This window comes from Temnothorax longispinosus, chromosome 8 (assembly GCF_030848805.1).
Source record: "Temnothorax longispinosus isolate EJ_2023e chromosome 8, Tlon_JGU_v1, whole genome shotgun sequence".
NCBI lineage: Eukaryota > Metazoa > Arthropoda > Insecta > Hymenoptera > Formicidae > Temnothorax > Temnothorax longispinosus.
The window spans coordinates 8193201-8265289 of NC_092365.1; the positions used below are offsets into that span (position 1 = coordinate 8193201).

General features: G+C 43.7%; 3 protein-coding genes, 1 long non-coding RNA gene and 2 pseudogenes across 4 annotated transcripts; 5 read left to right on the forward strand and 1 right to left on the reverse strand.

The window, feature by feature from the left end:
* Positions 1–2651: 2651 nt before the first annotated feature.
* On the forward strand, positions 2652–3953 carry LOC139817878 (uncharacterized; annotated as a pseudogene).
* Positions 3954–14924: 10971 nt separating this feature from the next.
* LOC139817879 (uncharacterized) lies at positions 14925–24956 on the reverse strand (annotated as a pseudogene).
* Positions 24957–29749: 4793 nt separating this feature from the next.
* On the forward strand, positions 29750–30151 carry LOC139817880 (craniofacial development protein 2-like). Its single transcript, XM_071786159.1, has one exon. The coding sequence runs from the start codon at positions 29750–29752 to the stop codon at positions 30149–30151; it is 402 nt and encodes a 133-aa protein (XP_071642260.1).
* Positions 30152–30189: 38 nt separating this feature from the next.
* Positions 30190–30804, forward strand: LOC139817881 (craniofacial development protein 2-like). The gene is made up of 2 exons (XM_071786160.1): positions 30190–30515; positions 30585–30804. Exons 1-2 carry the CDS (start codon positions 30190–30192, stop codon positions 30802–30804), a joined length of 546 nt encoding a protein of 181 aa, XP_071642261.1.
* Positions 30805–55719: 24915 nt separating this feature from the next.
* LOC139817416 (uncharacterized) lies at positions 55720–56316 on the forward strand. Its single transcript, XR_011733231.1, has 3 exons — positions 55720–55861; positions 56056–56156; positions 56208–56316. It is a non-coding gene; the product is annotated as an uncharacterized lncRNA (long non-coding RNA).
* Positions 56317–60631: 4315 nt separating this feature from the next.
* LOC139818213 (uncharacterized) lies at positions 60632–64431 on the forward strand. The gene is made up of 2 exons (XM_071786824.1): positions 60632–61524; positions 61860–64431. The coding sequence occupies exons 1-2, from the start codon at positions 60632–60634 to the stop codon at positions 64429–64431; spliced, it is 3465 nt and encodes a 1154-aa protein (XP_071642925.1).
* The last annotated feature ends 7658 nt before the right edge of the window (positions 64432–72089 follow it).

Here is a 72089-nt window from a genome sequence, read left to right on the forward strand (position 1 = left end):
TCCCTGGATCTTCGCTTTACATCGCATACCAGATAGAGGCAAGTAATTATAAAATAATTATGTGCTAATTATTTTATGTTTTGTTGCAGATCGACGCCCGGAATGGATCGCCGTTGCCGTTATCCGTCTCTGGATCCCCGCTTTACCTCGCATACCAGATAAGGATAATTCCCGATAATTATGTTTCAATTATATACTAATTCGCTTCTTTTCTTTCAGGTTCCTGCCTCGGATGGATCGCTGCTGTTGCTGCTCTGCTTCCCCGGATCTAGGGATGGGCGATACTGTATCGATATTTTGAATATCGATACTTTTGGGCTGTAATATCGATATTTTGTATCGATATTTTACATTCCGATATTAGCCTGTATCGATATTCGAACATGAATATCGAACTTTCGATACAGTCCATAATTCGACGGATATATCTTCCTCGCCTGATCGTGAGTGTATACCGTCAATTGCACACGCAGCAGCTACTTGGCATGTGATAGTTGTGATTGGTTACCAATTACGTGTCTAGCACAGGTTGGCGCAAATTTTGCGCGGCACGTGAATGGCTGCCATAAGTATTATGTGCCGTGAGAAATCTGTAATAAGATAGTAGAGTTAAAAGAAAAGTGTTGCAACTACTCTGACCGCGACTGTACATTGTCAATTTGTCAACTTTCTATTTAATCATTTACAGGAATATGTACCTTCTTTTGTTCTCTGTTTGCGTGAATTTTGTATCCAAATTTATTACAATTAGCATAAAACTACTTGTCGCATATGTATCTGTCATAATTGATTTCTTTTTTTCAAACAATAACTTGATCTCCATGCCGTTTGCAATACTGTGACTTTATATTTAAGATAATTAGTGTATATTAATAGTGTATTTCTGTAACTTTTTTTATCATTATAACACATATGTAAATAACTAATCGAAGAAAACGAACTTAACAATGACGACGGATTAGCGGGCTGCTTTGTGTGTTCTCAAAATTAAATTAAAATATAACTAATAATAGAGGTATCGACAGTATCGATACTGTTAAATATCGATATTTTTCGCCCGATATTTTTAGTGTATCGATATTCTTATTTATGATACGTATCGATACGAAATATCGATATTTCTCTTGTATTGCCCATCCCTACCCGGATCCTCGCTTTACATCGCATACCGGATTGCCGCTGGCCAACGTTGGATCATCGCCGAAGGACAAGGTAAGTAGAAGGTAAGTATCGATAATTTTTTTTATAATTAATCAGGAGAATTTGTTTCAGAATTAATTAATCTTTAATTCCAGATCATCATTTCAACATTACAGGCCGTTTCACAATATCATAAAGGTGTCTCACAACACGAGTTTCTCGCCTCGGTGTGAATGTCGCTTTATTTTAATAAAGTTGCACAATTATTCAAATTGCGTATCTCGGCTTATTCGTTTAGTCGATACGATGCTTTTATTCCAGATAATTATTCCGATCGGAGGACTTTGTGCCTCGTGATTGTTAAACTATGATCACGCACTCGGCTGTGATCATCACTCTATCGTACAATGTTCGTGCGCAGATGTAACGAACGAGTATTCGGTGGTTAAATACAATAATTAATAATGTCCGCACAATATTCCGTATCCGCGTGACCCAATGCCCGTGGTTGTTATATACTCGATAATTGCACTTCCGTTAATTAACAATGTATCCGAATTTCAACTCGCGTATTGTTGCTAACACTCGATTGTATTTGGCAATTAATTGCCCCTCGCTGTTAGTTAAGACGAGTAGATTTTACGCGATAGTACGCGGGAGTTCTCGGTTGTAAAGTATAACGCGTATGCCGATCGTACAGAGTGTGATACGTGTGTTCGCCACGGCTATACCCGAGAGACTGCCTCGAGCGGTCGCTCTCGCTTGGGCTCCCCACTTATGCCGGATCGTTCCCACTCCTCGGAACTTTCTCGATCGTCTATTGTTCGCGGCCGGCACATCTGGCGCGATCATGCGAAAACACGATGATTTTCACTACTTTCTCGCGTGCCCTTTTGCGCATCTCTCACTCATGCCCGTTCTAGAAGGTTCCCGTGGAAATTTCCACGCGCAACGCAGTGCGAGAATCTTCCTTCCTCGGTACCGCTGCACCAGGTTTTCACTCGCGGAAACTGTTCGACGCGGACGACGTCGACCCATGCGCACCTCCTCGGAGATGCCCCTGATGATGAATTTGGGTGTTCTTCCCGTAAACGACGTCCGGGTGACGTCGATATCGTCGGCCGTTGACGCCGACCCTCTGGCTAGGTTTCTCGGGAGCTGGTATCGCTGTTCCGGGTCACTGTTCCCGGAGATGATGCGTTTCCCGGGGATCTCGTCGGAGCTCGACGTCGACCCCCTAGGCAGGTGTCCCAGGACTTCTCGCGACGGATTCCGTCGTTTGTTCCCGGGGAAGATGCGTTTCCCGGGGAACTCGTCTGACCTTGACGCCGACCTCCTGGGAGGGTGTCCCAGGTCCTGGTGAGACTGTCGGATGGGTGTCCCTGGCGAAAATGCATTTCGCCGAAATTTCGCCGGACATTGGCGCCGACCCCCTGGGGCTGTGTCCCAGGTTCCACCCAATTTGTCGGGCGTTCTTGTTCCCGAAGTCGGTGCTTTTTTGGGGAACCTTACTCCGTCGGTCAATTTGACATCGCACACTCGTGCGCCAGGCACGCGGGGTGGTCCTCTGGCCCATTGCTTCTGTAGGTTACTCTGGTTTGGGCGTCGCACGTTACCGATCGTCGCCTTCGTCCCCTCAGTCGGTATCTTCTCCATCGGGCATGCTCGTCGGATCGTTTCCGAACTCGCCCCTGAAGCGCGCGGTCGCAAGGATCCGTTATCTGAATTTCTTCAGCCGTTCGTTGACGAATGTACAATATTACAAACTGATGGATTTGAAGTTAACGGTTTGATGTATCGAATTAAGATTCGAGCTATCATTTGCGATTCTCCAGCTAGAGCATATGTTACTTGTACTAAATCGCATAATGCGTATTTTGGATGTGGAAAGTGTACAGTTAGAGGTAGAAGTATCAACAGACGTATGACGTTTACAGACGTTACTGCATCTCTTAGAACTGACGCTGACTTTAAAAATAGGATTCAACCACAGCACCATCTTCCAAATATTTCTTCTCCATTTGAACTTCTTTCTGTGTCTATGGTAAAATCTTTTGTTATAGATTATATGCATAACTCTTGTTTGGGAGTTATGAAACAACTTTTACGCTCCTGGATGGATAAATCGCAAACACCAAGGGTTGCTCAACTTCATCTCAATTCTTTATCCACTTTGTTAAAAGGTATTTCAAAATTTGTTTCAATGGATTTTGCCAGAAATCATTTCGATTTAGACGAATTTTCTCGATGGAAAGCCACACAATACCGAACATTTCTTCTCTATTTAGGACCTGCGGTTTTGCTAAATTGTTTACCCTCGGACAAGTATCTCTATTTTAATGTCCTGAATTGTGCAATGCGATTATTATTGTGCTGATGATTCTTGCGATACATACTACGACTATGCAAACGATCTTCTTAATTTTGTCGAAAATATGGAACATTTATATACAGCAGAGAGTGTAACATATAATCTTCATAATTTGATTCACCTAGCAACAGATGCTAAAAATTTCGGACCTCTTGATGCATTCAGTGCTTTTCCTTTCGAAAATTTTTTATTTAAAATTAAGTAATTGCTTAGAAAGTTCGAAAAACCACTTCAAGAGATATACAATCGTTTGAGTGAACAATCTAATTTAGTTTCAAATAAAATTGAACACTCTAATAATCTTGAGGGTCCTCAATTATTACAAAAAAGCAATGAATTATTACAAATGGGATGTACCAACCCGCATACTCAAATTAAATTTCCAGCATTTACATTAACAACCAAAGAATATAGTAATTACTGTTTGTTTCGGTTTGAGTGAGCCGTTCCTGCCCAGTCGTGATTCGTCGCTCCGACTCTGGAGCTTTACTCGCGAGGCCCCAGCCCGCCGGGTGGCGCGCTCGGCGACGCGAGCTTTCGGCCCCGCGGCGCGGATCTATCGACGTTTGATCTCGGCCCCTAGACGTAAGTTCGCGGCGCGGCAGACGCCTTCCTTCCTCGGCGCGAAAAACGTGCGAGTTAACGCCCATCGAAGGTTCTCGAGTTCGCTTGCGAAGGGCAACCAAAAGCGGAAAGCGGCCCGAGTTCACGTGAGCGAGATATCCGCTCGCGTTAGCTACGATTTTGCCTCGGATCGTCAAGATCTCCGTTTTGTGTCGTCAAGATGTCCGTCCGCGCGAGCTCAGATTTTCGCTTGTGATTCTGAGCTTATGTCTCCGGCGACGATAAATCGCGTTTCGCGTCAAGATTTCCGTCCGCGATCCTCAAGATTGTCGTGCGAGTGAGGTTCTCGCGGTCTCGCGGGATCGGTGAGCCGTTGTCGGCTTACGTGGTAGCGAGCCACGTACAGCGTCCGCCATCTTGGGCCGGTCGCGCACGTAACCGCGGCCGGCGGGATGCGCCGTTGAGCCTTCCTCTGCAAAGGAAACGAAGGACGAGGTGCGCCACGTAGCCGCTCGTCGTCAGAACCTTCCCGTGCGAAGTGCGCCGTGTTCGGCCGTTCGTTTGACCAAGAGCGAAGTGCGCCGTGTTCGGCCGTTCATTTGACCAAGTGCGAAGTGTGCTGTGTTCGGCCGTTCGTTCACCACGTGCGAAGTGCGCCGTGTTCGGCCGTTCGTCGACCCAGTGCGAAGTGCGCCATGTGTGGCCTTCGACATGGTAACCGCTAAAAGTGCGAAGGGGCCGAAGCCCTTCGTCGTCATAACTCTCGCTGTGCGAAGTTCGCCATGTTTGGCTGTTCGTGGTCTGACCGATGTGTAACGGGCGCCATATTGGCCGGTCGTCGCCTAAGGGTGAGGCGCGCCACGTGTGGCCGCTCGTCAGTGTAATGCTAAAAGCCCTTCGTCGTCATAACTCTCGCTGTGCGAAGTTCGCCATGTTTGGTTGTTCGTAGTCTGACCGACGTGTAACGGGCGCCATATTGGCCGGTCGTCGCCTAAGGGCGAGGCGCGCCACGTGTGGCTGCTCGTCAGTGTAATGCTAAAAGTGCGAAAGGGCCCGGAGCCACTCGTCGTTCTAACTCTCGCTGTGCGAAGTTCGCCCGGTTTGACTGTGCGTGATCGCACCGATGTGGACGGAACGCAGGATGAACCGTTCGTAATGATGCTCGCTTCGCGCGCGATCATGAATGCATAAATGGCGATGTCTGCCGGGTCAACCCGTGACTACGTGTCAGATTACGCGACGCGCGTTGTGTCTGGCGAGCCGGCGTCGCCCATATCCATCTTGTCGAGCACGAGTGTGTTCCGGCGTTGCGAGTTATGCGCTCATTGAACTTTTCTCCCGTTTGCGATCGCCGATATGTGGGGATGTGCGCTGCGTGCGCGACGTGCTGTGTGAGACCAGTTCCGATCCGCGATCGTAAGACGCCGCGTGTTGCGAGATTCTTAGTGACAATAAGGAAACTGTGTGTGTAAAATAAAGAGCCGTTTGATTCAGGGTGCGAGACGTCATTTTGACCCATCACGATCCCACGATCCTTCCAACGCACCCGTCGGAGCGCGAACCGCCCATGCCCGCGAGAAACACTGTTACATCAAAGAAAATAATTCCATAAAGATTGTTTGTATGCAAAGTATAGAGTATTTCCATGAAGATGCTGTGATTCTTGGTAGAAAGTTTATGAGCATGTCAAGTTTGCCGAATTATCCATGTGATTCCTCAAAATTACATATCTTTGTTGTCGAAAATTTATCAGATAATTTAGAAATGTGACCAGTTTCATCGATACAAAACAAAGGTTTTCTTATTCCATTAAAAATCGACTGTGCATTTTATCTAATCCTTCCATTATTACATGTTAATTACTAAATTGAATCCGTGTAAAGGCTCTATTGAAAATCAAAGAGAGTGTGGAACGGGCTAAGTAAGAGCCAAGCGCTGTTGACGGTGCACAAAGGTTAATTCCTTTATTTATGATAATAATTAAATTTTAAAACCGTACGTTTCGGTCCGAATTTTGGACCATCTTCAGCGAAACTACAAAAAATCAATAACAAAATGCATGAAATCATTAAAATTAAACGTATATACAAAAAATAAATTAGTTTTTGAGGGGCCAACGTCCTAAGACCAGCTCAGTTGCCCCAAATAACGAATAAACATGTTTTCTATTCGCCCCCTAGAACTTATGCCGAGACCTTGAAAAGGTCTAACGAACAAATTAACCATAACAACATGAGTGACATTGCGAACTCAGGTGACATGGCAGATTTTAACGGATTAATCTTCGAAATAAAAAAACTGAGTAAATTAGTTAATATAAAATCAATGTTCAATATCATAAGAGATCTTAATAAAAAACTTGCTACGTGTACAGATGGTCTCAGTAAGCTACAGAAGTTCGTTGAGGCAGCTGATCTTATAAATTAAAATGTTCCCTTCTACCTCACCTCTAAAGATCTGCTTGTGGAATGCCACTAGCATTAATAACAAAGAAATGGAATTACACCATTTTATTTGCTCTAATAATATCGACATTGCTCTTATTACGGAAACGTGGTTACATCCTGACACCAAACTAAATTTTTCCGGTTTTGATTTTATTCGCTTGGATGCTGCTCGTGTTAAGGCTGGCGGTGCACAGTGGGGCCAAATGGTAGTTTCGCGGACAAACTACTTTTTAGACTGCAATTCTTGACCAAAACAAAACTTTTTTTTTTTAAATGTGCGTAATAAAATTCTTTACAACTTTGTCGAGCCCGATTAAAAAAAAAAAAACAATTGTTCATTGATAATAATCAACTGTCGAAGTTAATAAAAAATTGATGTGCAGACCAATCACCTTACCCCTGTCATCCATAAAACTGTTTATTGGGTCGGAAGAAATGCATAAACGGTTTTCGATGTCGCTGATTACAAATCTGAGGTTGAAATTAAGCAATTCAAAATGGCGGATACAATATGGCGGAATCAAATTGTAAAAATGTAGGACATTTTATAAAAATGTATATCTGGGGGGTTTTCGAAGTAACTAATCACGAATCAGAGGTCGAAATTTATGAATTCAAAATGGCGGACCCAATATGGCGAAAGCAAATTGTAAAAATGTTGCAAATCTTTTATAAAATTTTTATCTGATTGTTTTCAAGGTCGCTGATTACGAATTTAAGGTCGAAATCTAAAAATTGAAAATAATGAATCCAATATAGTGAACTCAAATTCTAAATAGTAATTTTGAAATAAAATCGATTAATTTCTTAACCGTATAATTGCATAAGTGTAAAGTTTTTTGTAATAAATCTTCCTGGCATATTCGACTAATTTTAACTGCAATGAAAAATAAAAGTTAAGAAAGTGGTTGAGAATGATCGATATACTACTTTTTGTTACAATTGTTAAGTCGAAAAACTGTAAAAAAAAATTTTAAAAACAATATAAGTTTTAAAATTAACTTATATTGTGTTTTTAAAATTGAAATTGCGTCCTGTGTTTTAACTCTATGTATAGAAGTTCTCTGTATTCTCATCATCTCCATAAATATTGTTTTTATGTTCATTAATTCTATGTTGAAGTAGTCTCCCTGTGTACACGCTCCAGTAAGAACGTAAAATCGTACTGGTTATTAAGAAAACTCAACTAGTGTAATTCGTTTGAAAAGTAACCTTTCGATATATTGATTGAATATAATTTTTAGAACTTTGAGAGTATAACGCGGTATTAATATACATCACATATAAATGAAATACATAATTTAAGTATCAGGAAACTCAATTATTAATAGTCCGTTCACTTTAATAAATATATATCCGTTGCCGGAGATATTTCTTTCATAAATTCCAATACAATAATTACGCAAGACTAATTTCACTTAAACAAATTAGAAGCACTGAGAATCATTGAATATTTGTAACGCATAAGAGAAAACCTTGAAAAACAAATTATATTTGTGAAAGGACCATTAATGCAAAACATTTCAAAATACAATATAATACAAGTATAAATTCAAAATATATTTAATATATAGAAGAAATGGAATAATGCATGAATTAATTTGGTATCTTCCTAATGAAGAAAATAGATTTCAGAGAAATCAATGTTAAAAAAAAATAAGTGGTTCTTAACCAATACATATACCCTTTTTTCCTTTAGTAATTCAATGCATTAATCCATAATCAACCTGACATATATTCATATAGATATCATCAATCGTGCATAACATGGTTTAACCATTGGATAATGTTTCTGAAATAATTCTTCGTTTCGAATGAACTTAACGATATTCAACTTATGATAAAGAAAGAATATACTGACTATTGAATCGCAATAGAGTGCATTAAATAATGTGAACATGTACTATTTTACGAAATATTAACTTTACAGTTTCGATGAGTTAATTCTCAATTAATATCTTAACGAATCCTTACAATCTTTATACAACATACGTAATTGTACAATAAAAAGAAGCGAATATACTAAATACGCGTGGTTGCAACCAAATTCTTTTTATACTTGATTACTCAAGTGAAATGAGAAGAATTTTGTCTTAAACAGTGGCCACCGATTGATCGAAAATATTGGATTGAATGCCTTGCCGAAACGCAAGAATGGATATTGGATTGAATGCCTTGCCGAAACGCAAGAATGGATGTTATACATCCAAAATCCAATATGAAAGAAAGCTCTCGAATATTCTGGAACCAAAGATAGTCATTAACTAACGTTTGTAGCGACTTTATCAGTGGTCCCCTTACGAATAACGAGAGTTACCTGTGCGAACTTTCACTTTACGTGAAAGCCGACTCCAAAGAGGAGGAATACCGCCGTTCAGGTGAAAAGTCGGAAATATATTTCCATCGAATGTATTCTGCAATCGTCCTTCCTTCTTTAGTAATGGCGGATGCCTTTTCCTTATATCTGGCAATGGCAGATAATTTTCCAGTGTCGGTAGTCGCCTTTCCTTACGTCGTGCTGCCGTATGTAATATATTCGTCGTTGTAATTACGATTGAGTATAACTTTAAACGATTGATTGAACGACTCAATATCCTTTTTACAAAGAATATTAGAAACGGGTAAAATACACGACACGACTCGAAACGCGCGACTTTTGTGGACAAAAGATGTGGATATAAAGACGATCGTGAACGAAAGATATTGATACAATGACGATCGTTGCTACGCAAGCTCGATACTTCCGTAACGAACGCGGAAGTCAGGTATCGCAGCGCCATACGGACGCGGAAACCAAGTATTGCAGCGCCTTTGCGTGCGAAACATATGCACTACCAATGTCACTAGACCCATGTATGAGTCTCTATAGAGTGTTTACGTAGAGTGTTTACGGAATCAGTTGCTTACTGGCGAATACCATAGATGGCAACACGCCATTTTTCATTCGTCGATAAATCGCTGTGTTTTCAACACCCTGTGTTTCCTGTATATGTAGGACTACAATTATTGCATTTAGTTTCATAAAAGTACTCCACTGAGTTGTAATAAGTTGAGTTTTTTCTTAAAATATGGGTAGGAGCACCTAATTCGAGAGTACGATATTTTAAAAGCATCTGAATAATATGCAATAAGTGCATAGAGTTTTATTTTTTGCGCCGATTATTTTATGTATTATTTCATAAATTAATCGCTTTCAGCCGAACCCAGAGTCAACGAACGAGGACGTAGTGATCACCTGACTCCATTTTGTTTTTTGCATTTTTTGTATTTTTATATTTTTTGTATTTTTTGTATTTTTTGTATTTTTAAGTTTTTTTTTATTCTTTTTTGCAATTTTTTTTACTTTTCATACTTTTTATAGAATAAACCGATTTTAACGCCTTTTAATGAAAATTATACCGACACTTTTAACATATTTTGGCTATCTGCATGTAACGGTCTTTTTTATTTTTCTTTCGTTTTTTTGATCGTTACAATTAATGGATCGGACGAGGCTAACAAGAAATGCAGCAAGTCCGTATTTGTGTGAATTCGAGAATCTTTCCTCGTTCCATGTTCCCTAACGGACTTGACAATTTTATTTCGGGCTTCCAGACTTTCTTCCGTATAAAATCCTAGAGGGAGCGACAATGCTTCAATAACTTTTGCTCCATGTAACAATACTTTATGCACTGACGCAGGCATAAAATACCACGGATACTTGGATACGTACAATTTCGCTGTTTTCAAAGCATACGTTTCAAATTTAATTGCATCGATATGTTCCCCAGATGCCATTGTTTGCAAGATTACATGGAATCTATGTATTAATTGCTCGTCTACACCGGTGATTTTACTAGTAGCTTTTACGTTAGAGAAAAACGTTCTAGCAGTATTGCCATCATTAGTTGTCCCACTTTCTTGCTTAGGCACATCAACAAGCAGTCCTAATTGCTCTCTAAACTCTTGTTGTATTTGTTTTTTTAGTGGAGTGTGCTATACTCTTGTTTTCCTCCTGAATAGTCCACTTTTTAAATGGTAGCCTGTACGCAATATGTAATACGCACTCCATAAATCTTATCCACGCATGAAGCGTTGATAAGCCAAATTGTAGCGCGGTCACATCTTTAATTTCTCGATGTCTTTCAAGATCGTTCATTTTACTTGGTTTTGAGCCGCATAGACAACATACTGATGCAGAAGATGTTCCAGAAATTACCTGAACCACCTTTCCGTCCACCATGGTGCAATTGCAATTCATGGTACACGCATACTTTGCAGGTTGCAATTTGTAATGTCGTCGGCTCAAGATTTTGAAGTGAAACTTCTTTAGGCACGGTAGTGAGTTCGATTCGCGACACGAAAAAGTGTAACGGAAGTGAAACTTCTTTGGTATGGTAGTAAGTTCGATTGTGCGACACGAAAAGTGTAACGAAAATTTGACCAATAGGCGTACGGCGTTGACGAGACGGTTCTTCTTCTGGCACGGTAGTAAGTTCGATTATGCGACACAAAAAATGTAACGAAAATTCGACCAATAGGGGAAGGGTGCAGGGGAGAAAAGTCTTTCTGTTCACGTGCGCTCACGCATGTAAACCTCCTTGCACCCCTCCATGCATGTACTTTATAATTTCGTTTTACAACTTAGCATGTACTTTATGTTGTAAAGCGAGGTCCACGCAGCCTACCGGCGGGGTGGGTGCGGGGGAGGGGGGCCGAAGGCCCCCCCTTCACCCCCCCGTTGTGTGTGTGTGTGTGTGCTTCCCACGCATAATTAAACTAATAAAACTCCCAGCGTGAGACCTAACTGCTTGAATCGAAATGCTTGGTTATTCTGCACGATTGATTCATTTAAAATTGGCGCAGTTTTACATGCGCGTGCGACCACTGAGCATGCGCATGTGGCCGCAGGGCACGTTCAATGTTGCTACATGTCGTCGGTATGACAGGAATCATAACCTGATTCCTGTCAACTTTAACGTTTAATATCTCGCGTCGCGGGGCAGAGCGACACTTTTTTCTGCCAGATTCTTTCGTTTCGCACAAAAACGCGTCGATTGAGCATATTTACATCGAGATTTGAGGTGAGGCCCCTAAACTAAATAATTACCCAAAAAACTGCATTTACGCACCGCAAACTACTGACAATTGACTGGATCTACTTAAAAATGGTTGTGCGGGTGGTTCATGGACTGTATATGACAAATCCGATCCCAAAGAAGCAAAATCCAAAATGGCGATGATCGAAATCCAGGATGGTGATCCAAAATTCAGCAGAACTCAAGTAGCGTTTTTCAGACGAGTGTGAAGTTTGCCGCCCGAGCCGAAGACGAGGGCAGCAAATCACACGAGTCTGAAAAAGCTTTCGACCCGAGGTACACACAATATTTTTCACAACATTTTTACGGAAAATTCGACCTCTATGCCTAGAGAGGGGCGAGAGTGGTCAATTTTACGCCAGGGCGGCCATAGCGGGCGGAAAGTGCTCACTTTCCACCCGCTAAACAAGGAGGTAAGTTGCTACTTTCTTCCCTAGGGAGGAAAGTTATTACTTTCCGCTCGCTATGGCCGCCCTGGCGTGAAATTGACCACTTTCGCCCCTCTCTACAGGCATGGAAAGTCGAATTTTCCGTGAAGGTGTTGTGAAAAGGATTTTCCCTAGGTGTCAAATCCATTTTTATGAATCCAATTTTATAATTCGAATTTTGAGTGAATCTGCTGAATTTCCAATGATTTACAATACAGAGTAGATCGGCCGTCATATTGGATCACCATCCTGGATTTCGATCATCGCCATTTTGGATTTTGCTTCTTTGGGATCGGATTTGTCATGTACAGTCCATGAACCACCCGCACAACCATTTTCAAGTGGATCCGGTCAATTGTCAGTAGTTTGCGGTGCGTAAATGCAGTTTCTGGCCACCATATTGGATTACCATCCCAAATTTCGATCACCCAGCTACTGATTCGTGGTCAACCTACTATTAACTCTAACACAGGTCATTTTAGAGCTGTTTTAATCACGATTTTCTTCGTTTTCTAATAGTTTCATTGAAGCCGTTAATGGATTTCAGATGTTTCGGTCGCCATTTTGGTACCGCCACATTGAATTCTGCAAAGTTGCACACGGCTTTCGATAGCTCTTATTCATAGCTACCTCTAGGCGCAAGGTAGTTTTTCTGCGATGAAAACAATTATGGGCAGGTCGGTGGCCTGGTTGACAAATTTTGCCCCATATATATATATATATATATATATATATATATATATATAGGACGAGCGTGGCCTAGTAGACAGCGCACTGGTCTATTGAACCAAAGGTCCCGGGTTCGATTCCCGGTAGGGAATAGAAAATTTTATTCGCTCGTTCTCCTCTCGGAAGGCAATGGCAAACCACCGAGAGTATGTCTTGCCACGAAAACTTCTCTAAAAATTGCCGTTCGGAATCGGCGTTAAACTGTAGGTCCCATATACAATGTGTATAATCCACGTGCGCAACACATGTATATGAAGAGAAGTTACCACGCTCGGACACGAGTAATAGGACTGAGGATGGATGGATATATATATATACACGATTTATATACTGCCTTATATACACATTATATATGTATTAATTATATTTGCATTTATTAGTTACTTATATGTATACAATGCAGTGATTATATTTGATACATATATTATAGAAAAATTTATTTTTGTTATGTTAAACCAATATGCATTTGAAGCAGTCATTTATTTACTCACTTGCCCTTCCAAAAATACGGACAACTTTTACGATTTCCCAATTTTCATCATCTAGTTCCTTGCATTCAGCAATATTTTTATGAAGTCTTTTTATGTTCTCGTGCGTTGGCCAGAAGCATTCCGATGTTCCTCTTAACCAATTGCTAGGCACTAACTGCAGTCCATCCTCAAATTCGACGATGGAACGACTCATCGCTTCTTACTTATTGTACTCTACAATATAAAAAGTATAGCGAAATATCTATCTTGGGGTCTGCATATATAAAGTCACAACACACCATGCATACAAATATACTTTAAATGCAACTATTTTTATATAAAAATACACGTATTTAAAATAATCAAATATTAATAAAATAATAATAATATTAATATAATACTAGTCTTTACTGTGAACGTAAGAATACAAATATATGGCAATTATATATATGTGTCTAAATATACATGTAAAAGGCAAGACACAGTATATTACAGGTTCTCAACCTAACTTCGATATATATATATGGAGGGATAAAAGCCATAGCGGTGTAAGTCAAAATTTGTAAGATATTGACTCGTGTACGTAGATGCAATCCATATACAATATATAATTGCATCTATGCACACGAGTCAATATTTTTAAAACTTTGATTTACACTACTATGGCTTTTATCCCTACATATATACTTATCATAAAAAAAAATACATATTTATACAGATATCTTATAATATATAATATGTTATTTATTTTATATCATTGAAAAATCTTAATATCCTATTTTAAAGATCGCATTATTGGTCATTTCTAAGTATGTATCACTGGGAAAACAACAAACTGATTTTGATTATACGGCATTTTCCACATTTTATTTCGAATATTTTCACATGGCCAAAGGCATACAGCAGTGTCTTCGCGCATAACTTGCACACCCAATTGTTCTGATGCACAAGGATAGACAGGATCAGAATACAAATTTTTTACTACTTTAAGCTTTCTACCTGTTTCGTGCTCGGCCAAGGGAGCCTTGGGACACGAATGTTTGCCGGATTCCGCCCTGACAAGGGCGCGAAGCGTATCGCTGATCGGCGAGGAGTTTCAAATGAATACCGCCGTTTCTTTGCTAAATATCTTTAATCACAGCACAAGTAAGCACAGTCGGTCTTTACAGATATAGTGAGCTATGCGTGATCTCACTAAGCGGCGTATCACGTGCGACGCTTTAACGTTACGCTGGGGGACGGCTCAGAGAGCGACGAGTCCCGCTCAGAAATTAAGTTTTCGTGCACCGAGTCGGTGAGGAGAAGCGCGTTCTCGCTCACTGAGGTCGTCCACTTCCCCGTTGAAGACGGCTGGTGGAGCGTATGACCTCCGTTTCGCGCGGCAATCGATCGAGGATGCGGATCGCGGCGAACGGATTTAGACTTTACGGCGCGAGAGCGATTTCTGTTCTGCCTGCCGGCGGATGGTCGTGTTCCGGCATGAGGGTGGCTCAGCGGGGGAGCCGGGTGCGTTACAGGGAGGACGAATCATATCGATCCGTGATCGAACTATTGCACGAAAGCGCGTAAACGCGTGCGCATGACTCGCATGAGTTCGCACAAATTGAACGGGAGCGAAGGATTATTGGGCGACGCTCCATGGCAGGGCCGTGTGCGATATTTCGGTAATGGCCCTTTCTTTTCGCCTCACTTCGCGATCAGGGCCGCTGGCAAGGATACGGCGCCCAACAATTCCTCTCTCGCAACAGAATTCGGTTTCTATCCTCAACACTACCAATTATAAATTTAGTATTATCGTCACGTTTAACTAAATTCAAAACTGACACTACAGTCCCATTTTCAAATGAAATACAATTATTACTAGCGCTATTGGAATAGATCGTATATGTTTTAGTGCGTAATATTTTATACTGACAAGAAAAATTATAACTGTCAATTAGAGGTCCGCTTGAGTGGGCTTTTTCAAAATAAATTTCATTACTGTTTTTCCGTTTCTTAATAGGCATATTACAGTTCTTGAGTTCAGAATATCTTCTTGACAATTGTTGAAGAGGTTTCTCATTTTTTCGAAGCATTTTCTTTATGTTTAACATGTAATTTTCAAATCTAAAAGCACTAAACTCATTGATGGGTCCATACTTCCGCACATCTGAACAAATATGTAACAAATTATGCAAATTATGAGACATAAATTTAGCTCCGTAAATTTTTTTAAAACATTTTAAAAAATACTCCATTAACATTTGAACCCATATAATATTATTATTATCTTTTGAAAGAACAGAACTAGCAAGGATTGTTACGGCAATATGTAATGTTATAAAATTGATATACATATCCTTTCTTAATATGCCTTTTAACACAACTGGACCAGTGTACAGAAGAAATTGGCGAAATCCCGTTGCTTTCCATAATTTTACGTCTTTTAGCGATCGTGGGCGTCGAACAAAATCATTTGGCACACTATTTTGTAAATTTAATAAAGCCCCTGAAATCTGATTTAAGAACTGTTGACTTAATTGTACAGTACGCGGACCTTTAACCCAAAGCAATATCAATTTTTTCACTACTCCTAAAAATATCAAGTGCATAGAATCAAGTAGTACACTAGAAATTAATCCGAAATTGGGAATCTGCTTTAAAATTGTTTCACCAGTTTGGAAATCATTGTATTTATTATTAGCAAAATCTTCATTAGTCCTTAAGATGATTCTAAAGCCGTGATCCTAACCGGTTTTTTTCAGTTTTTTTTTTAGCACTAATCTTATAATTGGCTTTATAAAAATGCAAAATTTTTGTCTAGAATTAAAGTGCGCATCAAAATCTAGATCATGGTGGTCGAATTTATATGTGGTGGTCGTCACGTATAACAAAAAATATTAATTTTTTTTCGTTTTCGATATAAATTCGACCACCATGACCTAGATTTTGATGCGTACTTTAATTCTAGACAAGAATTTTGCATTTCTATAAAGCCAATTAAAAGATTAGTGCTAAGAAAAAAACTGTAAAAAACCGGCTAGGATCACGGCTTTAGGATTACCTTAAAGCATCAACAATTTTTGTCGCTGGAAAACATAACCGTCCATCTAAGTACTCGCCTGTAATAGTACATCGCGTACAACTATTGTAACCGTTATGATTTTTTATTGATAAAATAAAAGCTTTTGCTGGCGCATCACAAAACCATGAAAATTAATTTTTACTTTAATTCCATTATAAAAAAGTCCAGTATTGCTTAAAGAAATTGCTTCGTCAACAAAATGTCGTAAAAAATTATTGTTACACTGCGGTTTCGTTTGACCGTAGTATGCTCCAACAATAGACTGATTTTAAAACGGTGTCTGAACATAAAATGAACCATAAAGCAGAATTGCTTGATTTGGAAATTGGCAAACCGTCAATGTTTATAAATATATCCAGATTAACAGTCATTCGGCCTAAAACCTTAATATATTCATCTAACATTTTTTTTAATGCATTTTGTAAGCCGAAATGACAATATTGTCCCGAACCCATTTCAACGACTTCTGTATGCCTTGACGTTTTAAGCAATGTTCGAGGATCTTTCGGAAATAAATATTGCGTATATTTTCGTAATATAAACAAAAGTGCCGCGAGAGCAACGTGGCAAATGTTGAACATAATTGCCCAAGAAGTTATGTCCTTAATAAATTGACCACTTTCTTCATTATCAATTTCATTGTCAGATTCAAAATCTCTCATACGCTGTACTACTGATTCCTCAGTTAATTCACTTAAACTTGGATCATTATCACTACTGTCGCTACTATCATTATTATCTTTTTCTTCTTCCTCATTCAATTCAATATCATCAACTGTGTTGCTTTCAATTAAGTCGTTTACAAGTTCATCGTTTCTATTGGCAAATTTATTTTCTATTGGCTCTACATTTTCAATATTATCAAGCTGTAATTCATATATATATATATATTGTGACGTGACAAGTCGCGTCTACTCCCCGGGCGGGCTCGACCGAGGGTGCCTCCTCCTCGGAGCGGGGGGGAGCGGTGCGTAGTATTAATTGGTCTAATTAGCCTTTAAGTTTTAAGGGATCGCCTGTGGTGACCGGAATCAGGCTGTAACGGCCGCGAGCCGCCACGTGGAAAAACTGTCAGGACTAAGGAGGCGGCCGCACAGTGGGGCGAATCTATCAAAAACCGGATATTGGACGAAAAAATGAAAAACGTATAATTCAAATTTTGACGAGATTTTATGTTAATATATATCTTAAACTATAAATAAATGTACTTATAATTGATTTTATCCTTTGTTATTTCCTCAAAATGATCTGATAAAGTATAACATTTTCGTGAATACTGAAATTCTAGTAATTCGATAGGTTACTTTCTAAAGTCTCCGCCGAAAGTATAACTGCGAATATGAGTTAAATGCCTATCAGAACTTATTTATTAGGGTTCAAAAAACATATTTATTTTAGTTTTATGTTATTTGAGTACCATTATATATTAATAAATATTCACGACATATTCGACTATTAAAATTTTCTTACTTCAATATTCAAACAGGAAGAAAGTTTGTGGATTAGAATGGATTAAGGTTTGCTCTGCGCCATTTGATAGGGCAAAGTGTCTAGTTTTTGGCCATATATGATCATTCATCCCCTTTCGTCCCTCTTTTTGAGATAATTGATTTCAAAGTTCACTCGACATGGTCGAACGTCGTCCATGAATAACTCAATGGACGACGTTCAATCATGTCGAGTGAATATGGATGTCTATTTTCTCATAAAAGAAAGACGAAGGGGGATATATAATTTGTTTAATTATTGCTATTTTATAACGATTAATTTCATCCATATTTTATAACAATTAATTACATTAATTAATATAATAGCAGTATAATAAATATTATTGGATAAATGTATTTGGAGTACTGCGCATTCTGTAAATCCATGGGCCAATAAGATTGCTCTACGTTAAATTATTTGTTCTCCTCGAGGGGGGTGGGGAGGGGAGGGGAGGGAGGAAGGGAGGGGAGGGGGAGGAAATAAAAACAGCGAAGATAAGAACTTTTCGTCAGTCTTTCTCGATCAGTAGTTGATTAAAGACTTTTTGATTTTGAAAGTTTTGATCGTTTTTGTCGAAGTTTTTGTCGTTGCTTTATACAATTCACTATGCGTCCTTTTCAGGATACAGTGAAAAATAAATAGAATATATAAAATATATAGAAGATTATACTTTAACACGCTCGCAAAATGGAAAATTTCCGAACAAATCGTCAACTTTTTAATTGTATGCGTGCAAATAATCTTGATTTATTAAATTATGAGGCTTTAATAAGCCACATAATATCATGTATTGATACTGAATTATCCAAAATCGCGTTGGAAGCATTGAAACGAAGAATCATAAATTTCACGAAGAATTTAAAGTCAAAATGGATAGCTAGCCATTACGATTACAACAGATTTATTGCAAAGCATGAAAGTTGGTTAAATTGTGAATTTTTTTTCCGAACGAAGTACTGAATTTAATTTCTACTTTTTCACGTACGCGTATGCCTCTTAATAGATCAAAGAGTTTAGAATAGATCGAAGAATGTTCCGAACGACATAAAAGAAAGAGAACTGAGGAAGTACGGAATAATCCGGAAATGACTGATTTTATTGTTCGGAAAAAGTTAAAATCCAATGACGCGCTATTTATATATAATTTTATCCAGAGACATCCCGAACATGTCAAAAAGATTAGACAATTCTGTGAAGAAATTGAAAATGGAACAGATTTGATTGATAGGGATTGCATTAAGTACGACTTCAAAAAATGGAGGTTCTATATTCGGCATGTATGTATGTATGTATGTCTACGATTTTCTTTAAAACTACTGGACGGATTTAAATGCGGTTTTCACTGTCCTATAGAGCAATTCTCCAGGAAGGTTTTAGTACATAAAATATCGCGCTAGAACATCAGGGTACAGAGCAGTAAGAAAATATGCGATAATAATTATTCATATTAATTTAATAAAGCACTAAAAAAGTATAAAATAAAAAATTTTTTTTAAAAATAGAACCGATTTTTCAAAAAAAAACTAAAAAGTATTTAAAAAATTAAAAAATAATTTATGCGCTTTATGAAAAATTGTTAATTAAATAATTTTGATTTCATACACTAAATGTATAATAATCGTACATTATTTATGTCAAGTTTTAAGTCATTTCATTGAAAAATGTAGAAGTTATAAGCAAATGACCGAAAAATGAGGCGTTCGCCCCACTGTGGGCCGGGGGAACATGGTCGCCAGTCGGGTCGCCCGGACCTTCCCGCAATCGTATTGGAGTGCCGCCGGCCGGAGGCCACGCCGCGCTCGGTCACAACAGCGGCAGGAGAAAAATCGTGAGGCCCCGGGGCACACCCGAGCGAAATGCCACTCAGGCCAGGGTGCCCAGGAGCGGCCCAGGGAAGGGTACCGCCCTGTGACCGCCACCCCGAAGGGCTGCCAGCGGACGGGGCCGAGGCCCGGCCAGCCTGACCCCGAAAGCCGGCTCAATCATCGCAGCCCGGACAGCCGGTTAATTTCGAAAGCCCGCGCCGAGTCGGAGGCAGTTGGCGTGGCGTCGCCGGAAGGAGCGACGCACGAGCAGCCTAGACGCCGGGAGCGCTAGGATCGGCAATCCGGTCGCGCTGCACGTTACGGCGCAGGCGCGGGGAACCGGCGCGATCCCGACGGACCATGGTCTCGCCACTGTTGTGCCGGCGAGGACCAAGGACGCATCGCCCGAATTACGAGCTGCCCGGACTGAAGAAAAAGCATCGACGAACTGTAAGGTCACCTCCTTGGCGTCCCCGCGTTAGGAAAAGAGAGTTCGCTCGAGGCGCTGGCCCCAGACACGTATCGGCTACTTAGGCGCGGCAGGAATTACCTGTGAACGGCGGTATGAACGCGTGTGTTACCTTGCGCCCGCATTCGAGAGAATCGTGTTAGAATTCGTGCATGGGCCCCGCCGAGAGCGAACTCTCATGTAAGTAGAGACCAATCGTGCCCTCCCCGGGAATCCCGTCACGGTCGACAGTCACGCGTCGTATTCGTGTAATCGTGAGTGAATGGTCGTGGATTAGTGTGAGAGTCAGTTTGTGTATTTCGTGTGGTATGCGTGATAATTTCGTGTCGCGGATGTTGTGTAAATGTAGGCTATTGCGTCTGTAGAATATCCTGGGGTAGGACCGTCGAGCCGTGGGATTGGCGCGGGGCTGTGGAATCACCGGGTTTCGTTGGGAGTCGGGAGCGAGTAAAACGGAAAACTTCGGGATTCGCGCGGCAAGCCGCGGAATCGTCCGCGGGTCCTTTGGTTTCGGGGCGAGGACGATCGTCTGCCGATAGTTCGGCATGGCGAGGCCGACCGCCTAGAGTCGGGTAATGTGAGGCGAAGACGATCGCCTGAAACGGGGACGCTCGTTTGCGTATCGTCAAGTCGGCGTGTGATTTAGATTTGTGAGCATTGCGTCAGACCTATATTATTCCGTCTTTCCTATCGCGGGTATGCGTGCGTATTGCGTGAATTACGTCGTGGCGTAAGTCTTTCGTGAGTATGGGTGTGTCTGTCGTGAATATTCGTGAGTAACTCGTGGGTTAAGTCGTTGCGTAAGTATGTGTGAGTATTGCGAGTATGCGTGTTTGTAATTCGTGGTGTGAATGTTCGGATTCGTAAATTCCTCAAACATGTTATTCGGTCTTTCTTATCGCCGATTCGAATATTAGCTTATTTATCTTAATTTTGATTATTCTGTCTCTCTTACCGCCGATTCGACATTCGCGGAGATTATTCTATTCACCTACAGTATTAAATGTTCGACATTCCCGCGTACACCTATTCTAGTATTCTGGTGTGACTCTATCCGACATTTTCGCGTCCGGCTATTGCGTTATTTATGCGGCATTCGTGCGTCAGCATGTCCGACATTTTTGCGGTAATTTATACAACATCTTCGCGTTAATTCGTTGCCGCGGCGTCGATCCGCCGCCGATAATGTCTCGTTACCGCATGGTCTGATTTCGAATACGAGATGCTCGGACCGATTATACCAACACCTACACCGATTGATATTCTGTTGCAAGTGCATTATATCTGACTAAATATATCATATGTTATCCTGTTATTATAATCCTGTGTGGTTAATTGAGTTACGCCTTCTTTCCGAATTCCCTGAAAGGAGGCTACGCCCTGAGGTATCGCCGGGGATATCGCGTTGTTTAAAATAGAGTACGGTGGTGCGATCAGTCGCACCTGGCGCCCAATTACATTGTGTCTGAATTAGTCGCGAGTTCTGCCAATCCACGATAGCCCTCCGCCGGATTGCGAGACCGGGGGAAAAAGCGTCGCAATATATATATATATATATATATATATATATATATATATATATATATATACTGTGACGACCGCGACGATGTCCTCACAGTCTCGCCGGCCGTGAAGGAGCGCGCAGTCGCTTTATTCACTAATGATCTTACGAAAAATCAATCACGACAGGACTCTCAGAAACCCAGATGGTAGCTCGACTAAATTCCTCGAAATATTGGGCGCCAGGTGCGATTCCTCGCACCACGATTCACAAGATCGCTATTCTCTCAGGTGTGAGTTTCTTCGGGTAATCGCGGTCGGAGGAGGAGAGGGAACGTAGCACAATTAACACACGCAAATAACAATAATACAAAAATAATGTATTTGACAGAAAAGATTACGTGAGAATAAATCAGCAAGTGGTTTCAGACTGAATCGGTGAATTACAATTTTAGAAATTACTTCAGAATAAATCGGCAGGTTTCTTTAAAATAAATCGGTAAATTACAATTTTTCTCTCAGATATTTTTCTGCGGAACGCGGGAACTATGAGATACAATAACGCGGAAATTAGCCTAAGGACGCAACTTATAAGCCGCAGTTACACGACCGCAATACACAATACGCGGTTACACGAACGCAAGACACAATACCTACGCGCAACGACTTCCCAACTGCCTAATCGTTCCCAGCTGGTAGTCCCGAAATGACCATCCGCAACGTCTCGCAAATGGTCCCAAAATGGCTAGACGCGGGCCTCCCGCGAAAAGCCCCAAAATGACACAATACCTACGTGCAACGACTTCCCAACTGCCAAATCGTTCCCAGTCGGTGGTCCCGAAATGACCATCCACGACGTCTCGCAAATGGTCCCAAAATGGCTAGACGCGGGCCTCCCGCGAAAAGCCCCAAAGATCCAAGACCGGTGCCTCACGCCCCGGGACGTGATTGCGCGAACATTACTCCCCCGTTCTGCGACAATACGGTCCACCTCGGCGCGAAGGACACCTCGCTACATTACGCACCATGGTTACACAAAACGCTATTACACGAAACACGAAGACACGACGAAAACTACAACGAATCACACGGTGACTGTCGGCCGCGTACTATTTTTCGGGCAGGGCGATCCCACATTACTCTGTTGGCCGGGCCCTCCGTCAGTATTCCATTCAATAATTATTTACTCGATAATACTCATCTGCACAAACGCGATGCTACAAAATACTTCGCGGCACAGTACGCGATTCTCTAAGCACGCTTCCCGCAACTCTACGCGGCTCTCGGAAGGGCCCCGGCCGTCAGAACGATCTTACGTGTACTCAAACGTGAGTTACGAGGTGCTCGAGTAGTGGCCTTACAAATTCCGCAAGCTCGGCTGCCGGTCTTCTCGGGATGTCGTCCCTCGCCACGCCGACACGACAGTGACGATCCTCTAGCCCGGCGGGATCACGTCGGGCCCGCGCCTGCGCGCGCCGTGCTTGCAAGCCCTCCTTGCCGATCAGCCCTATGCGAGCCGAGCGCCTCCCGCTTCCGTCGGCGCCCCTCGTGGCTTCCTCGCTCGCCGGCGGCAGGTTTGAAAAGCCTATTCTCGAGTCCGGCTGACCGGGCCGCGACTCTGGTGCCGGTGTACGACGGCCAGGCTGGCTAGGCCATGGCTCCGTCGACCGGTAGGCAATGCTCCGTGGCGATCTCCCTCCTTCGCGATTCGGCAGGCTTCATCCCGGCGAACATCGGGGCTGATGCGCTCGCCCTGCGAGACGCTCCAAGCAACGTCGGCATATGGGCCCAATCGTGACCCGCCCGCCGGCCAACTCCTACGTAGAACGCCTCCCGTAAACTCCCTCGGCGCGACTCAAGTCGTTACAATTTCCTCCTGGCCATCTACTCGATACCTGAAATCCTCGGAAACAATATAATGTACCGAATTCTAACGCTGTCGCCCCGCCTCGCTCCGGCGGAGACGTCATCCCGGACGTTCCCCCCGGTCGAGCTATCGTCTGGACAAGGGACGTGACTATGTCACGTCACAATATAAATGGCTGGACCAGCTTAATTGACGTAATTACTGTTCAAGTATTATATATATATACATCCAATATATGATATACATAATATATGTACTAGAAAAATATTCAATGCAATGTTACAGAATAATAGAAACGGGCCTCGGTTGTACGCGGTGCTCTCAGCGCACACGTACACGGCACGCACTTGTGTGCGGCACGAAAGTCATTCGTCACACACATGCTACCGAAACTGTCGACACATTGCATGTGTGGAACGTATCATGTATTTCCAACACTTGTTGTGAGATATCCCGGTAAGGTAGAAAACAGATATTAAAAGTGTCGATAATTATTATCGACGTTTTTAGTTCCGTTTAGATGATGGCGCTATCCCGTCGGAGTTCGCCCGTCACTCCAGGATCCCCTTAAACTCAATTTCTTCTAGTTTATCTTGCCAGGCACGGCCAGACTGTTTTAAACCATAAATAGGACGACGCAGACGACATACTTTATTTTTATCATGTTCGAACATTGAGGGTTGCTATATATATATATTGTTTCTGATAAATTTCCTTGTATATATGCCGTAATTACATCCATTTGATGTACGTGATAAACCATTTCTACGCTGACTGCTAAGAGTGTTCTTATCGTCTGTATTCGCGCAACAGGAGCATAAACTTCTTTATAATCAATACCAATATTTTTGTTCGCATCCGCGTGCAACTAACCTGGCCTTATACTTGTCTATTTCCTCATTTTGATGCTTTTTTATATGTAAAACTCATTTAGAAGAAATTACTTTTATATCCGGTGCTCTATCAACTAACTCCCATGCATTACATTTTAAATAATAAACTATATTCGCTTTTCTCATGGCATCTAACCACCTATCCAACCACTTATCAGATCTTTCTAATACATCCTCTATCGTTTCTGGATTGCTATCTAAATTTATTGTAACGCTTGACGTATGATATTGTTTTTTGGGACGTCCTGGCTTACCACTTCTAATCATTTTAGGTCTCCCTTTAATCCTTTTACTATTTTCGGAAGTTGAAACTTCTTCATTCAATGTATCATTTAATATTTCATTTGCATCTCCATATTCACTTTTTTTCAACGTGGAGAAATCTTCGACTACTGGGATCCCGGGCGAGCCCGGTTTACCCAGTAGCCCCCTCAAGAGAGGGAAGATTCCCCCCGCTTTCTGGCAAAGACGGGGGAAGTGCTGGATTCTTACCGGCTAAAACTACACGGTTGTCCTCGCGTGCGTTAGTGGGAGGGCTCCGAGAAACTTAAGATTCTTCCAGAGGCCCTCCCCGCACCATGTCCACTATTGGACTTCCTCACGGAAGGTTTTTAGCCTCCAGGTTTGACTTCCTCATCTCCATATTCACTTGAATCTGAAATTTCTTCTACATTCTTTAACTCACTTTTTTCTTTTTTAATGGGTTTTACGTCATCTAATATTTCTGACTCGTCTCTAATAATTCTGTTTGGTATTAAATCTATGTCTATTGATTCTACTTTGTTATCATTTACATCTTCGATAAAGCGAACGTCTCGACTTTTAATTACCTTCCTACTATTGGGGATCCATAGTCTATAAACCTTTGACTCACTAGAATAACCAACAAGTATTGCCTTTTCTCCTTTTGGATCAAACTTTGAAATCTCTGGTCCTTTCTTTAAGAACGTAGCGTCAGAACCAAGCATTCTAAAGAATTTAACGTTTGGTTTGCAATTTAACCACAACTCATATGGAGTTAGTTATACCATCGTTTGCTTTTAAAAGGCATCTATTTCGTAAAAATACCGCCGTATTAATGGCTTCAGCTCATAAACCCTCGGGTACTTTTGATTTAATTAACATTGCACGCGCCATCTCAACGGTTGTTCTATTTGCGCGTTCCGCAACTCCATTTTGCTGCGGAGAATGTTCAACCGATAATTGTTGTAATGATGCACCCCGAAAACTGCATCGTTCCGGCCTAACATCCGGCCGAGACCGCCCGGCTGACCACCCGCAGGGCGAAGAACGGGCACGATGTGCCCACTTTATTTTTAATTCCATGTAACGTTAGAAAGTCCGCGAACGGACTTACCGCGGCAACTGCCTCGACGCGCCGAGCGGTGCCGAAGGCAACCGAAAACAGCCGAACGCAATCGCGGCATCGGGACGCCGTAATCCCCGACCGTTCCGCCGCACCGCCCCGGCGCTCGCGATTGCCGTCGCTACCCCCGCCACTCCGTAACGCCGTCGCTACGGGTATATAAACGAGCGTCGTTAACGCTATTTTGCGATTTCCTGATCATCCGTCTCACCGACCGCACCGATCCTGAATTCACGCATCGATCTATCTACCGCTAGTCCGAACGAGGGTAGAGAGCCTTTGGCATACTCTGTCTTCGCCGAGTGTGTCTCGATAGACGACCAGCTTCCTCTTCCACGAGACTACCCGAACGGGGGCAGAGCGCTTCTTTGTCTCCACCGAGCGCTTTTCGCCGGGTACCGCCTAGCCTCCAGACGCTTGCAGCCTCCACCGAGCGCTTCTCGGTGGCCGGACTCGCGCTAGACCGATCCTTTCGCCACCGGGCGAAATCTCCGCGATTATCATCACCGCGTCCACGCTTTGTGCTATTTCCGCGATTTCATCGCCGCATCCGCGCTTCGCGCCATTTCGGCGCGCCTCGCTCCGCGACACCGGAAGCACCGGCTCCGCCCGAGAAACTCTGTAACGCGGTCCGGCACTCGAGCCTTTGTAAATATCCCGCGCTGTCACTATATTGTACAAATCTCTGTATATATCTTAGCAGAAATTTTTGTTACCGTTCCGTCCGCGATGTCAGCCTGCATCTTATTAAAATAAATCTTTGTTAATTTGTCCAGAAATCCGAGTCGTGTGTCTTTCCTCCGCGCCTACTCCGAACCCTGACCAGCCGCGAGCGAATCCGCGCTTTGGAAGCTAGGTTGTTTCATTGTCTTCTTATACTTTGACTTTCCAAATACTCATTAAACTCTTTACTAGCATATTCCTTTGCATTATCACTACGTAATTTAATTACCTTACGACCAGTTTTTTTCTCGACACGTAACTTATATTTTTTAAATTCTGTTAAAATGTCACTACGCGCGCGTGATTTTAAAAATACAACTTCCATATATCGCGTCTTATCGTCAATAAACTTCGCAAAGTAACGTGCATTTCCATATGATTTTACCTTTATTGGCCCGCAAATGTCTGTATGCACTCTAAAAGAAACGGCGGATTCGCGATCTCGACATTAGTTACCGGCGTTCCTACCGCGATCTTCAAGAGCCTATGACTTTAATCCGCGATCTCTGTAGCCAACAAGACTATCCTGGGGCCCCTCGCTCTCGACGCCGATCACTAACGCTAAATATACGCCTTGTCGGCGAGTAACACTACGGTTTCGGCAGTCGAGCGAGGACGCGACCCGGAGGGCGGTGTCGTGGCTTTACACACGCGAAGGGTGTACGGCAACCTCACCGAAAAGTCTGCTCCCTCGAGCGCTGCGGGATGCCGTCGTCACAGGCCTTGACTTCGTCACCACGATGCGGCTCGATAGCCGGGCGCGATCGAAAGCGTGTAATCAAACGTTGACGTGTCACGCCGGAGGACGACCAAGAGGTGCTTGCGAAAATTTGCTCGATAGCGGAATCGATGGCGCGCCCCACTCAGGGGGTGCGCGGCCCCTCGGCGCGGTAACGCGGGTCAATCAGGAGCGGGCTCGCGAGTTCGCGACAAAGCCTCGCGCAGAACGGTCGATCGCAGATCCTGCGGGAGCGTTCTCTGGCTCCTCGTTTTTGCGGCGGTCCCTCGGCACTCTTAAACGGCGGTCCGGATACGTCGATCCCTTCCCAACGCTTCAATATGACTTAGGGGTGCTGGCCAGCCACCCCCAGAGTCTGGTTGCTGCCGTGGATGTTAGCCGGGGAAACTTGTTCTTTCCAGCAAAATGCACTCCCTGGGAGCTTGTTTTGTCAAATTTGGTAAGTTCCCCGGAAGCTCAGCAAAATAAACTCTCTGGGAGCTTGTTTTGTCGAATTTGATAAGCTCTACCGAAAGCTCAGCAAAATGAACTCCCTGGGAGCTTGTTTTGTCGAATTTGGTAAGTGCCCCGGGAGCTCAGCAAATTGAACTCCCTGGGAGCTTAATCGGAGCTTTGTGTTGTGTGGAATGCTAAATATCATAAAACATAATAGAACATTTATAAAAAAATAAACGCGTGGTCGCCACGCGCGTTAGAAGTGAAACTTCTGAAGGCAAGGCTTTGCCATAACTTTTCTGAAATTAATACAAAAACAATGCAACGGAATTAGTCACTCCAAGCCGCCCGCAACTCAAAAATATAGTGTTACACGCAGTTCTCACTATATCCGTCTCGCCAGTGCCGTACGCCTGATCGAATTTTCGTGACGCGTTTTCGAGTCGCAAAATCGAATTTACTTACCGATCCAAAAGGAGTTTCACTTTGTACGCCTGTTGGTCGAATTTTCGTGACACTATTTCGTGACGTTTTTTCGTGTCGCACAATTGAACTTACTACCGTACCAAAGAAGTTTCATTTCGAACGCCTATTGGTCGAATTTTCGTTACATTTTTTGTGTCGCATAATCAAACTTACTACCGTGCCAGAAGAAGAACCGTCTCGCCAACGCCGTACGCCTATTGGTCAAATTTTCGTTACACTTTTCGTGTCGCACAATCGAACTTACTACCGTACCAAAAAAGTTTAATTTCGTACGCCTATTGGTCGAATTTTCGTTACACTTTCCGTGTCGCACAATCGAACTTACTACCGTACCAAAGAAGTTTAATTTCGTACGCCTATTGGTCGAATTTTCGTTACACTTTCCGTGTCGCACAATCGAACTTACTACCGTACCAAAGAAGTTTAATTTCGTACGCCTATTGGTCGAATTTTCGTTACACTTCGTGTCGCATAATCGAACTTACTACCGTGCCAGAAGAAGAACCGTCTCGCCAACGCCGTACGCCTATTGGTCAAATTTTCGTTACACTTTTCGTGTCGCATAATCGAACTTACTACCGTACCAAAGAAGTTTCACTTCCGTTACACTATTTCGTGTCGCGAATTGAACTCACTACCGTGCCTAAAGAAGTTTCACTTCAAAAATGATAAAACATTTATGAAAAGTATCAGATTTGTTATCTGATATTTATGAACCAAAAACACGATAGGATTATATAGATTTTTTATCTATTTCTATCGGATCTTTTAAGCACGAAAACTTCCTCTGACTATGATCGAACCTAAATTTACTCTCGTTACAATTTATGGCTTGTGCGATGACTTTACGTACCCTCCGTAGGCGTCCTAATGTTCCGCGCTCACTCCGCAGACTCTCTGTACGCGTTTCATGTGTGCTCTCCGTTCACCCTCCCTACAATTCGACGTAAGCATCTATTCTCGTAAGCCTCCGTGTATACCCTCTGTAGAACCTTTGAAATACTTTTTTCTAAAACTTCGATAGAGCCTCCGTATACTCTATTCTCGTAAGCCTCCGTGTATCCTCTGTAGAACCTAATTGTCTATATGTTGCCGACCTATAGACTATAGAAGTAAAACGTTCCCCAAAATATTAAGAGAAAAATTTATTCATCATCTGCAATAATATATGACAAATGGCGTATCTCCGTGCCAAAAGCAGGTCAGATTCCGCTATAAAAGGATTACGTCGCAATGACAAATTTGAACATTTAAGGTAAAATTTTCAAAATTTCAACAAAATATAATGTTGTATAAGATTACTGAAGGCGGCGGTGGCTACCGGGTGCACGTGTCCCCGAAATTTTCGGGACACGTCACCAAGTCGAACCTCCCTCCTAATGGGGAACTCGCCTTCCACGACCACCGCTTTTCCAGGTGGATGTGTGGAGGAAGAGGGGGTATCGGCGATACAGTGCGGGTTGCTGGTCCCCCCTCGGACACCTCCTCAGGTGGCGAATAGGGGAAAGCCCGCTAGAAATAGAGGGTGCCGGGGAAATAAAATACCTGGGGTGGACCAAAACCAGTGAAGCAACACCGCCGAGTAACAGGCGGAGGTTACAGGTACCGTGAGAGACAAGCATCCTCTAAATAACCTTGCGTAGAAGGCAATGGAAAACCACTACGACTATTATCCCAAGAAAACCACATGAATACAGACAATAGAAGGAATAATATGTCGAGTAATCCGGCTGACCCCCGGCGCCTAGATGGTTCCGGGCTGTCTGGTGTGAAATTGGCGACCGGCCACAGGAGGGTGACCCACCAGGCTTCTTGTGGAAACTGGGCTACTGGTGGTAAACAAACCAAAGTACGGCGAAATCAACACATAAAAATAGGCACATGGAATGTCCGCGGCCTGCTACAACCAGGGAAGCGAGAGACAATGGAATCTGAAATGCAAAGATGCGGAGTGGAAATACTGGGCCTGAGTGAAACGCATTTCAGAGATAGTGGACACTTCAAAACTGGAAATGGAAACATGATATTCCTTGCTGGTAACGGTGAAAAGAACAACAATGGAGTTGGGTTTATTGTTGCAAAAACCTGAAGGACAGTGTACTGGGCTATGAGGCGATTGGTGACAAAATGATCAGGATTAGAATTGGTGCCCGCCCGCACACCCTGAACATCATCCAGGTGTATGCGCCTACAACCGAGTGTACGGAGGAAGAAATCTCTGATTTCTACGCAAAACTTGAGACAGTTTGCCATATGGGACCGAGGAAGGAGACCACCGTGCTGCTGGGCGATTTTAATGAAAAAGTGGGAGAAACTACGCACGATACACACCTTAACCAAACAGTAGGGAAGTACGGTTTGGGGGTTTACAATGAGAGAAAACTGTTTCTCCAATTCTGCATAGGTAACCAATTCACCATCATGAATACTTGGTTCAAGCAACACCCACGAAGGTTGTATACGTGAACGTCACCAGGAGGTACATACCAAAACCAAATTGATTACGTGTTAATTGACACCAGATGGCGCTCGTCCATTACTAATACCAAGACATTACCCGGGGCGGACTGCGGAAGCGACCATCAGTTGCTGGTTACGGAGTTTAAAGCCCGGCTCAAAGTCGTCCATAAAGCCAGTAACAACAAGGCACTGCACATGCACGCTGATGCAATATCGCAATTCAGGCAGGATATGGGGACTAGGCTTCTAAAAATGGAGACGGATAACAGAATCAGCCAATGATATGTGGGTCAGACTAAAAACAGCCGTAGTAGACTCTGCGGAGACCATTGTGAAACAACGCCGGGGTCCGCGTAGTAGACCTGACTGGATGAGCCAGGAGACCTGGTCCGCCGTCTTGCGCCGCAGGACCTTAAAAGAGAATGGTCTAACCACTGGAGATGATAGAAGGCACAACCATGAGCTACACAGAACTGTCCAAAGACTCTGCCGTAAGGACAAAAATGCAGAGGTAGACAGAGTGTGTCAAGAGATCGAGGAGTCATCCAACAGAGCACACACAAAAGACATGTTCTGTAAAGTCAAGTCACTGACAAAAGATATTAAGATCAAGAGCTGGACATTGAAGGATGATGCGAGAGTTATCATCACAGATCGATACAAGGTGCTAGAACTATGGAAGGAATACTGCCGAGGCAAGTACGCGGCAACGGAAGATACAGAAGAGCTGAGAACGAGTGAATGTGGCGTGAGGGAGTCGAACATTCTTCTTGCGGAGATAGAGTGGGCCATAGCAAGACTGAAACATAAAACTAGCGGAGGCGATAGAGTCACAGCCCAAATGCTCAAGAACCTAAACCGAGAGAGCACGCACATGCTCCACTTGATCTGCCAGAAGGTCTGGAGTACTGGACGATGGCCGGATGACTGGTCTGAGTCTATACTTGTACCTCTGCTCAAAAAAGGTTCAACCCGCAAATGTGAAAATTATAGGACAATATCATTGTTGTCACATGCTAATAAGATACTCTTGAGCATAATTAAGGCAAGACTAGAAAATTACATTGACCGGCATATCTCAGAAAAGCAGGGTGGTTTCGTCAAAGGAAAAAGCACACGCGAACAAATCCTCAACGTCCGACAGCTGATTGAGAAGAGCAGAGAATTTTAATGTGCCAATAGTGATGTGTTTCATTGACTATGCAAAGGCGTTCGACTGTGTCAGCTGGAAGAGAATGTTCGAGGTGATGAGAGAGATGGGAGTTCCTGAACACTTGATACTCCTTGTGCAAAACCTGTACCTGGATGGCACATGTAGAGTCCGACTGGAGGATGCCACTTCGGGGCCCTTCAGCGCAGAAAGGGGAGTGCGACAGGGCTGCATCTTATCACCGAAGCTTTTCAACCTTTACGGCGAGTATATCATGCGCAGAGTGCTGGAGGGCTGGACAGGAGGTGTCTGAATAACCGGAAGAAAGATCAGCAATCTCAGGTTCGCGGAAGACACCACGATTTTGGGTGCAACCGAAAGCGAGCTGGCAGAGCTGCTTCGTAGATAGAGGTCGAGAGTGTGCAACTGGGATTCCACATAAACAGAAGCAAGACCAAACTAATGTTCATAGATCGTGCCGGGACCCTGCAGCGCACACACGAGCTCCGTGATTTGGAGGTGGTTTCGGACTTCGTATACTTGGGCTCCATGATCAGTAATAATGGAAGCTGCGACGGGGAAGTAAGCCGCCGCAGCCAAATGGCAAAAGATGCTATGAGGCGGCTCGGCAAAATCTGGAGGAATCGTGGCATGAGCAGGAAAACCAAGGTCCGATTAGTCCAGTCCTTGGTTTTCTCAATATTCCTATATGCCGCTAAAACATGGACACTGAAGGCAAGATTGAGGAGCAGAATAGATGCACTCGAAATGTGGTGCTGGCGGAAAATGCTGGGTGTGCCTTGGACGGCCCGTTGCACAAACGCGTCAATTCTGCAAGAGCTTGGAATTCAAACTCGCCTGTCTACGATCTGCCTAAGGCGTATTCTAAAGTTCTTTGGAACACATCTCCAGACGCGAGCCGGACATCTTGGAGAGACTTATGATCGTTGGTCAGGTCGAGGGAAGAAGAAGCAGAGGCCGATCCCCGACCAGATAAGGCGATGCCGTCAGGGAAACCACGCAGGGATCCATCCACGAGGCGATGCGCCGAGCTGAGGACAGGGAATTGTGGCGACAGATGGTCCACAATTCATGTGGTCACGATCCTCAGTAATGAGGGACCGACTTAGATGATGATGACGATTACTGAATATATACAGACCTTTTATGTATTATTTAAATCATAGTAACACGGCAGGCAATTCGTTTTTATGTTTTATAATTATATTTTATATTATATTTTATATTATGTGTCAATAGATACAAGTCAATCAAAAGAATGTGAATATAACAAAGATCTCTTACTTCTTAATATCTGCTTTATTTCAGCTCTACAGAATTAATTACTTGTCCAATAACAGATAGATTATCAACGTTTATGTGAATGCATACTGATTTAAGAAACGCAATTGGTATAGCGACGATTACGTTTCCTCGATGACATTTGTGCAAGTGAGACAGCCTGACCTGAAGTTCAACATCTGTACGAACGTGGAATATACCGTCTTTTACTATTTCCGTAATAATCGCAAAATGCTGTTCCTCACATATGCAATGATCGCCACAATGACACTCGGAAATTTTTACGAAACAGTGAATTATTCCTAGCTTTTCCTCTCGGTTTTTTTCATAGATAACACGCGAAGAGATCGTACTCTGCTCTATTGTACATTTCGCCAATGAATAGTTTGCTGTCCTTCAACAGTCTTAAATATGTATGAACATTCTCAAGTGGAAGATTTGAATTTATCAAGGCTTGCTGAATGTATAGAGGGAGTCTGAGAATCCGTTTATAGCTGCCCACACTATAACAACCAACAGCAATTCGTTCACGTATTTTTACCTGGTGTTTAAAGTCGGTGGTGAAATCGCGGATTGGGCCTTCTGGTAACTGATCTAGTTTTATTTTCAATCTTATCAGAAAAATATGTGCAGATGCTATTTGCGATTTTATGTTAGTTGTACCGTGAACTAGTTTTAATATTTTACCATTGATGTCTTTGTATGGAAAGCATGAGTAGAACCAGAGTGGTCCTAGCCGTCTTACACAGTCAGGTAAATGTAGAATTTGGTGAATATTAATGTTGTAGAATTGAAGACCATACAACGTTGGACATTCTCTTACAAATTCGTGTAACATACGTTCAGCATCTTCGACATTTTTGACAGTAACGTATGACAAATTTAAAAATGAAATACCGATTACAAGAAGTAAATAATATTGAAAGTAAATCGGGTTCATGATTTCTTCGAGTATCACTATAGAGTAATAAAAGAACCACATTTTCAATTCTGAAGTTTTCCAATGATAAAGATCCAATACAGTACATGGCATTCTGGGTATAAACTAGGGTGGTTTTACGCGAATTAATCGCGAATCTACGACCCCAGACAATGCACACAGCGAAAACGGCTCACCAGAAAAGCTAGGATCGAACCAAAATTGTAGCAATTTTTTTACTACACCAGGAAAGATACAGTGCATATAATCAATAGCTGTACTGCGAATAAAATTGGGCATCAATTTGGACAAAGCACAAGGGCCTTTTACACCATTGACTGGATGCTTATCTTACAACGCTTGATTGGCATTTTCAAGAGTTTCAGCTGATGTTCTCATTACCGGATATCTGTTATACGGATATGCGCGAGAAGTACCTGCTGTTAGATGTAAAAAATTCCCCCTTATCTTTGCAATGGTTGCACCCGAATTCACCATTGTACTGCAACATATTGAGAAATTGGGCTTTCGCGGGTAAGTCACAAGTTCCAGCGAGAATAATGCCCCTTACAGTTATAACATTTTGTCCTGGCAGAGTAACAATTTGTCCTCGAAAATGTTACGTCCTGTTGACTTCACGATTTCTTTCTTCCGTGGAATCACTCATTTGATCACACAAAATAGACGGAAACCATAAGATATCGATTATTAATTGACGAAGCGGATGCATTCCAACCGTCATCGCTCATTATCTAGGACCCGCGGCTCGCGGTGATTGATAAAACTAAGCTTCTGGAAGGAAACGACAAAGGGCAAGGCGATAACGTACTCGCCAACGAATAGCCGCTGATTAAAAATTACTCATAGGAAAAGACGATTTTTGGAGAAACTCGCCAGGGGATAGGCGAAAAATTAAAACCTACGTCACAATCAAAAGAGAAGCCCACCAATCAAATCAAATTAAAAAGTAATTCCGTCTCCTTAACTTTGTATAAAAACCGCGACTTTGCGCACTTGGAGGCACTTCTGATCCAGTTCAAAACCTTTGAAGCCGTACTTATCAATCATCAGCCGTACTCCGCGCTTAACCAGATTTCCGCATAAACCAGATTTCTGTTGCGTCGCGGCTTAATTATTGCGAGTCGATTCTGTGCGCGTCAAGATCACGTCGCATTTTCGAACCGAGAAACCTATGTCCGGAAGAATCCGCCGCAGTCACCTCAGACATTCCACGATCGCAACCATCAATAGTAAGCACGAGATACCCGCTCGCTTGCCTATTTACATCTTCACATAAATATATATAATATGTATATACAATACACGAGAATTCATATATAATATATATTATATAAATTTATCTTTAGAAACCTCCCCCCATTTCGGACTTAAAATCATAAACCAATTTTAGTGAACTCGCAAATACACCGCCGCAAGTCCCTGGGGTTAATTATCCGGAATCGGATAAAACGGATCAGGCGCGCCCGTATAATGGAGCGACAGCTCCTCGCTTCATTTTTTAAACGCGAACGGTCTCCGCATATCGAACCTATCCTCGATCCTCCCCCTTCGCCATCTCTCTCACCTGTCTGCTGTTCCCTCACGTATCGGGTGTTCCCCGATACCCCAGAATCATCCCCCTTCCTGAAACCCTCCTACTCTCCAGTTCCTTCCGAGGAACTTGCGGAGTTTCGGGAGAGATCACCATCCTTCAATTTCTCCCTGGTTCCTTTCGTATACCGAGAGGAATCTGTCAACAGAACTGCTTCCCCCGCACTCTCTACCTCGACACCACCCTTTACCGTGACCGATCACCCTCTTCCTTCTTCTCCGACTCGAGTATCGAAATACTCGAGGAATTCTCCCCCCGAACCTCATCCCCTACCATAGAAATAGTTTACGAATATATAAATTTATAGTTAATTAATAACCATTCACTGTAATCATAGTCTTACAAAACCGTAAATTTTAAATGACTATTCTTTGAAATAATTCTGGATATTTTACACTAATAACTATGTTACCAAATTAATGTTTATTTATTTTATACATTGTTTTTTTTGTATTCACACATGCATAGTCCATACTCTTTCTTCACAATCTGATGTAAAATATTAGTTACTTACCAAATGTACTCTGGCGGGCAGAATAACCATTTGCTATAGATTCATTTACCTTAAAATCTTGCTCGATGACTTCCGTACCATTGTAACACCCGTGCCTTCTGCATACACACACGCCGCACTCACACGCATTTATGTAACACAATGATTTTCCATTTTATTCTTTTCTTGTAATAAATGTGCAATAATTTTAAAATGATATTGGCTTCCTATTATTTAATTTAACCTCACCTCTCACTACCTCTCTAAATCGCACAAGGTCCGATCCCCGGTAATAGGGATATTATATCCTTGATCGAAAACAGGACCGAAAACTCGTGCACGAAAACTCTCAGTAGGCGTAACAGCGTCCCTTCTGGACGTTGAAGCACGACTAGAGTTTTCCCGAAAATTGCATTCGACTCGAGGCACGCGCCCTTCCAGCGTGAACCCGAGATACCATAAGATCACGTTACGCCTTCCCATACCCCCTCCCTTGGATAGCCTTTCCTTCGCTATCCCTCCAACCAATATCCGGGGTTCTGACGTAACAAAAAAGTGTCTCAAACTTTGGTCAAAACTTGTACATAAAGTGATTTGCGGATCGTTTGTTACTGTCAAACCATAAGCCTACAAGAAGGGTATTTTCTCTTTTCATTCAAAGTTTGTAAGGAAGCTCATTGATAGTTAAGTATACAGGCTACATGCTTATGTGGGACGACTTGAAAACTGGAATTCCGTCTGTATACCATGTAAACGATATATTATTCGGATTGGATAAAAATCCATTCTGAACATACTGTTGATACAAACTTCCATCGTAAATATTCCGAAATGAGTTGGGCCGCAGCCCTCCTTCACGATGAAACCGGTGCTGTAAAAGCTCTCGGAAACCATTTTGTTGAAACATCAACGCGAGCTGCTTTATAAATGGCATAAAGTTCTATAAAGTAAGAAATGCTCTTATTTGCTTGACACGTTTTGCAGATCGAATTTTTTGTTGCAAGTGATGTCGTGCATACCGAGCAATAATAATGTTCAGTGCAGAAGTTATCTGTCGACCATGAAAAATACTTCTTAAATTTTGTTTGAAGTACCGCGCTCTGTATCGACACAGGAACAATGGTGTGCTGCCATCTGTTGCAGTTTCGAGTCAACAACCGAGTCGGTGAAAAGCTCTAGAGAGGCCGATGCGGGCCCATAGTAACATGCATAGAGAGTGTTGCGCGCGCAGCGGCGCAGCCATGCGGCGATGTAGCTCTACCTGATTCCCGGGTTCTTCACGGAAGTGAGATTGTTCTCGACCGAGCGTGCGATTATTACGCATCCGTTTTTCGTCGTGATAAGTCGCGCGTGTTGAGTCAAGCGGCGACGTTACATTTTGCCTTGAGATCATTGAATGATCAGAGTTGCTAAATTGGTATACCGATTCTCTGTCTTACAGGCAGTATTAGTTACAACAAAGAGGAAGTAAATCGAGATTATACGAAGCTAACGTATACAAAACGAGAAGGGAGGAGAGACGTCCGCCATTCGTGCATTCACTGAGAGACGTCCGCCATTGCATCCCAGACACAGGACGATGGCAGTTCAAAGGCCTTGAAATCCAATCGGATCTTTCAATTGCGTGAAGTCGCATTCCTCCACTGCGGAGAATCCCTCCACGGATAGTGAAAGTCATGACACAGGTAACTCTCGTTGTTCTGATAAAAGAATCATTGATCACTTTGAGGTGCTAACTGTCGTTAGCTGAATGGCGATCCTTGATTCCAGAACCTTCGAGAGCTTTATTATTGTTGGATGAGGATTACTTGAAGTTCGCCCTTGCAGTTCGCAGGGCATTGCGATCCCATCCCCGAGCCTTCGCGATAAAATCGACGAGGCCGGAAGAGAAGATTCCTTCTCATGCATTTGAGTACTCTGTAACGGCCTGACTTTATATCGAACGCGGCCTAGTTTACTGGATCGGGAGTTCGATGAAAGGTCCAGAGACAGTAGTCAGTTTGCGATACACACGTATTCCTTTACTTTATTCAACTCGAGATGCGGTATACAAAGTATATTACAAGAAAATAACGAAGCGCGGTATATTACATACGAACGGAGTTCATCGCAGTATCTTACGAGAAAATAACGAAGCGCGGCATATTACATACGAACGGAACGCGGTTACAGAGATCATTTACGAGTAACGATCGACAGTGCCGGTGCACTGGGCGGCATACAGGAAATACTGAAACGCGGTATATTATATACGAACGGAACGCGGTTACAGATATCATATACGAATAATCGACAGTGCCGGTGCACTGGGCGGCCTACAGGAACTAATGAAACGCGGTATATTGTATACGAACGGAACGCGGTTACGGAGAGTACGATGAACGCGGAGGTATAGTACTCTACGGTCGCGGCGTGGCACCGTGGTGCGGGTGCACCCGGTGCGGTATATCGAGTGGGCGGGAGCGCGATATGTACAACGGAGGATTGCGGAATCCCGGGGTTACGGTCAGGAGAACCCTCGCTACGAGGCCGAGCACGCTCGACCGCGCGGTGCCGTGGCCGTCGAGGTAAGTGTGAAGGAGCTCGGAGACACTCTGAGAAACCTCAGTAGAGGCCTAAACGCTGGACCTCGTTTTGCGTGTCGCCCTAGGATCTGGAAGGTAGGCTTCGTCAGGAGTAGCGGAGAGCCGTGGTAGAAACGAAGTGAAGTTTCGTCGAGCGCGCCGGCTTTTTAAACCGCTCGGCGCGGCGAGCTTGGCAGGAGGGAGGCCGATCGTCAGGCGATGGCGTGGTGGTGGGAGCGGCGCAATCCCGTGTGCTCGCTTCGGCGAGGATCGGCTCGCTTCGGCGCTCGTCGGCGTCGTGCGGGAAGGCACCGGTGCGGCGGATTTCCCGCGCACACGGTGCGTTTCAAAAGATTAAAAATTGTGGGCGCACCGCGCCCTGTCCTCGCCCGACGGAGGATCGGTCGGGCGGCATCCGGCGGGTGGTGGCCGGGGACGATGCCTTGGCGTAAGGGGCGCATCGTTACAACTCAAAATAATTATACGGTTGCAACTACGCGTTAATTTACTTTTTCTTTATTTTAGTAAAGAGCTCTATTTTTTGTAAATACTAATCTTTCTTGTGGTGTTAACAATGCGTTAATTGTTCAATTAGTAACGATACTAATGCGTTCAATAGAATACGATTTATCATTTTACATTAAATATATTGCGAACGTAATTCGAACGTTCTTTCATTAGATGTAATTACACTACTTCGAGCGATCTTTCTTTCTTCTCAAATTACTAATTACATGATGCTGCGAATATGATGCTGCTGAGTTATAATATGTGATATGTTCTTTATAATTTTTATATTATATTTCTCATTTATTTTATGGATTAACGCGTTCACTTGAGACATAACAATTCCTTATTATTTTAAGTTAATACTTTCAACAATTATAATTTTGAATAAGATTATCTTATTAACCTACGACTTATTAATAATTTAGAATTATTTACTCAATTAATTTCTACGATTATCCGTTCGAATTAGAATAAGTTTACACATCAGAGTCATGCATTATTCCATTACTCATGTATAGAGATGTATTTATTTTCCATGAATTTATAATTACATTTATGTTTTTAACATTGTTTGTATTGATGGTCACTTCAACTTCTTGAGATATTCAGGATTTAAAGTAACATCTTAAATGATTTCAATGGTTTTCATGAAAATTGATGCTTTCTAATTGAAATATATTGATATATTGCTTTCGTTGAGGGCATTGAAACAAATAATTGTCCTGAAGAAATTTACATTATTTAAAGTGAATTGGCCATTAATAATTCTATGCATTCTGATTGATGATATAATATTTAATAATTTATTTATGTGATTTCTGATTTATGTGATTTCTTACTTATGTGATGATTTCTCAAAATACTTAATAGTTCACTATATAATACACTGTGCGATAAATAGATCAACAAAGATTTCTTAACGATATCGAATTTTTGTCTCCTTAACATCAATACTAGCTTCCATTCGGAGCGTGTACAAATTTGTACAAACTATTTTTTTGAAAAGCCTCATTCAAGCAATGTAAATTAATTACAGTGATAATATCTGCAATAGCAGTTCCGGTCAAATTATGCTTGAGAACGAGTGATAGAATTAACAACATACTTTGGGCCAGTGTTGGGCAAAATTTATTCTGAATAACGAATAAAAAATAACGAATAAAATAAATTTATTCGTTATTCGTGAATAACGAATAATTCGATTATTCGTTATTCGAATAAGATAATCTCGAATAATTTATTCGTAATTCATCATTTTTGTTCGAATAATGTAACGAATAAAAAGAAATTGATGACGAAAAATAATGCACAAAGTAAATTAAAGTAAATTAAGTAAATTAAAGTCCTCACTCGTGAATGTAAAGTTGTAATATAATTTATTAATTAGTTAATTTATTAGTTAATTTGTTAATTAGTATTTTTAATATTAAATAAATTAAAACAAAGAAATTAAATAAATTTACAATCAATAAGATAAAAATAAAAATTTATTTTAATAAAAATCTGTCATTAGTTTTAATCAATAAAATAAAAAACAACATAAAAACTAATCTTATTTATAAATAGAAAAAGGGAAATGTAATGAAGAAAGTACATAATCAACTTTAGTTTCCCAAAAGTGTAGATTTCAAAATGTTTTTTTTTTTAATTTTGTTTAGAAAAAATCACTCAAAAGTAATTATTGTCAAAGTTTAATTTTTATTTGATACATTTGTATTTAAAAAGGCTTTCAGAAATACACGTTTTTCAAACATACTGTCTGATAATCGATAAGATTTGGCTGTATTAATCATCGTAGCAAATGAAAATAATCTCTCCACTGGAGCCAAAGAAGGAATCAATGTATTGTATTTTTAAAAAACTTTTTTTATTGTAGGATATTTTTCTAGGCAAGATATCTGAGAGTCTGGATCTCTTATGCCCGGTTTCTTCACCGTCGGATAACTTTATCCTTAGGATAAACTCACTCTTCATCTCTTTCTAACCTAACTCTTAGAAAAAGATGAAGATTGAATTTAACCTAAGGATAAAGTTATCCAACAGTGAAGAAACCGGGCATTAGATAATGAAAGATCTAAAAACAAAAACGAAAATAAGAATCATAAAGCAAATGTAATAAATAAAATAATGAATAAGAACCATTACTTCTAAATCTCCCATTGGAACCCATGTTTGGGTACTCTGAGAATCGTCTTGATCTTTAAAGTCAAAAAATTCGTCTTCCTTGGATCGTGACGATGCAATCTGATTAGACAGCGTTGTTCGCAAAGAAAGAGAGAGCTCCTGTGCTACAATTCGCTTCAACAGATAGAGGATCCTCTCATGATGTCGGATATCGACTAAGCTAAACCACCTATTTTTAAATCTGGGCAGAGTAAGTGCTGCGATAACTGCCGTTTCTGAACGTTGACTTGAAAAATTGAATATATCCTCAAATCTTGATGTTACACTATTTAATAGTGAATCTACTAAAGGTTGACAATATATCCACTGTTCTCTCTGTAGATTTTCTAATTTCCGTTTTAATATAAGTAAAGTTGGTATCAAAATTCCATAAAACGTATTTTTTTCTCCTTGTAAAATATCTAATGCTTCTGAAACTGGTTTCGTGCACTTCAAGTGTTCTTGTATGTATTCAAACTCGCGGTCATTTAATGAATTTTTTAAACCTAGTTCCTTGAATAATTGCCTACATTTTTTTCTAATTTCCATAATTTGTTGTAATGCATTATAAAGAGAATTCCAACGAGTTTCTCCAGGTCTTGTTAATGTATGGCCTATATCTTTTTCTATAATTTCAGCTGATTTAGGTCTTTGAGCAACTTTCCATAGCTTATTGCATTTTCCTAATACTTGATTGTGAATGTTTAACAGCGCTGGGTTTTTATTTAAAGTCTTTTTGACGTCAGTTGAAGCGCAAAGATTTAACGTATGGCTGCCGCATCTAATGTGATTGGGAAGCTTTTCAGTCCATGTTTGAAGGCTTTTATCGCTTTCTGAAACGTGCGCTGCCGAATTGTCATCGCCTCCGCAATCGGCCGAACATATTCGCGTCGCGAATTATTCGTGCGCCACGCCAGCCGCTGATCACGAGCGCGCCAAGTGTCGCGCTCACTCGCAACGAGTGCGTTCACTCTAACTGTTGTATACTACAAACTCATTAAAGACTTTGTGAATCCGTTAAATCAAATGTCCGTTTTATCATTGCACCTCGGATCCCTGTCGGGGTCGACCCGGCATCTTACGCCAATTGGCGATCCGGAGTTACGCCCGGAAAGCAAATTCGCCAACAATTATAAAGAGAATTCCAACGAGTTTCTCCAGGTCTTGTTAATGTATGGCCTATAATTTCAGCTGATTTAGGTCTTTGAGCAGCTTTCCATAGTTTATTGCATTTTCCTAATACTTGATTGTGAATGTTTAACAGCGCTGGGTTTTCATTTAAAGTCTTTTGACTGAAGCGCAAAGATTTAACGTATGGCTGCCGCATCTAATGTGATTGGGAAGCTTTTCAGTCCATGTTTGAAGGCTTTCATCGCTTTCTGATGCAGAATCGCTCATACTTTCAGAATCACTCTTATTTTCTTCTTCTATCTTAAAGTCCAAAATATTCGTTTTAATGCCGTACATTTTAAATGCTTTAACGAAGTTCGTTAAAGCATTTAAAGCATTTTCCATTGTCTGTAACTGTTCCCCCGACTTTATTCCATGTGAGGCTGTATTTTAAGGGGGAATATACACCTAGAAGCGCGAAAAATGGCAATTTTTGTGAAGTTTTTAAAGGAAACCTATATAAATTATGGTATTGGTATTTTTTCTTTACATGAAAGTACACACTTTTAAGAATATTATTAATTTGAAATTATTTAAAATTAAAAAATATTCAATATTGGCGGAGTATTCTTGGGTTCTGTCGACTGCCGCAAAAAAAGGTCCTCCGCGGTGACCACGCCCATTTCATTTGTAATCATCAGAATAAAAAAAAACAAAAATATTATTAAAATTGACACTATAATTTAGTCTTTGACTTAGGGGTTTTTGAAAATATCGATTTTTGACCAAATGGCGGGCGTTTGAATTTAAAATAGCGATTTTTAGAGAAAAATTCGGGTTTATTTTGCCGATCAAAAAAAACTAAGTCACTTAAAAAAAATCCTACGACAAAGACTAGATAATTATGTATAGAATAACCACTAGAAATTTCAAATTGATCGGTTCAGTGGTTGCCGAGATATTTTGATCACCGATTTTTAAAACATCGCGGCGCGTACTCAACAAAGGGATGCCACTCTATCAGCTATAACTTTGTTATTTTTTCGAATTTTTACTTGAAATTTTCACCAGACATTCTTAAGACCTCAAGCTTTAAGAAAATGCAAAAATTAAAAAATCGATTTTTCGGACCCTGCTAGGTGTATATTCCCCCTTAAATGAATTTCTTCCACAATCTCTGCAATTTTATCAAATGAATGTGTACCTTTTATCCTTTGGCAAGCTAGAGCTGTTGATTTCCTTTCACATTCATTAGTGATCCAGCGGTTGTGACCGGACGGAGGGTTGGCCACGCCACGACTCAATTTTACTTCAGATTTATCACGGTCGCCACTCGGTTTTTTCTGTGCCTACCGAGAAAGATATAGAAAGATAAAAATGTGTGTCACTGACCCTTACGATGCCCTCGCCATTCCCTTCTCTGTTTCAGTACTCTGGACGAATCGCCGCTGGACTGCCGCTGGACCGTCGTGGGACTGCCGCTGTGCACCGCTGGACTGTCTCGTGACCTTCGCTGTACCGCCACGGGATCGTCGCCGATAACGCCGACAGGTAAGAGAGGTAGGTATTTCGGGATCGGGATCTTTCGTGTCGGAAATAAGTGTTCACTCGAGACGTTTCGGGTAAAATAATATTATATTTTCCTCTATTTCTCAGTACAACTAATGTTCCGCACGCGTAACCGCACTATGCGAGTTATTGATTCTACGTTCGCGTTGTAACAACGTATCAGCATTCAGCTAATTGTAGCGAGTTTTATGATTATTAATAATCTACGTTTCCCGAACACGTATACGCACCGCGTTGTTTAAACGTAGCCGAGGATATCGCACCGTGCGCGGGATTCCTGGTGGTTATCAGAACGATCGACACAAACGTCCGCACCGTATCGCTTCTGCCAGGAGACTCCTCGAGTGCTCGCCCTTCCTCCCGGTCGCTCGCGCTCGCTGTCACGCGTTCGCCAGATGGGATCACGTGCCCTTATTGTGCGCTTCCTATTCTCGTGCGCGTGTTCGCTCGTCGTTCGTCACAAACATGTTTTTGTGTCACTTACTTTCCTCTCCGGAAATTTTCCACACGTATCGGGTGTCCCGATGTTTGCCATTACAAATTCGCATACATATGTATTCGCTGACTCGCTTTACGCTCACGTTAATTAAACTTGACCGTTTTCGGTGTCGTGGCGTCTTCAAAGTCTCACTGGCTTAGAAGGCATCACGCTTATTACGGGGTTCTCCCCGTTGTTGCAAAGCCACACGCTCGTATAGCCCTTTCTCATTTTCTCGAAATTTCACGCTTGGAAATACACTGATTCGTTATCATGGGTGTGACGGGCGTGTGCCGCTGCACTTACAATACAAGTTTTATATCGATTGGATGGATCGTTCGCTAAGTAGCTTCGCGTGCCTTGGAGGATGATTTTGACCTTGGATTTGTACTCCCCTGGTCCCCTACATCTTTACCATGTTTTCGTTTTCGCGATTCGCTCACTGGCTCGCTAGTTCGCGGAGCGTTAGCCTGGCGTTATAGCTGACCTATTGGCGATGTTCGCCCTGTTCCCCTGAACACGGCTTTACCCTCAAGCATCGTCTCCGACGCACGGTTCGCTACTTATCGGGGCGCTGCCGCGCTGGTCGTACGTCGACGCCGACCTTATAGGGTCGTTCGGTGTGACCTGGTATACCCATTTCTAGAGTTTATTCCAGGAGAAGATCTCCGGGTTCCTACTTCCCTGGGCGTTGGTCGTACGTCATCGACCTCGGTATTTTCGGGTTCGCCAGGTGACATCGAACCTTCCCAGAGCCTTCGCGTTTGCGTATCACGCGCCGTTCGCTATTTCCGCGGGCAGTGACTCTAGGTGGGCGGCGCCTTGGTATTCGCGTTCTACGGACTTGCCCTAAGCCGATCATGCCCTTGGCTATCGCGTGGGATGTCCTGTTCGCTACTTTGCGGGGCAATGGTCCGCCGTTGACGGGAGTGGGTGCGCTCGCTTCGCCTTGACTTCCCGAGGCCATTGAGATTATTTGTCCTCGTAGAAGATGCTTAGTTTGCTACTTTGCGGGGCAATGGTGCTATCGGTATGGGAATGACTTTATCACGTCTACCAGGTGTCCCGGAGTCGATTTGCGTTGAGTAATCTCTGATCTCGCGTTTAACTTTTAAACTACGCGTGTAATCGTACAATTAGTCACGGAATCTTATTCTCCGGCTCGCGCTGAAGCTCTCTTCGAAAATGGTTTTTCACTCTTGGGAATCTGCTTCTTTGAGTCCCATGAGTGTGTTCGTAACCTCAAAGTGTCGCTTTAGTGTTTTATTTCGCAATTCTCTTATCATTAATCTCGCTCGCGTAATGGAGGGAATTAAAGGAGATCTTACTAGGAAATATATTTTTATTTCTATACAGTAAACAAAATAATTTTCCGGCCAACATGGCCGCTCAGTCTTATATGACTAGTTTGCGCTACGGCGCTGTAAGTCCTCTCTATCTGCGCAATATGGCGCTTAAATTACACCAAACAAAGTAAACTTCACAATATGGCGCTTAACCAAATGGAACAATGTTAACTGCGCAATATGGCGCTTAACCAAATAAAACAATGTAAACTGCGCAATATGGCGCTCCCTGACAGGGTCATGGCTCGTTGCCCTTAATCCATGGGTTTCGCGTAACTTCGCCGGTGATCGTCTCTAAGTTGTCGGCGCCATCTTGAGAATGCTCGCCTTCCTCCATGGTGATCCGCATGCAGAGTCTGGTCCAGTGTTACCAGATGATTCTCGTGACGACCCCCTGAACATATTTCGTTTTCCCCTAAAAATTCTCTAACAACTCCTACCAATTTCATACGTAGACATTATCGATGAATGGTGTTCAAAATGCGACATCTTCTGGTTTGTCTCTTGTACTAGCTACCGCGTTCAACATTACTTTTTTCCACCAAAGGTTATATTCAAGAGGAATTACCAAAATATATAATTGCGAACAAAAATTTATCATTTTCAGTTTTTTAAATAAATAATTCAAGTTCTCAAGCGATTATTTTAAGTGCAAAAAATTGCAGAATGCCAAAAACTCAAAGCACGAAAAAGTATTTACAAAAATACATAAAAAGTTGGGAGTTAGAATTAACCTTCAAAGGTAAATCTAACCTAATCTAATTAGACAAATAATTTACACAGAATAAAGTATAATATGTAAAGTATAATATATAATATAAATGTACGCACTTGAGAAGGACCGGAATCTCGGTTGAAACGCGTTGTGCTTGTTAAATAAATATTAGCCAGTTTGGTCGCAGCAAAGGATTTTTGTAATTAAAGTATAATATTTTGAATTCGCTGTAATTTTGGTTATATTATTAAGCCTGTTCTTTTCAGCTGAATTTCTTGCACGGTTCATCTTTTCTCTTTTTCTTTCCAACATGAAAAGAAAAAGAGGAAAGATGAACCGTGTAGAAGTTCAGCTGAAAAGAACAGGCCTATAGTTTCTTGAATGCTAATGTCTAATTGTAAGTCGCTTGTGTTTTTTTAACTGTATAGATTGGTTAAAACCATCTCCTAATGGAGATTCTTGCAAAGCGTTTTGTGCTTTTTGCAATACGATTCTGGCTGCGCACAAAAAGGGATTGATAGAACATGCTGCGTCGAAGAAACATGAGCAAAGCCTGAAAAATAGAAACAGCGTTGCACAGATACCGCCGATTGACAAGTTTGCGAAGATGACTCTGTCACAAAAACAAAAAATAGCAGAATTGAAAATTGCTGCTTATGTGGCACAGCATTCTTCCATTAAAGCCGTTGACCATCTCACTCTCGTGATTAAGGATCTTGACAAGGATTCTGAAGTTTTGCAAGACGTAAAGCTGCACCGAACGAAATGCACGGCTTTGATAAAAAATATTTTATCACCATGTATCGTGCAAGAGCTTCTCGAGGACCTCGGAAAAGCACACTATTCGTTGATTATCGACGAGTGTACAACAATCGACACGAAGAAGATCCAGTAATTATGCATAATAGCGACGTCCTCTCCAATGACCTTGACCTTGACATATGTTGTGAAGGTCACCCAACTGAGTGACCTTCAAAAAATTTTAGCCGTCGGTCATTGTTTATTAAAAAGTTATAAACAAAAAAAGTTTGAAAAATATAGCAGCTATTTTGAGTTTTGGAAGGCATAAACGACTAATATAAACGTCTTTTTTTTTAAGCAGAGAATACTTTATTTCGCGAAAAAGTCGCTGCTTTACCAAAACACAACATTTAAAGCAGTAAATTGTTGATAAATTGAAGTCTTTTTGTTAAAGCAGAGAATACTTTATTTTGCGAAAAAGTCGCTGCTTTACCAAAACACAACATTTAAAGCAGTAAATTGTTGATAAATTGAAGTCTTTTTGTTAAAGCAGAGAATACTTTATTTTGCGAAAAAGTCGCTGCTTTACCAAAACACAACATTTAAAGCAGTAAATCGTTGATCACTAACCTACATAGGTTAGTTGACGCGCTTTAAAAGTATTTAAGTGTTTAAAGCGCGTCAACTAACCTATATATGCACCTACATATGCTTTATTTTCCAAACTTTTTTGTTAATAACTTTTTAACGAATAGCGAGCGACGGCTAAAACCTTCTGAAGGTCACTCGGGGTCATGACCTTGACAACATATATCAAGGTCATTAAAATCGGTTTCAATTCACTGCATTAACAAAAAGACTTCAATTTATCAACAATTTACTGCTTTAAATGTTGTATTTTGGTAAAGCAGCGACTTTCTCGCGAAATAAAGTATTCTCTGCTTTAAAAAAAAGACGTTTATATTAGTCGTTTATGCCTTCCAAAACTCAAAATAGCTGCTATATTTTTCAAACTTTTTTGTTTATAACTTTTTAATAAACAATGACCGACGGCTAAAACCTTTTGAAGGTCACTCAGTAGGGTGACCTTCACAACATATGTCAAGGTCAAGGTCATCGGAGAGGACGTCGCTATTATGCATAATTACCGAAGATCCTGTGCCTCATGATCCGATATTTCAGTCAATCGAAGAAAAAGATTGTGTCGACTTTTTATCGTTTGGTTGAGATGACAGCAGGGACTTCCGATGCTATTGCCACAGCAATCTTGCAGCAACTGAAAAATGATAATTTAGAAATAGAAAAGCTCATAGGTCTAGGGGTTGATGGAGCCAGCGTGAATGTAGGTATACATCATTCAGTAACGACGATATTGCGGGACATCAATCCTGAGCTTATCGTGATTAAATGCATATGTCATTCGCTACATCTCGCAGCCAAGGAGGCTTGCAAAATTTTGACAAGGCACCTCGATTTTTTGGTCCGCGAAACACACACGTGGTTTTTTATCAGCACCAAACGCCAAATCGAATATGCGAAGATTTATCGTACTCTCGAGGATAAAGTACCTAAGAAAATCGTGAAACTGTCGAATATTCGTTGGTTGGTAAGGCTCCAAGCTGTTAATGTTATTCTCGATCAATGGGACGCACTTCAGTTACATTTTAAAATTACTGAAAGCAACAAGGAGCGATGCTATACGGCTTCTCAACTACACAGCATGTTCTCGACGCCCGAAAACAAGTTGTATTTGACTTTTTTCAATACTACGCTGCAAAGCATCATAGAGCTAAACCGATTGTTTCAATCTAATTCTGTTGACCCGGTCAAACTGTTTAAAGATTTAAACGATGCTGTATATTCACTTCTCCAAATGCTCGTCGTCCCGTCGCAACTAAAAAAAATATCGCATTACGATTTCGCAAAATTCGATTTTAAATCTTTTTGTATGTCCTCCGAGTGCATGAATTTTGGATACGAATTTAACGTCCTAACTGCCAAAATTCATCAACAATCAGTTGCGCAAGTCAAAGAACGCTGTAAAGATTTTTTGGTCGTTCTTATATCAGAATTACAAAAGAGAATTCCCGACAATATAAAAATTCTTGACCAAATATCGACATTTTCGCCACAATCAGCATCATCACAGGTAAAAGCTGATATCACGAATATTGCGGCAAAATTCAAGCATAGTCTGTGCAATGATATCAGTTCAACTGTAAAAGAGTGGAACATACTTCATAGGGCTGAAGTTGTCGAAGTTGTCAGCACTGAGACGTTTTGGGCAGAGGTCAACGAGCTTACGGATGCGGGAGGAAATAAAAGATATGGAAATATATCGAAGCTCCTTCTCGGGCTGCTCAGCTTATCCTTCTCAAATGCCGCAGTCGAACACGAATTTTCTATTGTAAATATTGTCAAGGACAAATTACGAAACAAAATGTCGGTTAAGATGGTCGAAGCAATTTTATATGTTTGTTGCACCCTCGGTATCGAATGCTCTGAGTTTAAACCTACAGTAGCTATGCTGAAACCGTTTACTTCCGATGTTTACCTCCGAAATAGTATATGGCATGATAAATTACGACGATCTTAGGGTACTTGATGTTTTACCCAGCGAATAAGAAACATTTAAACAACTCAAGACGAGGGTCATGCATTTATATAATTTTTCAAAAATATATTTGTCAGAGCCTTATTATATAAGTTACGCATTTTTCGTTTCATTTCAAATTTCAACTAATATTTTACTAATCCACATGCGTTTACTAGTCCTCATGCAGCTATTATAGCATTATTTAGACGTAAACTTAAATATTATATCTATATATTGGATAAATAAATAAATAAATAATATATATATATATATATATATATATATATGTTTGTAAGAAGTAATTTTTAAATTAGTAAATTTTTTTACTAAAAAGCTAAAGAATTTTACTTTATATACCTCAAGGGGCCTTAAAGGGCGTTTTGAAGGGACGTACCCAATCCTAACCTCCAATTCATCCACTACCTTAATGTTTCCTCCTTTGGACCAACGGTTTAACGTCTCTTCCGAAAGATGGAGCCCAGTTTTCTCCGCATCTTGCACGGAGGGGCGCGGTTTTTTCGGAAAAGAACTTTTCCATGATTCATGGCTCTAGTGGACTCGAACCTGGTTCCTCAGATTGCGAGTCTGGCGCTCTACCACTAGACCACACCGCCGCCCTAAATTTTTCTACTAATTGTCCTAAAAATCTTTAGATATTTAATAACTGAAATAATATAAAATTATACTGCAAAGCTTATTTTTAAATAATATAATGTTTAATAATTTTTTATTTCATTTTGTGTTTAATATAATTCATCTCATTGTGTTCGAGATTCCGTTATCACGGTGCGCCATCCCACCAGATGGCAGCATCGATCGGGTATCGACATGCTAGCTCCACGCGGCGACTGGCGCAAGCACGGGCGCGCTGATCGCCAGTTTCTTCCTCACGAACAGGAGAGTCATAAATGGCCGCTTTGTGAACAGTCGCATACACGTGTGCTCTGTGCGTTTGAGGTTGTGACTCAAATCGAAGTGCCATCACAGCGATTAAGCTGCTGAGATACATTTGTAGATTGTGAAAGGGACCGCTCATCAGCTCTGGTGCATCAACACGACAGATCAAGCTCACACGTGCGCGAGTGCCGACCGCCACGTGTCTCACCGGCTCACGGGCGGATCATCACGAGGAAGGCAATTAATACAATCGCCTCTCAATACACGGACAAACAAAAAGACTTTTCATTTAAAGACAGCTCATCACTTCTCAGGTCAGATTGTACATTTTTTGACGCATTAAAGACGGCTTAGACTGTGTTCTGAGTTACACATAAATTAAACGAATAATTTGTTAACACCTTCCACGCGCGTCCTTCTCATCCCGCTTTTATCGCCGGGATTAATCAGCGATTTCGCGAACACATTGTTCAATACAATAACTTGAATTCTTTCTCCACTTACATTCTTAAGATAAAATTTAAAAGATTTATACTGTTTTTTTTTATCGCAAATGTAAACTGAGAAATTTTATTGCCATCCATGTAACTTTTTTTATTTTAATAATAATAATTAAAAAATAAATTTAATTATTATATATGTGTTTATTCAACAAATATAAATTAATTTATTATAATATAGATAATAATTTGTTATTTAATTGCAAGATCAAACGAGCCCGCCGAAGGCGGGCGAAGTTTGATCGAAATTATATAAAAAGTCTCGTTCGAAGATGATAATATTGTAGTCATGCTTGTCATGCCTAACATCACAACGTTTAACGCCTAGTAATTTTTGAATAGATGGCGCTCTTCGCCACTTTATCTCTAGAATGATTCCCTTCTATCTTCATATTGTTTTGTGTCACGAACTTAGAATTATCACAATGTAATTTTGAAGATGATAGTGGGAGTAGATATTTATTTCAATTGGGTATATTAAGGGTGGGAGATTATCATCTTTGAACGAGACTTTTCATATAATTTCGATCAAACTTCGCCCGCCTTCGGCGGGCTCGTTTGATTTTGCAATTATATTGCACGTCCCGTTCTCGATGATAATATTGTAGTGTTTTAGAGATTGTGATAGTTTGTAGTAATTTTTTTTTTTTTTGAAATTATTTATTTATATTAAAATAATTAGTCTTTCAGCCACAGTATTTTATACAAACATAAAGAGAAAAAACGAAACCTTATTTCTAATGTAAAATTGGTCGCGCAAACTGGTCATTAGGTGTCTGAATGGGTCTATTATAAAATTTGTAGAAGGTTTGCGACCCAGGGGCCATCCAGCACTTTGTCTAATAGCGTCAATATCCACTCCTCTCTTATGCGCAGTGGATACTGCCGCATGTCTGGTACTATATGCTGTAAATTGGTTGGTATCGATGCCAGCCTTGCCCAGAAGTGTCTTGATCCAATGACCAATAGTTTGTGCGGATACCGCTCCAAATGGTTTTACAGTAGCGATTAACAGATTCTTTGTATTTTTACTTTGTAAGGTTTTGGTAAGCTCAACATACTCTAATACTGCCGACGCCACACATAATCCTGGTTTGTTTTTGAAAAACGGTAATATTAGTTCAGGTTGAAATTTATGTTGTTGCGTGCGTGCCGCCCGGTATGCTTCGAATCCGAGCTCAAGCGTGCAACGAGCCGTCTTTCCGAAATGTCCTTAGCAACGAGCTTGTTGATTTATGGATTTTTTTATTTAATGGCACAGCTGATAAATTTTGTCTCGAGCTGCTGGACCGTGCGGACGTGGTCCACGCTCCTCCTGTATCGCGACGTTATAATAAACATTAAGTTTGTTCTCTTTATACCGCAGTGTCTCCTTTATTTCCGCGAGCGTCGGGAGTGCGAGCGAGTGAGTGACTGTGAGTGATCGAACGACGCGGCGAGCGCAACATTTTGGGGGCTCGTCCGGGATCGAAAGGACGAGCTGCGCTTGTAAGACGAGATGGCCTCGACCGCTCCCACGAGGAAACGGCTCAGGATAGCGACTCCACAATCGGACGCTGCGGAGATGACGGCGGAAGTCGTCACACTTCAGGCAGTGATACGGGAGATCCGCGAGATGCGCGAGGAACACGCACGAAGGGAGCGCGAATACGCGGAGAGGTTCCGCCGCCAGGAGGAGGAGCTACATCGTCTCCATGGGACGAACTCCAGCGATATCCCGCAGCTAAGTCCCTCAATTAATAGAGTGCCCGGGGACTCGAGAGCGCGAAACGCGAGCGGCGCGGAAACGTGGGGCGCGTACGCGGGGGAGACAGCCGCGGTCGCGAGCGGCGCGGCGCGAGTGACGGGCGCGGGTGAAGACGCGTTCGGAGACGGAGTTCCTCGCGGTATTAAACTAAAGCCCGATACGTACGACGGGACGGCGCCTTTACGCGAGTTTCTTCCGCAATTCACGCTTATTGCCGTTGCGAATAAATGGAACGAGGCAGAAAAAGCGGTCGTATTGGCGTCAAGCTTGCGGGGGAAAGCACGTTCATTGCTTGATTCGTTCGCCGACGGAATCGAGTCTCTCTCTTACGCGAAATTAAAGGCAAAGTTAGAGCTGCGTTTCGGTGAAAGTGAGCTCGCACAAAACTTTTATCTGCAATTCATTAACCGGAGACAGCGCCTGGGCGAGGATTTCGCAGCGTTGGGCGCGGACTTAGAGAGATTATCGCAGAAAGCGTATCCCGAATGCTCACATGAAGTTCGCGATAAGATTGCGAGCTCTCAATATGTCGCCGCGTTGACCGACGATTTTGTGAAGCGTACCCTTCAAGTCGAAAGAGTAACGTCACTTAGAATAGCGATTGAGCGTTCGAAGACGCTCAAATTTGTAAACCAGAATCGTTTTTCAGAAAAAAGAGACACTACGCCGGGAGAGTCTCGTTCCGGCCAGAATGAACGCCGGAAAACAAAGGAGTGTTGGGGATGTGGGGCAACTGGGCACTTCCGTTCGGAGTGTCCCGCGCAGAAACAGGAAAACTAGCTTCTGTCGGGTTAATCGGGGCTGGCTCGACAGGCGAAGTCCGGGCTCCGGTTTACACGCGCGGCAGAGCTAATGTTATTCGCCGACTCGGAGGCGTGGGCGCGGACCCGCGCAGACGTTGTTGTGTTAATAGATTTTTAGATAATAAATCTTGTATTCTTAGAATTGTTCGATTTTGCTGCGTTTTTAAATGTTTTATTGCAGAAATTAACATCAAACGGAAAAGGTATGGCGACAGAGGAATTACAGTTTTCTCCTGGGGAACCTTTCTGGACTGCCTCTCTCACGGTTTTTGACCGTGGTTTTCCCGTGAGACTTAGGGCGAATGCCGAGGCAGGAAACAGAGAGCTCTTGGAGCGATGGATCCACGGAAGATTTCCCCCTCTGGTACCGAAGAAAGAAGACCCAAGCGCGCAAGACTCAGGAGGAAAGAAGAGCACCGGCGGCGGAAGGCAGGGGTCAAGCGGAGTCTTCGTCATGGAGCCTGGCCAGCTCTATGAGAAGAAGAAGCTCCGGAGTGCGGTTGGGACCAAGAAAAGGACGGCGCCCGGTAACCTGTGGCGGCAGCCCGGGGTAGGGCAGGAGGCCGTCCCGGTACCCTGGAATCGCATGATTGAAGAGGACCTGTTGTGGAAGTTGGGATGGACGGGGCTCGGTAACTCGGTGCAGCAGCACGAGGTGAGCAGGAAACCGTCCAGTCAGCGGCTTCCCTAGTTGCAGCAAGCTGCCTCCCTGATTGTCGGGACGACAATCTGAAGAAGGGGGGCAGTGTTGCGTGCGTGCCGCCCGGTATGCTTCGAGTCCGAGCTGAAGCGTGCGACGAGCCGTCTTTCCGAAATGTCCTTAGCAACAAGCTTGTTGATTTATGGATTTTTTGATTTAATGGCACAGCTGATAAATTTTGTCTCGAGCTGCTGGACTGTGCGGACGTGGTCCACGCTCCTCCTGTATCGCGACGTTATAATAAACATTAAGTTTGTTCTCCTTATACCGCAGTGTCTCCTTTATTTCCGCGAGCGTCGGGAGTGCGAGCGACTGAGTGACTGTGAGTGATCGAACGACGCGGCGAGCGCAACAATATTATATACTGATTGTGAGATTAAAGAGATAGTCGCCCGAGTAGTATTTAATGTGCTATACTTTGCGCCCTTTTGAAATCTGCTATTAAGAAAATCAATAACATCTGAAGTTTTCGTATTGAAAATATCCAGTCCTTTAGTATGTGCATAGTCCCACCAGCATTTCAGATTACACTCGTATTGTTTGAGAGTCGACTTCGCATTGGAATCGACCATCACATTCACGGAATCTTCACTGACTCCCTTCCTCAAGAATGCTGTCCTGATAATTTGCCTACCACCAATAAAAGGTGGGGGGGCTAATGGATGAATCTTGTTTCTATAAGGAGATATTAATACTTGGGTTGAATGTGATGGTAGGTTCAGTAAGTAGCGATATAAAAAAAGGGTACCAGGGCTGTGTTGGCCATAAGTATACTACAAGTACCCCTACCTTATCATTGATGATTTTTCTTAATGTACGAAGGAAAGTGCGAAGGGAGGAAAAGCATAGAAAAATTCATTCTTCCAGGGTCTAGTGAAAGCATCTACTAAGTCTGCTTCAGGATCAGGGAAACGAGAGTAAAATTTATTACATTTTCTATTTAGCCTAGTTGCAAATAAATCTATTAAAAAAGGTCCAAATTTTTTTTCGATTTGTTTGAAGGCCGATGGGGAAAGTTCCCATTCAGTGTCCACGTTAGTATTGCGTGATGCTCTGTCTGCTTGTATATTCTCTACCGACTTAATGTATGATGCTTTCAGCCATATTTTCCTCTCTTTGCACCATTTCTAAATATCCCTGGTAAGTTCGCTAAGGTTGTGACCGAACGATGCATAATCGGGCCACGGGGTACGCTATTTTGTCCTATTAGTCATCGGTCGCCACTCGGTTTAACCTTTATATACCGAGAAGGTAGGTATTCGTAATGAAAATCAGCCAAAATGTGAACAATTTGTTTAAACAATTTTATTTTTTCAATCCCGCCACAACTGCTCGATAAGCATCGCCTGAGCTCTGGATACCGCTAGGTATGACCTCAATCGGCCAGCCAGGGATACCTGTTAGCCGGACAGCTGCTTGATCAGGTAATATCTCCTTAACCCTTAGACTTTTCAGATTCCTGCCACGGTTGCCTCCTCTGGGATGCTCTGCCGTTCACCTCCACTATCGATCATTCATCTACCTCATCCGTGGAACCATGATTGCCGGACAACCGCTTGATCGGCTAAGTCCCGACATTAATATAAGTAAAACGCTATTAATTCTCTTTTATTTTCAGGTTTCGTCGACAGCTGCTTCATCACCATCGCCGATGTCGTAGATCACCGCTGCTCACCGATGTCTAGGATCAACGCGTCTAGGAGATAGCCGGACAACCAGGTAAGTACGAAAACTGTCCGCGTAACTACAACTAATATCAACTTTTTTCAGGTTTCCGCCACGGTTTCCTCATCAATGGCCTCCTCTGAAGTAGAATCTGTGATGACCTTGAAGATCGGACCACGCTATCACCAAGATGGCCGGACAGCCGCTTGTTCAGGTAAGTTTCCGGGTAAGTAAAGATATTTTCGTCTGGATTTTTGCAAATAACGATTGCTTTTATTGTTAACTATAATTGCACAATGTTGGTTGTTCACAATTAACGATTGCCACATAAGATGGCGGTCGCACGTCTCGCAAAGTGCGATTTCGCGATTCGGGTACGCGAGACCCGTACGTCTTTCGTATCGACGTCACGTAACGCTGTTGGCGGGCGTTCCCGTTTGTTAATAGCCGCTGAGGTAGTCTTAATATTCGTATTCCGTTTCGCGTTCGCGAATATTCTTCTACGATACGCCGGTATAATACGCGCGAGAGTGCTACCTTTGAGCGACCACGAGAGACTGCCTCGAGAAACGTTGCTCTCTCGGGCTCCCTACCACCGAGTTTTTTCCCCTTCCACAGGGTCTCGGCCGCTTTCTCCTCTCTGGAAATTTCCATTCCTACGCTTGAACAATAGGTGTTTACGCGTTTCGGCACACCAGGTGTGCGCCAGATGTTCGCGATGGAAATTTCCAACGCTAGTACACTATATGCGTTGCGCTCTTTCGACTTCCGGGTAGCAACAATTCAACTTTTACAATTATGAACTTATGACAACGCCGACCGGTGCGCAAGGTCTCTCGGAGGTCCCAGATCATGATTCTGCGTCGACTTCCTGGAGAAGACGTCCAGGTCGCGTTTAAAACGTCCGCCAATGGCGGCGACCTATCTGCCTACTCTTTAGGCCCCTACCGATCGTATTCCGGCCTTACTTCCTGTAGCCGACGTCTGAAACTACCAGTTGTCCGGACTGTCCGGACAACCCCCTATTAGGATGGTCGGATTTTGATCGCGCTTCGATCTTCGGATGTACCAGGTGTCCCTGGTGACGCAATCCTAGTTTTTGTCATCTGTCCGGCAAACCGGGTGTTTGCGCGGTCAGATCGCACTCGCGATTGACTCGGATGTCTTCTCGACCTTCCCCGAGTACGCATATTTAATTTCATGCCGGTCCGACGCTCGGTTCAAGATATCGGGTCTGTCCGGCAAACCGGATGTTTGCGCGGTCAGATCTCGCTCGCGGTTGACTCGTATGTCTTACCGACCTTCCCTGAGTGAGCATATCGAATCTCAATTCGGTCCGACGCTCGGTTCACGATATTAAGTCTGTCCGGCAAACCGGATGTTTGCGCGGTCAGATCTCGCTCGCGGTTGACTCGTATGTCTTACCGACCTTCCCTGAGTGAGCATATCGAATCTCAATTCGGTCCGACGCTCGGTTCACGATATCAAGTCTGTCCGGCAAACCGGATGTTTGCTCGGTCAGATCTCGCTCGCGTTTAGTCTCTAGGGCTAACTCATGTCCCTGAACACGCATATTTCATGCTGCGACGTTACGACGCTTCGCTCGCCATATTGCCCCTTGTCCGGCAAACCAGTCGTTTGCGGGGGCGGATCACGTTCGCGATAATCTCCAGAGGTCGGTGAAGCCTTCCTCTGGCGGCAGTTCAAGCCATTTGGCGCTGCGTCGCCGCGTTCGTCATTTGGTGACGTGTCCGGCAAACCTGGGGTTCGCGCGATCGGATTGTGTTCGCGATAGTCTCCAGAGGTCGGTGAAGCCTTCCTCTGGCGGCAGTTCAAGCCATTTGGCGCTGCGGCGCCCCCTTCGTGTGTTTCGCCGGATGTCCGGCAAACCCCATGTTTGCGCGGTCGGATCGCGCTAATTTTCGAATGATCCTCTCGTGAGGATGCCAGGAGTCGGCATCTCGACTCTCGTTCGCCTGACGTGCGCGTTGTCTGAATCCCGCGTTGAAGATTGTGTGTGGCTCGACCAATCATCGTTTCGGTGCTACCGCTGATCCACGCACCTATTAAATCAAAACGGAAAACTGCTTTCCTGGTCGGGCCTGGCACTTGGTGCCGAGAAAAAGAAAATAAAAATACTTGTGGATCGCTGAAAATAACTGCTTATATGCTAAGTGGGCCGCTGCCCAGCGACCGCTGTCGCATATCTTATTAATCATTACGCCGGACGAATAGGCTGAATAACTTTATTATAAAATGAAATAACTATGTACAACTCAGTAGTGTATATAGGCGGGTTCAGTCCCGGGAGCTCCGAGGGGGGGTGAGGGAGGGGGGGTATCGGACCGAGGGGGGGGGGGGGGGGGATATCGGATCGCGCCGGGAGCTCCGAGGGGGGGGGTGAGGGAGGGGGGTATCGGATTTCGCGGGGGGGGAGGGGAGGGGGGGAGGAGCGGGGTATCGGGGATGACTCACCGTGATGACTCACCGGGATGAGTTACCGGGATTACTTACCGGGATGATTCACCCGCGCCGCGGGTTCGCGGTCGCGGTCGCGGTCGCGGTCGCGCCGCGGGGGCCGCGCGAGGGTCCGCGGGAGCCGCGTGGGGGTCCGCGGGGGCGGCGGTCGCGCCGCGGGGGCCGCGCGAGGGTCCGCGGGGGGCCGCGGGAGTTTAAGACCAAAAAAAAGCCGAGCAACAATACCGCGGGCAAGGGGGGAGCGGGGAGAGGGGGTCCGCGGGGAGGAGGGTGGGGGACTCGAGGGCGAAAGTGTCCGCGGGGAGGGGGCGCGGGTGGTCCGCCGGGAGGGGGGGGGGTGGTCGGCGAGCATGTCGGGACATGTTTATTAAATGTTAATAAACATATCGTTGACAAGGGTACCGCCGAGGGGGGGTGTCCGCGTTCTACGCCGAGCATCGGTTGCACGAATTGGTAATCAAATATTGCATTATCGCATATCATAACATAGAAGCGAGTGGTCCGGGGGGGGGAGGGGGGGTCGTCACTTTATCGGCGCGGGGTATTACAAAGGCGATGGGCGCCGTTCGGCTGTTGGAATTTTATCGGCGGCGCGCCGCGGGACGATGGGGGTCCGCGTCCAACGGCCACGTCGGTTCGCGTGACGTCACACGGCTCGCCCGCGTCTCGTTCGCGTTGTCTTTCCCTCAGCGCGGTCTCTCTCTCGCTCCCGTTCTTTTGTCTCTCCCCCGTTCGCGCGCGTCTTTTCGTTGGCGTTCTCTTTTCCTCGCGCGGATTTAACTTAATAATTATTATTATTATACTTAATAATAGTGAAGAAAGCGGAAAACGGTTGCAGAAGTCGCCAAAGAAAAAAATATAATGGCGGTGTATAAAACTGATAGTCGTAAGACAAAATATGTCTCGCACTACAAAGGCGAGCGCCGAGGTCCGCCGGAACATCGCGGCACCTCGCTTCTATGTTATGATATGCGATAATGCAATATTTGATTACCAATTCGTGCAACCGATGCTCCAGCGGACGTCGCATATACGGCTCGAATAGAAATGCGCGCGAAGAAAATATATAGCATGATTTATACACAAAAAAACAATCCATCTACGCAGTACGTGAAAAAAAACAAAGAAAGAAATGACGTCATCGGGACGATGATTGACCCGATAACGCATCAAACCTGTAGGGACATGTTCGTCGTGAGCAAATGTTTTCTAGGAAAAGGGGGGTGTTATCGCGTAGACTAAACAATTTCGCGCTATTTTTTACGACGCAGTACGCGAGACAAAGGAAGAAATGATCTATCAATTGGAGCGAGAGAGAGGGCAAAGGTATATATAATGAGGGATGAAGCGCATCGAGCCGCATTAGCATACGATTTGAGAGTGATACATCGGTTGCGACGTGAACATTATTTTTTTTATAACATTGAGCAAGAAGAAATGGCATGTAATCGCCCATGGACACCGGACTATAAAATTGACATCGATGAAATCGAAGAAAGTAGTGACTTTATATACTTCGATCATTTTTTATAATGAAGCTTTATTAGATGATATCGCCAAAGCTTTGCGTGAAGAAGATCGAGGAGGAAAATCGACGGATGTGCAACGAAACTCACTAGCGCACTTTGTTCGCGATCGCGAACTCGGGATACGAGGAACCGATAAACGCATTGTTCATAGACAAGGAGTTGTTATCAAGGATTTCGGATATAATAATAACTATTACGGTAGCTCAAAATGGAGAATGTACATACAGACGCGGAACGAGGATAAAGCTCATACAGCTTCATCTGTGACAAAACCCTTTCCTTTTACAATAAACCTGACTTTAGGTCCGAGTATAAGGAGTGTCACTATTGGGAAGTGGCAATGGGAAATGTGTCAAAGTAGTGGTTGGTATGATGGTGATGAACAATATGTGTCTGCAACGCTATTACCATATAAACCATTGATATCTAATGAAGTATCGCTATTGGGCGACTACAGTTGTCGACTTCGTGGTGATGAACAACCTGAATCTGATGAACAACCTAAATCTGAGTAGATAAAACATGGATCAATTCGAGCAAACCGAACGCGATCTATTGGAGCTGTCCGACCAAGTAGCTACCGTGGATGAATTTTTCACATGGGCGCTGCAATGCGCGGAATTCGTCGAGCAGCTCGAGACACGCTGTAGTGCCAAACGTCAGCGGCTCTCCGACAATCCAACGATCGGGCAAAGGCAATCGTTGGTTGCCAGAATTGCGCGACTCGAGGGTGTGAAGTTGCGATTGGAAAGACAATTTATTCATAGCGGTGGTGATTATGCGAACGCCGGTACCAGTGGCGACACGCGCGCGACAGAACTCGTATGGCGAGAAATCGACGCCGGGTTCAAAAAGCGTATAATGACCGGTGCGGTAATTAATACAGACCATATAGAACCGCGACAGTTTTTGGAAGACGCCTGCAGCGTCGTGTGCAAGCAAGTGCGAGACAGTATAAAAACACATAACTGTGTCAAAGCGAACACCGCGTTCAACGGGGAGTTTGTGGCGGGTGATAAACGTGCCAATAAGAGTATATGTACAAATAACATAGAACTCTGTGGTACATCGCACTTGCGCGAGTGGTACGAGCTACACGTTATCGAGCCCACATTAGCGAAACTCGAGGAGTTCCAGGAACGCGACAGTGATTGGGCGTTGACTCGAATCCTCAATTTGACGGTGAGCGTCAACAAGTACAATCCTTTGCGCGCGGGGTGTCACATAAAATTGCCTGAAGACATTAAATTGAAGCACGCGGTGATCAATGTGCTGTCTATGGACAATGCGTGTTTTGCGTGGGCCGTGACGGCTGCTTTGCATCCAGCCGAAAGACATCCAGAACGGGAATCTTCATACCCGCATTATTCAACGGTACTGAATTTACGAGACATTGAGTTCCCAATGACGTTGAGGCAAATTAAACAGTTCGAACGACTCAACGATATATCCGTCAATGTCTATATCATCGAGGGACAGAAGATTTCAAACGTTCTCCCGATACGGCTTACCGACCGCACGAGTGATAAAAAACATGTGAATCTGCTGTACATGCAGGACCCACGAGATGACAATGTTGGACATTTCGCGTGGATTAAACATCTATCCCGCCTCGTGAGCTCGCAATTGAGCAAGAAAAAGAACAAAAAATTTTTTTGCGATCGGTAAGTACCTATACTTTTATTAATAATATATATCATTATATATTTTTTGTAAAAAAATTTATAATATTTGTGTTTCATTTTTGCAGATGTCTTCACTACTTTAGTTCGAGCATGAAATTGGAAGCCCACACCGTGGAATGTCGAAAGGTAAACAAATGCGCAACCCGACTACCGAGCGAGGACAACAAGTGGCTCAGCTTCAAGAACCACAGCAGGAAAGAGCGACTTCCCTTCGTGGTGTACGCCGATCTGGAGTGCGTGCTGCAGAAGACACAACCGGATACGGAACACGCGTCATACGCCTACCAACATCATCGGGTTTGTAGTATAGCATACTACGTACAGTGTTCGTACGACGAAACGTTATCGACATATCGATTTCGTCGCGATAACGACTGTGTCGCGTGGTTCGTCGAGGAACTCAACGGATTGGCGCATCGCGTAAAAAACATCTTGTCCGACATTGTATGCATAGTAGACCTAACGCGAGACGAGTGGGAGACATTTCACAGCGCGACGAAATGTCATATATGCGAACAACAATTCGCGCCTGATGATAATAAAGTGCGCGATCATTGCCACCTGACCGGGCGGTACAGAGGTCCAGCACACTCGACGTGCAATCTGAATTATAAGAATTCTCACTTTATCCCAGTAATATTTCACAATCTGTCGGGTTATGACGCGCACTTTATTATCAAGGAGATAGCTGCCGCGTTCGAAGGCAAGATCGATGTACTGCCTATAACAAAGGAAAAGTACATCTCATTTACTAAACACGTGAAAGACACCGCGGAAAAATCTGATTCGCGAAACGATATACAGTTAAGATTTATCGACTCGTACAAATTTCTTAGCGCGAGTCTCGCAAAATTGGCATCCTTCCTAGATAATGATAAATTAAAAATTATACGTTCAAAATTTTCCGCGTTATCCGACAACGATTTCAAATTATTGACGCGAAAAGGTGTCTTTCCATACGAATACGTAGACAGCGTCGAAAAGCTGGAGGATACGTGTTTACCGCCGCGCGATTCATTTTACAGTTCCTTGACCGGTGAAACCGTATCCGAGAGCGATTACGCGCACGCCGCGAACGTATGGCAGCGATTCTCCGTTCGAACCCTGGGCGAATACAGCGATCTATACCTGAAAACCGATGTCTTGCTGTTGGCCGACGTGTTTGAAAATTTCCGCGACAGCTGCGTCGCGAGTTACGGACTTGATCCCGCGTACTACTACACTTTACCAGGCTTTACGTGGGACGCCATGTTGAAACATACGCGTATCAATTTTGAACTGCTGACCGACGTTGACATGGTCATGTTTGTCGAACGTGGTATTCGTGGCGGGCTGAGTCAATGTTCCGGCAGATACGCGAAGGCCAACAAGTATATGGAGTCGTACGATTCATCGAAACCGTCGTCGTACCTAATGTACTTCGATGTCAACAACTTGTACGGCTGGGCGATGTGTAAGCCACTGCCCTACGCGGAGTTTCGATGGGTCGAAGACGCGTCAAATTTCGACGTTAACGCGATCGCTTTGGATTCGCCTACGGGCTATATTCTCGAGGTCGATCTCGAGTATCCGCAGGATAAACATGACGCGCACGCTGACCTACCGTTCTGTCCGATGCGCGATAAACCGTTTGGCAAACGGCAGGACAAACTTCTCGCCACGCTGCACGATAAGGAGCGTTACGTCATCCATTATCGCAATCTGCAACAGTGCATGCGTCATGGCCTTCGCGTCACTAAAATACATCGCGTATTGCAATTCGCTCAATCTGAGTGGCTCTGCTCTTACATCGAACTCAATACAAAATTCAGGACACAGGCAAAAAATGAGTTCGAAAAAACATTATATAAATTAATGAATAACGCTGTTTTTGGAAAAACAATGGAGAATGTACGAAACCACGTCGATGTAAAACTAGTGATGACGTGGAAGGGTAGATACGGCGCGGAGGCAATGATCGCGCGACTGAATTTCCACAGCAGTAGCGTGTTTTCAGAAAATCTGGTGGCCATCGAACTTCGCAAACTCGAGGTGAAATTCGACAAACCGATCTACGTCGGCATGTGCATTCTCGACTTGTCGAAGGTGTGCCTGTACGAATTTCACCACGAATACATGTCTCCCCTGTACCGCGACTCGTGTAGAATCATGTATACCGACACGGACAGTTTGATTTATCATATCAAGTGCGACGACGCGTACGAGAACATGAAACATGATATAGCCCGGTTCGACACAAGTGACTATGCGGTAGATAACGCTTATGATATGCCTCTCGTCAATAAAAAAGTGCCGGGCCTGATGAAGGATGAAAACAATGGGACCATTATGACCGAATTCGTTGGACTTAGGACGAAAATGTACGCCTTGCGAGTCGATGGCAAAAAAGTTTGTAAAAAAGCGAAAGGTGTCAAAAGTAACGTCATCGCGCGCACCATCACGTTCGACGACTACACGCGATGTTTGAACGATGAGATCGAAACAACTCGACCGCAGTCGTGCATACGATCAAAAATGCACGAAGTGTACACTATTAGCGAGACGAAAATCGCTCTGAGTCCGTACGACGATAAGCGATATATCGTGCCGGATTCGACCGATACGTTGCCGTGGGGACATTACCGAATACCTTTGTAACGTACGCATGTATGTATGCATGTATGTAATAGTATAACGTATGCAGTAGTATATGTATGTAATAGTATAACGTAACGTATTGTGAGTATTATATTACAGTATTGGAATGAATATTAATAAAGATATGACACATGTGTATTTCATATTTTTTACGTACTTTATATGTATTTCATATTTTCAAACATTTTACATGTATTACATATTGCATTTTTATGTTAAGAATAAAAATACAGTTTGCACGAATTAAATCACATTGTCCTTGTGTATCCATGAGTTGTGTGATCCATCGAATCCCAGCCATTTCACGTAAACCTCGTCGCCCCTCCTGCGCAGTACTTTCTCCACGAGATACACGTCAGGATAAGTCGCGCGATGCAACTCGTACTCGTAGAACGCTCCAGCGACGGATTTTCCACGATAGTCCTCGAGTAGGTAGGTTACGGGATTGGTATGCTGCACTTTAACGATCTTAAACACCTCGGTGGTCCAATTCGGCGTGTAACCCTTCTCGAAAATTGTCTTGTATTTGCTGACGCGTACCGAGTCGCCCGGTTTAAACTTTGCCGGGCCCGCGATCTTTATCGCGCTGTACACCGTAGCCAAGAGTCTTTCGGCGATCGCGGGGGTAACGTCGACGGGTCGCATGCCGATCGTTCGATGCTTGCGCGCGTTGTAATCCGACACGAGTCGCGATAACGCGTCGACCCACTTGTAAGTTCCATTGAGCGTAAACATTTTCCACATATTGTTTTTTAACGTGCGATTGAATCGCTCGACGACCGACGCCTTCATCACCGAATACGTGGAATAATGATTTATACCGTGTTTTCTCACGAGACGTTGCACGTCGGTGTTGTAAAATTCCTTCCCCATGTCGGTTTGTAGATTACTAGAGCACCTCCCGCTATCTCGAATTATCTCAGCGATAGCGTCAGCTGTCTCGCTGCCACCTTTACCCTTGAGCGGCACGGCCCAGGCGTACTTGCTCAACACATCGATGACGGTGAGTATGTAGTGGTAGCCTCCGTTGAAACGCGAGTACGGACGCATCTCGACGATATCAGCCTGCCACAGGTCGTCGTACCCTCGCACTATGACGTGTCTGCGGGGAAAATTTCTTCTCGCCGGTGCATGCAATTCGTCCACCAACCGTCGCTTTTCGATATTTTTATCCACATCGGTCGATTTTAACGGTCTCATGTTTCGTTGTCGCCGTTTCTGCTTCTAATGCATCGTTCGTAGCAGTTTCTGAACAGTTCATAACCGCTTCTGAACAGTTCGTAACCGCTTCTGAACCATTCGTGAATCGTTCGTTGTCGTTCGTCGTCGTCAGTTAACTGCTTCCTACCACTCATCGTCGTCGTCGTCGTCGTCGACGTTCTCTAGCCGTTTGTAGCCTTTCCTGTCTCCGCGTAGTTCGCAGCTGTTTCTAAACCGCTCGTAATCGTTTTTAAGCTGTTTTTGAACCGTTCGACAACCGTCCGACAACCGTTCTCGAACCGTTGAACAGCCGTCCGACAACCGTTCTCGAATCGTTCGTTGCTGTTCCTCGCCGTCGTTAATGAACCGTTGCTTCTCTTCACTCGTCGCCTTTCGATAGTCGTTTCTGTTGAACCGTTTGTCCATTGTTGTTCGTTGTCGCGTCTGATTCAACGATATTCGCACGTCGAAGCTTGTTTATCGCAGTCCGTAACGCTTGCACATCTTGCTCGAACGCAGTCAGCTTCTCGTCTGATTCTTTCCGTTGATCTGTCAGACTTTTAAAGCATTGATCAACGTACAGTTTGTTAACCGCGTCACCGTCAGTCTCAAGTTGCGCTACGCGACGAATCTTGCGCGACCTTGCGTCAAAGTCCGTGGCGGTGCGACACAGAGCGTTATTGCGCACGAAATTTCTCATTAATCCGCTCCACCGATAATGATAGGAAATGGTATTCGTCGCGTCTCCGCTGTGCTCGAACAATCCAAATTTGTTGATCGGCATTTCGACGCTGATTGAACGGATCGCTGTCGCACCGTTTAATTTATAATAAGCCCGGTTTCGCGAAGTTCCTCGATGATCGACATGATCTCGTTGTCGTGGGCATTGTTGCCAGCTTGACGCGAAGCGTCGAGCAATCGCAAACGATCCACCAGCTCGTTGGGGTCATCCCAGTGCACGTAGTCGATCTTATTGTCGGTTAGCGTCATCGCGCGAGGCGCGAATAATCCTTTTCCGGATTTTTTCTTTTTGGATCCGGTCGACATCAACGGTGCGATTACCTGTGTATACTTGTATCCCACGTTGCCCTTTAGTCGCTTGTTAGGATCGTGTTGGAATTTATGAGCACTCGTTGCCAACAGTATGCTCTTGTATTTTTGCATATCGTCTTCCGTGTAGATATCGTCGTCGGGCATTCTCTTGAAGATCAACTCGTAAATACCGGGTGTGCCGGCGTATCGTACGCCGTCGATATAAATGTTATCCGCTTTGTCCACGTCAAAACGTTTATTACCGAGCATCAATTCATTATTGCCGAGATAAACGCCGTACGCTATGTCCATCGTTGGATAGGCGCTCAAAGCCTCTGCGATGTATATTCGGCTCAGTGGACCCAAGTGATCTTCCAACGATTCTATAAACCATTGTCGACCCTCCGATGTTTTCAACCGTTTATGAACGGTTTTCCTGATCGAGTCGTCCGTGGTTTCGAAAACATTCGCGGTTTCAAGAAATTCGGGACTTGTACGTTGCACGGTTTGCGTCAGTGTAGAGGTTATCGGTGTAGAGGTTATCGGTAGTACTGTCGATTGATTAGATTTACGCGGTGTCAATGAAAGATCCGACCAGGAGTCTAATCGTTTCTTCTTTCTCTTCGGTGTAGCATTCTCCTCATCCTGCCCGCGCTGTTGAACGGATAGCGGTTCGATTTTCGCATCAGCGTCGCTCTCCGTCGGCTCCTCTTTTTTCACCGCGATCAAGTTCGAGTTGTCAACGATCTTTTTCAACGGCCCGATGAGAGGTTTAAAGTGCGTGTCCAACTCAATGTCCTTCTCGATCTTACCGGTCTTCAAAGCGCGAAGTTTTTTGCGAATCGAATCACTCGTCTTCGCAATCTCTTTTACGACCTTCTCGCGTTCGCGAATATTCTCGCTCCCGTCGATCGCGGCCATCGCGGAAAAAGCAGAGTGTCGATTTCTCTCTGTAACGCTAACGTTTCACCTCCGACGAGGTATCGGCAACGACTGATCGCTTTTACGGTATCGCGAACACGTTAAATCTTTTTCTGTATCGACCGTTCGAAAGCGCGCTGTCCTTGTCTATCACTACGAATCCATACTTTTGTTGCCAACAATCGTGGCACAACGCGCAAAATTCATCGTACGACATGTCGGTATTCACGTGATCGTTGTACACGTGTTTCAAATTGGTACCATCCTGTTTGAACAGGATCAGCAGATTCGCGTTGTCGCGTATCAGATAGGTATTCTCGCGTACGTCTGACAGAGATAGAAGGAGTCGACGCTCGAGTGCCTGCCCATTGAGAAATACTCTCTCACAGAGTCTTGCTTATCGCACGCTACGTCATCGAAGACGAAGATCGAGTTTGGACGCGCGTCGCTCGGTGGAATGACGTCACTGTTATTGGAGAACGTAAAGTAGCCGATTTCGTCGATCGATGGCAACAAATTCTCCAAATATCGATATTTCGGCTGTTGCAACGATTTCGAGTATACGTACACGTTTTCGAAACGTACGCCGTGCGGACTTTCCAGCAAGCTTATCAAGACGTTGGTTTTACCGCAATTCGAGGGGCCGCAAATGATCGCGCGTATAGTAGTCGGTAACATCGTACCGTGCTTGCGTTTCTCCACGTTGCCTCCCATCGACCGTGATCTGTCGTCGCAATTCGTCACGCGAATTGCCAACGGTTGTCGCACGAATCTCATTTTTTTCCACACTGCCGACTTTCTGGCTGACTCGAACGCCTATTTATAGGCGAGCGGAACCGCGAATCGCTCAGTAGCAAAAATGTTCGTCCTACTGTCGAGACCTTCCGATATTCGCGACTTGAGCGCCGAACAGCTGCAATTTGTGCCGAAAGCCGTTCTGTTGCAAACGTGCGGCGATCACGTCCACTACGTGTGGGACAAGCTTCCGGAACATATAAAGGCGGATTTGGAGGTTCAAGCATATCGTCGCTGTTACGAACATTACAATCAACCGTGGCAGCGAACGCACATCGATGGTCCCGCGCCATTGATAAAGGATTGCGGCGAATGTCAACGAAAAAAATAAAAACAGGTAGAGGCCTGTTTAATCGCGCGATAGGTGCACTTCCGTTCGAACTGCACATTCCCGGCTATCAGTATTGCGGTCCGGGAACTCGTTTGCGAGAACGATTGGCTAGAGGTGATCAAGGTATTAATCCATTGGACGCGGCGTGTCGCGAGCACGACATAGCCTATTCGCGTAACCGCGATCTCACCGAGAGACACGCGGCGGACGAGATACTCGCTGCGGAAGCGCGAAAACGAATTACCGCGAGAGATTCGACTCTCGGAGAGAGAGCTGCCGCTACAGCCGTCTGGGCGGCCATGAAGGCTAAGACGAAGCTCGGAATGGGTTTGAAAATAAAGGCGAAGACCCAGACGAAGATGAAGATGAAGAAAAGAGCGGATTCGAAAAAACGGATACTTCCGGCAGCGAAACGAGGCGGCGTATTGCCAATTCTACCGTTGTTGGGAGTTCTCGGTTCTCTGGCCGGCGGAGCGGCCGGAATTACAACGGCGATGAACGCTAGCAAAGCCGCGCGACGTCAGCTGGAAGAGACGCAACGTCACAATCGCGCCATGGAAGGTCGCGGACTTTATCTCGCTCCGTACAAATATGGACAAGGATTGTATCTCGGCCCGCACAAACACGGGCGAGGAGTAGCGTTGAAGATTAAAAATAAAAAAAAACATCAAAGAAGACGTTAAATATGCCCACGGGTGTTACGACTAACGTACAATTGAGTCGACTGGCAAGGCGAATGCGCGTACCGTTTTTCAGAGGTGTTTTCATGCGTGATTCGTTATTGATCGTCGATGGTGTACGTCGAAACGAGAGCGGTATCGTGAATTTGGACGATGCAGCCGGCCCCGGTACTCATTGGGTAGCGTACGCCAAGAGGGGAGATCGAGTCGTATATTTCGACAGTTTCGGCAATCTTCGACCACCGAAAGAACTGGTGCGATATTTCGGACCGAGCGTGACGAAAATTGAGTACAATCACACGTCTTATCAGCGCTACGATCAGAGCATCTGTGGTCAGTTGTGCTTGCAATTTCTCCGGACGATCGATGACGATCGGCGCTAATTTAAAACCTGACGACGCGCCGTGCGGAGACTCAGTGTTCGTCGACCAGCTTCCGCCGATATGTTTATAACGTTTACGCTGACCGGGAAAAGTAGCATCCTCGCGGAGCACTATTTTCCCGCCGTGGATCTGAGCGACGGTGACTACGAGCTCGGTCTAACGTGTTTCGAGACTTATCACACGATTCCGAACGTGAATTCTTCGAATAATAAATTTTATTTCGACGAGGATGACACAGAAATTACGATTCCCGAGGGATCGTACGAGATACGAGCCATACACGAGTTTTTGAAACGTGAAATTTCACGTAAACGTCCGCGACGCGTGGTTCGTTCCAACGACGATCGTCGTACGTCGATCGCGGATATCGCGCGAGAGGAGACCGTTCGCGCGAACGGCTACGAAGACGAGGTCGCGGAATACCCGATAGTGCTTCGTGCAAATTACAATACGATGAAGAGTGAGATCAAGTGCGCTTTCAGAGTGAATTTTAACAAACCGAACAACGTTGGATCGCTGTTGGGATTCTCGTCGACGCGTATATTGCAGCCGGGACAGTGGCACGAATCGGACGCACCGATTAATATTATCAATGTAAACATTATCCGCGTGGAGTGTAACGTGACCGCGGGTGCGTACAGCAACGACAAACGTGTTCATACGATACACGAATTTTCACCGAGCGTACCACCGGGATATAAGATATCGGAAACGCTGGCGCAGATCATTTATCTGCCGATCATCGTGCGGAGCGTTACAAATCTAACGATACGCGTCGCTGATCAAGACGGACGATTGCTCGATTTTCGCGGAGAAGAGATCACCGTCAGATTGCACGTACGGCGGCGAGAGCGATAACGCGCCAGTGTATGCGTGAGCGTGAGTGTACGCGCGACACATGAGATGCTAGTGTTGAACGACTCGGAGCACGCGACAGATAACAGTAATATCTTTACGGCTGCACCGATCGACGATATCGTCAAGTCGACATTCGGTGGCGTTAAACAAGCGACGAGAAAGAAGCTCAACGCGTCGAACGTTAAGTTTTTACAATCTCTGGGATTCGCGGTGCGAAACATCTGAACGATGACTGAAATTCTCAACATCGGAAGCGAGCCGGTCTTTGACGATCGCATCGTCAAGATCGAGACTCACACATACAACCCGTACGCCAACACAACGTTTGATTATAGCGACGAGATACGAATACCCATACAACAGCAGGATCTGTATACGTTGCCGTGCGAAAGTTTTCTTTACATCGAAGGAACATTGACGGTGACCAGAGCAGCCGACCAAGTCGATAATGTGGTATTGGGTACTAATTGCGTCGCGTTTATGTTCGATGAGATTCGATACGAGCTCGACGGTATGGAGATTGATCGTTGCAGAAACGTAGGAATAACCAGCACGCTCAAGAACTACGTTACGGTATCGTCCGACAGAAGCGTGATCCTGCGAAACGCGGGCTGGGAACCACATAATAATCCGAACGGATATTTCAATTTCTGCGTACCGCTCAACTTGTTACTGCGATTTTGCGAGGATTACAAACGCGTGGTGATCAACGCTCGTCACGAATTGATCTTGATACGAGCGCGCAACGACAACAATTCCCTGGTGGGAAGTCTCGCGTTGGAGCCTACTATCAAAATACTCAAGATACAATGGCGAATGCCTCACGTGGTATTGAACGAGATCAACAAGCTGTCGATGCTGCGCGCATTGGAAGACGGACGATATCTAAGTATGGGTTTCCGTTCGTGGGATCTGTACGAGTATCCCCTGTTGCAGAACACGACCAAGCACTCGTGGGCCATTAAGACCGCGACTCAGCTCGAGAAACCGCGATACGTCGTCTTCGCTCTGCAAACGGGTCGGAAGAATGTCATGTCCGCCGACACAAGCCGATTCGACGACTGCAACTTGACCAACGTAAAACTCTATCTAAACTCGGAAGTTTATCCGTACGACGATCTGAATTTGGACTTTGGCAAACACAGATGGGCGATTCTGTACGATATGTATGCGCGTTTCTGCAAGGGCTACTACGGATACGAATATCTCGAGCCGAGTCTCACCGTTTCGACTTTTCTACGTAACGGCCCGTTCGTGATCATCGATTGCTCCCGCCAAAACGAATCCGTCAAAAACGCCACCGTGGATGTCAGAATAGAATTCGACTGCATGGAGAACGTACCGCCGAATACGCGTACTGTCTCATCATACACGACCGCGTGATTGAGTACAACCCGTTGACGAACGTGGTGCGCAAAATAGTCTGAGAGTTCGCGGCAACGTCGACGTGAATATTAT

Coding starts and splice junctions, on each gene's coding strand:
- LOC139817880 (XM_071786159.1), top strand. CDS start 29,750: ATGAATACAGACAATAGAAGGAATAATATGTCGAGTAATCCGGCTGAC.
- LOC139817881 (XM_071786160.1), top strand. CDS start 30,190: ATGATCAGGATTAGAATTGGTGCCCGCCCGCACACCCTGAACATCATC. Junction 30,516..30,584: donor TTCAAGCAACACCCACGAAG/GTTGTATACGTG, acceptor AATTGACACCAG/ATGGCGCTCGTCCATTACTA.
- LOC139818213 (XM_071786824.1), top strand. CDS start 60,632: ATGGATCAATTCGAGCAAACCGAACGCGATCTATTGGAGCTGTCCGAC. Junction 61,525..61,859: donor GAGTTCCCAATGACGTTGAG/GCAAATTAAACA, acceptor TCATTTTTGCAG/ATGTCTTCACTACTTTAGTT.